The sequence below is a fragment of the Mesoplodon bidens genome (assembly GCF_964165515.1).
Source record: "Mesoplodon bidens genome assembly, chromosome: 18".
In the NCBI taxonomy this organism is placed as follows: Eukaryota; Metazoa; Chordata; class Mammalia; order Artiodactyla; family Ziphiidae; genus Mesoplodon; species Mesoplodon bidens.
Window position 1 is genome coordinate 60,033,299 of NC_138175.1, and position 72,089 is coordinate 60,105,387.

Sequence of the window (72,089 nt, forward strand, 5' to 3'; positions counted from 1 at the left end):
AGGGCAGGGGGAGGAGGGAGATCCCTTACCTATAGCAGAACAAAGATAAGAATTAGATTCATCTTCTTAGAAACTGTGCAGGCAAGAAGAGATTGAAGTGAAATAATTGAAGTATTGAAAAAGAAAAAAAACAACAACCTAGAGTTTTGTTCCTGGCAAAATTATCCTTTGATAGTGCAGGGTAAACAAAGCCTTTCTCAAACAAAAATAGGGAATTTGTTCCCATTGAATCTGCAACCTTAGTCCATTCTGGTTGTTATAATTAAATACCACAAACTGGGTAGTCTATTAAAAAAATAAACATTTATTTCTCATACTTTTGGAGGCTTGGGAAGTCCCAGATCAAGGTGACAGCATGGGTGATTCTGTGCTGAGGTCCTGCTTCCTGGTTCATAGCTGGCACCTCCTTGCTGTGTGCTCACATGGTAGCAGGAATCTCTCTGTAGCCACTTTTATACAGGCACCATTCATGAGGATTCCACCCCCAGGAAACGCCTCTTAAAGTCCCTAACTCCTTATTTATTTATTTATCTATCTATCTATCTATCTATCTATCTATTTATTTGGCTGCGTCGGGTCTTAGTTGCGGCACGTGGGATCTTCGTTGAGACATGCAGGATCTTTCGTTGCAGTGCAGAGGCTCTTCGTTGCAGTGGGCTTCTCTCTAGTTGTGGCACAGCGTCCTCCAGAGCGCATGGGCTCTGTAGTTTGTGGCACGCAGGCTCTCTCGTTGAGGCACCCGAGCTCAGTAGTTGTGACGCGTGGGCTTAGTTGCCTCACGGCATGTGGGATCTTAGTTCCCCGAGCAGGGATGGAACCCGCGTCCGCTGCATTGGAAGGCAGATTCTTTACCACTGGACCACCAGGGAGGTCCCTCAGAGTCTCTAACTGCTAATACTATCATCTTTGGTGGTTAGAATTTCAACATAGGAAGCTTAGGGGACATAAATATTTAGACCATATCACTTGCCTTGGAGGAAATGTTAAAAGAACTTTAGAGACAAGGAGAATTATAGAGGTCAGAAAATTAGACCTGCATAAAAGAAGAACATCAAAGAAGTAATAAGGTAAAATAAAAGTTTACTTTTTTTTTTAAGCAGAAGGAATTTTTAAAAATTAATTAATTTATTTATTTTTGCCTGCATTGGGTCTTCATTGCTGTGCGCGGGCTTTCTCTAGTTGTGGCGAGCGGGGGCTACTCTTTGTTGAGGTGCACAGGCATCTCATTGTGGTGGCTTTTCTCGTTGCGGAGCACGGGCTCCAGGGTGCGTGGGCTTCAGTAGTTGTGGCCTGCAGTCTCCAGAGCTCAGGCTCAGTAGTTGTGGTGCATGGGCTTAATTGCTCTGTGGCATGTAGGATCTTTCTGGACCACGGATCTAACCTGGTCCCCTGCCTTGGCACGTGGATTCCTAACCACTGCGCCACCAGGGAAACCCCAAATGTTACTTTTCTTAATTGATCCCCATCTTAATTGATGTGCATCCTGTGTGTGTGTGTGTGTGTGTGTGTGTATTTATAAGTGAAATGAATGACATCAATGATACGAAGTATTGGAAGAATTCGGAATATTTTATTATTATAAGGTACTCACTGTGAAGTGATACAGTGTTATTTGTAAGTGGACTTGGATTAGTTGTCAATGTTGATTGGAAACTAGAACAAGCACTAAAAAAAGTTGAAAAAGAAGTGTAACTGATACGGTAAGAAACAAGAGAAAATATAATCTTATAAAAGCTCAATTTAAACCACAAAAAGCAGTAAGAGTGGAGTACAAAATGTGGAACAGAGAACGAGGGTAACAAATAGAGGGACGTCCCTGGCGGCGCAGTGGTTAGGAGCCACCTGCTAATCCAGGGGACACGGGTTGGATTCCTGGTCCAGGAGGATCCCACATGCTGTGGAGCAACTGAGCCCGCACACAGCAACGAAGACCCAATGCAGCCAAAAATAAATAAGAATTTTAAAGAAGAAATAACAAATATGGTAAATATTAATCCAACTGCATCAATAATCACTTTGATGGGAATGGTCTAAATGCACTAATTAAAAGATTTTCAGGGTGGATCAAAAAGCAAGACCAGGGCTTCCCTGGTGGTGCAGTGGTTGAGAGTCCTCCTGCCGATGCAGGGGACACAGGTTCATGCCCTGGTCCGGGAAGATCCCACATGCCGTGGAGCGGCTGGGCCCGTGAGCCATGGCCGCTAAGCCTGCGCCTCCGGAACCTGTGCTCTGCAACGGGAGAGGCCACGGCAGTGAGAGGCCTGCGTACCGCAAAAAAAAGAAAAAAAAAAAAAAAAAGCAAGACCAAACTATATGTTGTCTACAGAAACTGTGCAATAATACATCTGTACTGTTTTCAGGTTCTACATTTATAGTAATTTGTTGCAGGGGCAATAAGAAATGAATAGAGGGATAGGCATGCGAAGAAATGAAATAACTGAGAAAGACAAAGTTAGAGCAAGTTGGGGAGTGCTCACTTTGTGAAGGTTGTGTGTGTGTGAGGTGGTGGCATCAGTGTGGTTAAACTAAACTGTTTTATCTGTTGGGGCTTCATTGTTTAACAGTATTCATTAGCTATCATTGGGCAAAGGTATAATTTTATATTGGGGGCAAATGTTAGTTGGTGATCCATTTAGCTAATTGGAAAGTATTCAAGTCTTTGTGGTTTACCGAAACACACCCTTGACCTGATTATAAAGATTCCGTAAATGGAGGCATGGAAAGGACACAGCCTCATTACAGCTTATTGCATGAACTTATTCCCAATAAATATTTACGGACTGTATGAAATTGTATAAATATGAAGTCATATTCCAAGAATAATATGAGAGTTGGGAGTTAAATAAGCTTTTACATCTCATCATTTTGGCATGCAAATGACTATAAGGTTGTACATTCTCAAGGAGTGGAAATCAATCTGAGGGTTTATTGAGATAAAATATAAAGCAGCTGCATAAAATGTCTGACTGTCAGGTAAACTAAAAGATCAAATTGAGTGGTTGTCAGAGCTGGGGAGGGTAGTGGAATGTGACTACCCTCAGAATATCCGTCTTCTTTCTTCCCAGTCATGGTTCTGTACGGACTGTTTTGCTCATAGCCAATCATAATACAACTAAATGCACACACACACACTTCCAATGGATAGCTTCAGGCTACATGCATTTGAATGACAAGTATATAATATATCCAGCTATGCACTGAATCATTTTATGTCTGAATGACTCTATAGTAAAATGGCTACTTAGAACAGTAGATCTGAGAGCATCTCAAATGATTTTTTTTTTTTTTTGCCACGTTGCGCGCCTTGCGGAATCTTAATATCCCGATCAGGGATCAAACCCGCGTCCCCTGCAGTGTTAGCGCTGAGTCCTAACCACTGGAGCACCAGGCAATTCCCTTAAATGATATTTTAATCCTTTGACAGCTGAGATTCACGAAGTCTAAAATTATGTCTTTTTGCTGCAGTTAACAAGCAAAGCCCTGCCTTTCTTTCTTTTTTCTTCGGCGGTACGCGGCCCTCTCACTGTTGTGGCCTCTCCCGTTGGCAGAGCACAGGCTCCGGACGCGCAGGCTCAGCGACCATGGCTCACGGGCCCAGCCGCTCCGCGGCATGCGGGATCTTCCCGGACCGGAGCACGAACCCGTTTCCCCTGCATCGGCAGGCGGACTCTCAACCACTGCGCCACCAGGGAAGCCCAGCCCTGCCTTTCCTGAGGCCGGATCAGCTCGCAGCATCCTTCCTGGATCCGCGTGGAACAGGTTCTAGTTGGTCAGGAACGAGAATACCCTTCGCTGCGGCCTCTAGGACTCTAGGAACTATATTACCCAGAAGAAATTGCGGCAGGTTGAGCCACTGATAGTTCAGGATAATGGCACTTCCGGGAAAATTCCTCGGCTCGGGGCGGGAGTTCCGGCCTCTTCCTAGTGACGGCTATTTTAAATGTCCGGGTCTGTTTTGGCTCTGGGGCGCTGGGTCGGGACCAGGGTGACGAGGTGAGAAAACGCGACAGGAGGTGCTGTCCCCGCGGCACAGAGACGGGTCTGAAGTTCGGGGACGCCGCCCGGGGTGCCCCGGGCAGGCCCGGGAGAGGGTCCGACGTGCCCGCGTCCCGCCTGTCCCCGCTCCGCTCCGTCCACAGAGTCCGATGGCGGCGCCGGCGCTGAGGGACCCGCCTCAGGTAAACGCTCGTCCTCCGGGCCCTCACCGCCCTCACCCCATCAGACACTAAAGCCCCGAGTGCGGGGCGCCGGCTCACGTGCCCGAAGCCCAGGCCGCGGTGTCCAGGACGGTGAGGCGGTCGTCGTTGGGACTCTGTTTCCGACAGAGTGATGCCGCGTGGGAGAGCGTGCCAGGCGGAGGGACCGGCAGGTGCAAAGGCTTGGATGTCGGACTGAGGCGGGAGGATTTGGGAAACCTAGGATGAGCCTTCCGCTTGCAGGGAATAGAGCGTGTGGTAGAGTGATACCTGGTTCGGCAGAGAGGTTGTTCCTTTTTCTGAGGGACCTGGAGGCCACGGAGGGTAGTGGATAGAAGAGGGACACATTATGTGTTAGGGTTTTAAAAGTTATCACGGACTTACCTGGTGGTCCAGTGGTTAAGACTGCGCGCTTCCAATGCAGGTGTGCATTCCTGGTCGCACCCTGGTCGGGGCACGAAGATCCCACATGCTGTGGGGCAAGGCCAGGAAAAAAAAAAAAAGTAAAAATAAATAAAATGAAAAAAAATGTTATCAAGAGGCTGCCCAGAGGGGGAACAGACTGGAATGTGGTTGATGAAGACATTGAGGCAAAGAGAATAGAGCCTTTGTCCAAGGTCAGAGATCTGGTAAGAGGCAGCTCTAAGATTGAGACACAGACGTTAGTAAGTTACCCGAGGTCCAGGTTCCAGGGCCAGGTGTGGATACAGGGGAGTCCTGCGCACATGGAGCCCAGCCATGGTTGCCTTCCTCTTCCCACAGGTTCTGAAGGTTGAAAACGCACTTAGGGGGAGGGTGGGAGGGAGACACAAGAGGGAGGAGATATGGGGATATATGTATATGTATAGGTGATTGACTTTGTTATAAAGCAGAAACTAACACCATTGTAAAGCAATTAGACTCCAATAAAGATGTTTTTTAAAAAAAGCACTTAGGGATCCTACACAAGGCAGGAGAGGGTGTCCCAGTCCCTCACTAGTATTGACACCACCCGTAGGTTATCTGGGTATTGTGTGTTGAGACTCTTCCCTAGATACAGTCTCAGCTCTTGGGTATGGGGGCCCTGAGGATATCCCCAAGCCCGGGGTCCTGAGTGCAGGACAAGGATAACATACAGGAGTTCCCGTTCCTGACAACCAGTATAGAATGGTATGGAAAGTTATCCCAGGAATAGATACCAGCATGTGCAAGTACTTGGAGGTGTGACTGAGCTAGAAACAGGGTACAGCAGGTCTTCATTCTTTTAGTTAAGAACAAAGAGCAAGGGCTTCCCTGGTGGCGCAGTGGTTAAGGATCCGCCTGCCAGTGCAGGGGATGTGGGTTCGAGCCCTGGTCCGGGAAGATCCCACATGCCCAACTAAGCCCATGTGACAAAACTACTGAGCCTGCACTCTACAGCCTGCGTGCCACAACTACTGAGCCCGTGTGCCACAACTACTGAAGCCTGCGCACCTAGAGCCCATGCTCTGCCACAAGGGAAGCCACTGCACTGAGAAGCCCAGGCACCACAACGGAGAGTAGCCCCCACTTGCTGCAACAAGAGAAAGCCCAAGCCCAGCAACAAAGACCCAACACAGCCAAAAATAAATAAATAAAAATTTTTTAAAAAGAACAAAGAGCAGGGGATCAGTAATCAGGCCTGTGATCTGGCTAAGAACTTCAACATCATTTATGGAGGTAATGAGAGGTTTGGATAAGAGGAAGTAAGTGGTATTAACCAGGTTTTCGTAGGCTCCATCTGGCTGGAGAGAAAAGACTGGAGTTAAGGAGGGCGGCAGGGAGCCCCGGAAGAGGTCACTGCTGTAATCCAGACTCGTGGTGAAGCCCCAGAGTTTTGGCCATGAAGGTGGGAGACAAGTTTGGATTCTAGATACATTCATTCATTTATTTTTGGCTGTGTTGGGTCTTCATTGTTGCACGCGGGCTTTCTCTAGTTGTGGCAAGCGGGGGCTACTCTTCTTTGAGGTGCATGGGCTTCTCATTGTGGTGGCTTCTCTTGTTGCGGAGAACGGGCTCTAGGTGCTCGGGCTTCAGTAGTTGCAGAGCGCAGGCTCAGTAGTTGTGCTGCACGGGCTCAATAGACATGGCTCGCGGGCTTTAGAGCACAGATTTAGTATTTGTGGCACATGGGCTTAGTTGCTCTTCCTGGACCTGGGATCAAATCCATGTCCCCTGCATTGGCAGGCAGATTCTTAACCACTGCGCCACCAGGGAAGCCCCTCTAGGTACATTTTTAAAGAGCCAAGTAGATTTTTAGATGTTGTTACGTAAGGTAGAGGTTAGAGATGACTCCAAGATTTTTAGTCCTAGCAGCTGAAGGGATGGATCCTTCATCAAATCGGATGTGGCAGTTGTCAGTAGGTTTATTTTTCTTGGGAATATCAGAGGTTTTGTTTTGGTCCTGATAAGGGTCTGAGGTGTTTCAGAGAACAGTGAGTGGAGGCATCAAATGGGCAGCTGGATGCACATTTCTGAAATTTGGGGAGGGGATCAGGATGGAGATTTTCAAAAGTGGTAACTATTGTAAGGACCAGAGTGTAGCTGTGGATGACATTTCAAAAGTAGAATGCAGGTTAGAGTCGTAATGCTATCAGTGGGTCAGAAAGACTAGGGTGCATGCCGAGGAGTGGGTCTCTCGCTTAGCACCTGGTTGAGGTTCCTGAGTATAACAAACACAGGTGAGAGAGAGAATGGCTCTGGATTGTCTGGGAGAGATGATCTGGCAGGTGGCCAAGGCTTCCATGGGATGAATGGGTGCAAAGTACGTGGTTTGGGAGGCAGAGAAATAATTGAGACAGTTTGACACTGAGGCCAGGGCTTCTGCTAATTCACTACTGTCCAGATTCTCCAGAATCGTGTAGTGAGCCTTGTTGGGGTCAGGAGTGTTGTAGTCTTGCTGGTGGATAAGATCCAGGGTAAATGGAGTCATTTGTGAAAGTCGTTATGCCTGGCAGGGAGATTGTAAGGGCTGGGGTTGTGAGGAAGTTTGAGTAGAGAGAGGAGGGTTGTGACTGTTGAGGGGACAGGCAATCAGACAGTGCATCACAGAAGTAGAAGAATGTCATGGGTGTCTGTAATTCACATGTGGTTCTGAGTGGCTAATATTGAAGCAAGGATCAGAAGCAGGTGGAGAGCCCTTCAAAGCACCATGAGGGGCTTTCCCTGGTATGGGGATTCATCAGAGGTCTGGGATTGTACTGAATAGTTTTTGAGTGTCAAGCAGTCTCGAAGGAAACTATGGGCCAGGTATATGGTTAAGTCCAGGGAGATACCTGTATTGTAGAGCAGGAAGGTAGGCAGCACCGTGGGAGTGTAAACCTGGAAAATGAAGACGTTAGAGAGTGAGAGTCTACGGAATAATGTGCACATACATAGGTAATGTGAGCTTATGGCCCCACAGCCCTGGTATTGGGGACTTAATGGTGAAGCATGAGCCCAGGTTTGACTGTGTCTTGTACATACAGTCTGGGAGACTCCAGGGGAATTGCTTGGCAGGAGGGATGGGGCTCTGCTAGCCAGGCCCAGAGCTTACATGGCATCTATATGTCCCCCTGTCTGTTATTGCTGAGGGCTGAACAGTGATTAATAGGACCTGAGGAGAGAGTGAGCATCAGTGGCACCAGGTCCTGGTATCTCCTTTGAGGTGGGGAGCTTGGGAGGAGGATGATAGTGGGGTAGATGTGTGACGTGATGGACTGTGGGTTCTCAGAGTGTTCATTGTTTCATCCGTCCCCACGTTGACAGGACAGTATGACCTTTGAGGCCATTGCCCTGTACTTCTCGTGGGAGGAATGGAGGCTCCTTGATGAGGTTCAGGGCACTTGTACCACGATGTGATGCTGGACAACTTTGCACTCATATGCTCCCTGGGTAAGACTCTCACAGCCTTCCCAGTGACCTGGAGGGAGCTCTGTATTCTGTCTGGTTCAACCCCCTTTTCTGCGGGGATGCTCTGTCCTTGTGACATGTGGACGTCAGGCACTGCTTGTTTCCCCAGCTTTCTGGGTAGTTGCTGTGGTAGGTATGCCGGGGTTGTTCGCAATTCCTTCTTCTCTCCCCTGCAACCCCAATATTTGCTGTACCGGATCCTCACAGGGAAGAATTTGAGGTCTGTAGTTCTGCAGTGCGTTTAATGATCTGTACCATCTTGTAACTGAAGATTTGTGCTTCTCGAGCAACAACTTCCCATTTGTCCCATCCCACAGCCCCTGGCCTTCTACTCTCTGTTTCTATGAGTTCAATGTTTTTTGTTTGTTTTAAACTCTACATATAAGTGATATCATACATTATTTGGCATAGTGTCCGTCTGGTTCATCATGTTGTCCCACATGGCAGGACTTCCTTTGTTTTTAAGGCTAAATAATATTCAAGACGTTCATGTGTATGTGTGAGTATATCACACCTTGTTTATCCATTCCTACGTGGATGGACACTTAGATTGTTTCCACATCTTGTGTATTCTTCATAATGCTGCTGCAAACATGAGAGTGCAGGTTATCTTTTCCCCATTGGATTTCATTTCTTTTGGCTATATTCCAAGCAATGGGATTGCTGGATTGTATGAGATCGTTCTGTTTTGAATTTTTGAGGAACTTCCATACTGTTTATTCATAACGCCTGTACCAGATTATCTTGCCAACAAGTGTACAAGGGTTCCCTTATTTCTGTACCTTTGCCAACATTTGTCTTCTTGATGATAGCCATCCTAACAGTTATGTAGTAATATCTCATTGTGGTTTGAATTTACATTTCTGTGATGATTAGCGAGGAAGAACAATTTTTCTTATACTTGTTAGCCATTTGTATATCATCTTTGGAATAATGTCTAATCAGATCCTCTGCCCATATTTTAATCAGATCATTCTGTTTCTGCTGATTTCTATGAGTATGCTATGTGTTTAAAATATCATCCCTGGGGTCTTCCCTGGTGGCACAGTGGTTAAGAATCTGCCTGCCAATGCAAGGGACACGGGTTCGATCCCTGGTCCGGGAAGATCCCACATGCCAGGAAGCAACTAAGCCCGTGCCCCACAACTACTGAGCCTGCGCACCCCAACTACTGAAGCCTGTGAGTCTAGAGCCTGTGCTCTGCAACAAGAGAAGCCACCACAGTGAGAAGCCTGTGCACTGCAACCAGTAGCCCCTGCTCGCCACAACTACAGAAAGCCCGCACACAGCAATGAAGACCCAGCTTGGAGCAAAAAAAGCTGATGTAAACATTCATCTGAGGATTTTGTGTGGACATAAGTTTTCAGCTGCTTTGGGTAAATATTAAGGAGCTCTATGCCTAACTATATGATAAGAGTATGATGAGTTTTATAGGAAACTGCCAAACTGTCTTCCAAAGTGGCTGTACCATTTTGCATTCCCACCAGCATTGAATGAGAGTTTCTGTTGCTCCATATCCTCGTCAGCATTTGATATTGTCAGAGTTCTGGATTTTGGCTGTTTCTAAAAGATATGTAGTGATACCTCATTGTTTTAATTTGAAATTCCTAATAACAAATGATATTGAGCGTCTTTTCATATGCTGTTTGCCATCTATATATCTTCTTTTGTAAGGTGTCTGTTTATTGCTATATAAAGAAAAACAACAGCAAAACAAGTTTATTAACCACATTTACATGAACAACAATTTTTTGTCTTATTTTTTGGCTGCGCTGCACCGCATGCAGGATCTTAGTTCCCTGACCAGGGATGGAACCTGTTCCTCTGCAGTGGAAGCATGGCGTCTTATGCACTGGACCACCAGGGAAGTCCCAACAGCAATTTTTTTAAACCACCTAAAATTTAGATGCTTCCAAAGAATTCAAATTAGGATTCATCATAGCATCACATCCTTCAGATTCATATTTTATTTGTTTATGTTAATGGTCAATAACTTATTAAATAAATTATTTTATATTTACTTATTTATTTATTTTATTTTTTGGCTGCATCACCGGATCTTTGTTGCAGCACACGGGATCTTTCACTGCGGTGCATGGGCTTTTCTCTAGTTTTGGTGCACGGGCTCCAGAGTGCACGGCCTCTGTAGTTGTGGCACGAGGGTTCCAGAGCGCATAGGGTTTATAGTTGAAGCACGTGGGCTCTCTAGTTGTGGTGCGCAGGCTCAGTAGTTGCAGCATGGGGTCAGTAGTTGTAGCATGTGGGCTTAGTTGCCCCATGGCATGTGGGATCTTAGCTCCCTAACCAGGGATTGAACTGGCGTCGCCTGTATTTCAAGAGTGATTCTTAACCACTGGACCACCAGGGAAGTCCCAGTCAATAAATTATTAATAACAAATGGTTAATTCAAACTAGAGCTTAGGGGACATCTAACTTTTGATGAAGTACAGACTAGTTATCATGATTATATGCTAACAAATAAAATATTTCTGGCAGGATACACAGTAGTTGATAACAGAACTTAACTCCTGTATTATAGAGGATGGGGAGTAAACAGAAGAATGAGGAAATAGCATTTTATGTATATGCACTTAAATCTACTCAAAATTTTCTAAACAAAAAGTCTAGGTTTTATAGTACACATTGAAAAAATAATCAGGAAAACACTGGTAAAACAAAACAAAAAGTGTGTGGAGGGATATGTATGAAATTAATCAATACATGCAAATTATAGAAAGATATAGAGAATTATAATAAAGAGAAATTACATAAATGAATTTCAATAATAACCAGATACATCATTTAAATGGGAGTGAGCACCACAAAGTTTGGGTAATTACAAGAGATCACAAAATATCTTTGAATCCTGGATCAGTTGTGGTCACATGTCTCATCCCCATTAAAAACTGCAGTCATTCATGAAAAAAATCTAGTCTGTGTCCTGCCTTTTTCGGAGTGATTGCTGTTGAAGGACACTTAGGGACTGAATCAAGCACATCTTATTTTCAGGGGATATGACAGGAAAATCCCCCCCCAACCCCCACCCAGGTCTGTGGCTTGAATTTTGGAGGTCAGATCAGACCAAGTTATCACTGCTCAAAGAAGGAGTGGGGTGAAATCGTTAAAAATCCTCAGATCTGGAGCCACTGGTGACTTTTAGGGAAGCACTTAGACCTTAACACCATTATGCACCTTCATTAGTCCTTCCCTCTAAGCTTGGCAATCTTACATTCATTCTTTCTTTTATCAAATGAAGTGTTTATTATTTCGAATGAGAGGTACCTTCTTTGCACTGATCCCAGTAATTTGCTGTAGACATAAAATTACTGATAAAGTGCATCCTGTTCCCCAGAACCAGTAAGAAAGAAGATGGAGGTGTTCAGTTCTATACTAATCACAGAAAGTTTACAGAGACTATTCAGAGTTCTCTGTAGTAACAGAACCAATATATAGACAGGGAGAGAGAGAGACTTAATTTATTATTTGTTTATCTGTTTATCTTTTCTCAGTGATAACAGTGGTAAGAGAGAGACATTTTAACGAACTGGCTCACAAAATTGTGGTGGATGGCAAGTCCAAAACCTGCAGGGAAGGCTGGCAGACTGGAGACCCCGGGAATAGCAGATGTTGCAGTCTGAAGACAGCTTATAGGCAGAGTTCCCTCTGTAAGTGTCTGTGTTCTAATCTCCTCCTATTATAGGGACACCAGTCATACTGGGTTAGGGCCCACCCTAATGAACTCACAGTAACTGAATTACCTCTTTAAAGACCCTGTCTCCAAATACAGGCTTATTCATAGGTCCTGGCGGTTAGGATTTAAACATATGAATTTGGTGGGGGGCATGGGAGGACACAACTCAGGCCATAATACTTCATACTCTGGGATCACTGAATTCATGTCCTTCTCACATAAAAAATACATTGACTCCAACTCACCTGCCCTCAAAGTCTTAACCGCTTGGATCATGCATCACATGCCCATCATATCTTCAACAAATAATCATCCAGCCACAGCCTTGATGTTCTCTCAGGAGCAGCCTTCCCCAGTTTTTAGAAGACAGATAGGCTTAGAATTCCCCTAGTCTTCAAGTTCCTGTTCCTTTTTGCTTAACAATTCCTGCTTCAGTTTCTCTCTCTCCTCTTGCATGTACTGTGAACAGCAAGGAGAAACCAGGCCATGCCTTCAAGAGCTTGCTTAAAAATCTCATGTCAGTATCCAGGTTCATCACTAACCAGTTCTACTTTCCACAAAACATGAAAATGCAGTTTGGCCAAGTTCTTTGCCACTGTAACAATGATTGCCTTTCTTCCTGTTTCAAATAACATGTTCCCACATTTCTGTTTCAGGCCTCATCAAAAGCAGCTTTAATATTTACATTTCTACCACTCTTCTGTTTACGATGATGCATGTATATCTGTAAGATGATAGGAGCTTTTTCTACAGCTCTTCTTTTTTTCTCTCTGAGCCCTCTTCAGAATCACCTTTAACTTTCATGTTTCAATCAGCAGTCTCTTCAGGGCAGTCTAGGCCTTTTCTAACTTGTTCTTCAAAACTCCTTCAGCTCTGCTCATTACCCAGTCCTAAAGCCACTTGAATATGTGTAGGTATTTGTCATAGTAGCACCACTTTTCCTGGTGCCGAAGTCTGTGCTAGTCGGTGTTCTTCAGAGAAACAGAATCAGTGTGTGTGTGTGTGTGTGTGTGTGTGTACACAACGTGGAGGCACAATTCCTTCTATCCTTGTGTGTACCCTTATCATCTTACAATATATTGCATATTTTATTTATTATTTGTTTTGTCTGATGTATATCTTTTTTTTTTTTTTTTTTTTTTGCGGAACGCGGGCCTCTCACTGTTGTGGCCTCTCCCGTTGCGGAGCACAGGCTCCGGACGCGCAGGCTCAGCGGCCATGGCCCACGGGCCCAGCCGCTCCGCGGCACGTGGGATCCTCCCAGACCGGGGCACGAACCCGTGTCCCCTGCATTGGCAGGCAGACTCTCAACCACTGCGCCACCAGGGAAGCCCCTGATGTATATCTTTTTTGTTGCTAGTATTGGCTTAATAGAGGCAGGTCCTTTACCAGATATTTTTCTTTCTGATACCTCTTATAGACAGGAATAATGTTTGACACACATCAGATGCTTAACACATGCCTATTGAATCAGTGAATAAAAGTATACCCATTTTGTTCATGTTCCTTTTTAAGATTCTGTAAGTTCTTCCTACTTCTCTCTTTTCTTCTTCTTCCAGGCTGCAATAGTTCTCAGAAATCAGAAATGAAAAATAATAATATTTTCTAGGTAAAACACTTGGGTTGGCGAGAAACACAGCCCATGAAGCCCATCCTTTGTCTTAGCTGTTTTCTGTCACTTTTTAGACTGTGTCTTGCCTATCAGTTTTACCTGATCTTTTCCAGCCGTTTCAGATATGTTATGGCCTGGGTTCCTGGCTTCTCCCCCTCCTCAATAAATTACTTAATCACTACTAATAGTTCTCAATAATTTGATCATTTTAAAATGTTTCTCTAAGATCACCTCAAGTCCCCATGCTCACACTGCCACTGCATTTATGTGTGGAATAAAAATTCCTTCCCAGCAAGTACATGACCTGATGTTGTCCCAGACCTTTATCTACCGGGTAAAACGACCCCTGTGTACATGTGCAAAGATAGGAATTTGGAAAATTTTGGCTTACAGTGGTATTCATGCCATGACATTGAATGAGATCACTAATGTGTGCAGATTGTGAGGAGAGATGACTATTGATTAAACTCTCAGGAATTCCATTACTAAGTGGATGAGAGAAAATGAAGAATCAGCAAATTTAAGTTAAAAATACAAAAATTATCAATGGTGTCTAAAGCTACTGAGAGGAAGTTTAACCACCTATCACTGTTATGTTTAGGAGTTTGCTCATGACATTGGTTTTGTGAGGATAAAACCACACGTAGAATGAGTGAAGAATTACCTGAGAGTTGAGATAATAGAATAAGAGAGGGAAAACGCTCTAAAAAAGTGGAGTTGTAGGGACTTCCACAGTGGTGCAGTGGTTTAGAATCCGCCTGCCAATGCAGGGGACACGGGTTCAATCCCTGGTCCGGGAAAATCCCAGGTGCTGTAGAGTAAGTAAGCCCATGCGCCACAACTACTGAGCCTGTGCTCTAGACCCTGCGAGCCACAACTACCGAGCTCACACGCTGCAACTACTGAAGTCCGCACGCTCTAGGGCCCGCGTGCCGAAACTACTGAGCCTGCCTGCCTAGAGCCCATGCTCCAAAACGAGAAACCACAGCGATGAGAAGCTGGTGCACCGCAATGAAGAGCAGACCCCACTCACCACAAGTAGAGAGGAAGCCTGTGCGCAGCAACGAAGACCTAATGCAGCCAAAAAATAAATTTAAAAAAAACAGTGGAGTTGCAAAGGGTGTGAGAAATGGTTGAATCAGAAAATGTACTGGATGAAAGAGTGATGCATAATTGTTTCAAGGTGTCCAATATTTATCAAGTTATTTTTAAGAGATTCAAAGAGACTGAAGCGCATTGATGGGATTATCTTACAAGAGATTTGATAAAACAGCTTGTCTTGGCCAAGAGCTTCTCCTTAGGGTGTCTCTGTAAAGGGTCTTTGAAAACAGTGGCACTTTTGGAAGGAAATATTTTCTAGATGATATTGGATATAAACTTGTCCTTTATCTTCACAGAGTGGGCAGGAGGAGTTATCTTAGCCATTAAGCTTTGCCCCAGTATTTCAAGGTGGGTGGAATTCAGAGTGACATCCCCCAAGTGCATTGGATTCTGCTCTTTCCTCTGCTGGATACTGTAGCACCTGATAAATACCTTTAGTTGCTGTGAGTAAACTGGACCAAGAAAGAGGAAAAACAACTACAGAAAAAATTCATAGGTACTGTTTTTCAGTCATTTCAGAAGGGTGTATTGCCTCACTACACGCATTCACGTTGTTCTTCATTGACCTGATATGTTACGGGCTCATGGTCCACCAGCGGCTCCATGGGTTTTTTCCCGCACAGACACAAGCAGAGAATCCAATGCGTTCACAGCAGCAGCCTCTCCCCTGGACTTTCCCATGAGACCAAAGCACCATTCTTATCGTGCTGAGGAAAAAAGCCGCGTTCACCATTCTCATTCTGGTGAATATGTTGTCTGCTTTTACCCTCTCTTTTTATTTTACCTTTTTGGATAACCCTGATCATGAACCCACACCATTTTCAGGTTTCCCGACATTCATCCCTTAGTGCTCTTTGGCAGTGACACTCAGCTCTCTCCGTTTAGCTTTCCTGTTGGGTAAGGAAAACAAATATTCTGAGTGTAGTTCCTGGGCTATAAGTTCTTTCTAGAACACCCCACCATTTATTTAATCAACTTTATATATTTGTAGGCTCATGTTTTATGTCATTTCATCTTCCAGAATGTTTTGACTCAAAAGTGATAAGTGATAATAACTCTGCTTCGTATTACATGTAGAGTGTAAAAACACGAAAGCTACTCATAATTATTCAAAAATAATTTTCTAAAATGATATACTGTTATTCACTACAGGTTCAGGGAATTTTACGATAATATAGAGAATGTTCAAGATTTAGGAGTATAGGTTATAACAGCACTTTAAACGTTAAACTTTATGTTGACACTTAAAAGATTTATTTGAATTTACAAAGCATAGTGGGGAAAATAGATGTTTCATTTGGAGAGCAAAAGACCTGGGACTACTCTTGAGCTGTAAAGTCACATATGGAATTCAAAGACTGAAGGAAGATCAATGTGTTTGTGGTATAGTGTGCGATGGGAAGAGTGATGAGGAAAGAAGCAGGGGAAGCAGGTGAAGGCTTCTTTTGCCAGGTATCAGAGGATACCTCAGTGATGAGAATGATCTGAACTTTTTGTAGGGAAGACGATGAGTTTGTGAGGGATTAGTCAGGTGGGATAATAATCAGTGTTGTAGATGATAACAAGTGTAAGTATTCGATTCAAATAAATTTACTTTATTAAACTCTACAGTTTAGCCTCATTTAATATTTGTTTTAATTGAAAACTTTGTGTTTGTTTGAAGTAGTTCTTAGAAGTGATGCATTTATAGTATTTAATAGGCATATTTTGGAAATTAATGCTTTTATGAAAGTGAGTTTTAGAAATTGTGATCTATTGGAAATTGGAGGATACTTTTAAAAGTTGAATGCTCTTTTCCTCTTTATTACCCAACTGTAGTAAGTTATTTTCCTTTTATTACCACTAACATTTATTAACATAATACCTGTCAAATGTTGAAGCACTAACTCACAAAGGGACTATATTTGGACACAGGGCATTTATAGAGGTAAATAAGGATAAGTGAGGTTATAAGCGTGTGGCTGTATTCCATTAAGACTGGTTTCCTTCTGTTGACAAAAACTCAGTTAACAATCAAGAAGAAAAAAGTGAACTTTATTCAATTAAACAGGTTTATAACCCGGGAGACAGAGTCTCAGAATGTCTGAGATCTGTTCTGCCTGTTAGAAGTTGAAGGCACAACGCTATACATTTATGAGACAAAGGATCATACAACAAAATGACATGCTGACATTTTACACAAAGTTCATAGGCCAAGTAAGCATGTACAAAGCAGTCAGTGAGTCACCGTAACTCCCAATAGAGTTGGGAAACAATGCTAATCTTTTAAGAAGTTACATTGCTAGCATCAGAAGAAAGGGAAAAAAAATTGATCTTTCCAGTCAAGAAAGCATTCCCATCTTTGAGGAAGACTAGTTAGTGTGTAATGCAGAGGCATACTGCACATTAAGGAGGTAGAGAGGCCAAAGCAGAAACTTTTATGTTTAAATTTTCTTGTCCTGCCTTGAAATATAAATTTCATTGCATCACTCATAAGATGAGGGATAGACACCAGGAGTATGCACACGGGGAGAAAAGGCCATGTGAGGACACAGCAAGACGCTGGCTACCCAAAAGCCAAAACAGAGGCCTCAGGAAAAACTACACCTTTTGACAACTTCCTGTTAGACTCTCAGCATCCAGAACTGCAAGAAAATTAATTTCTGTTATTTAAGCCACCCAGTCTATACTCTTACTAAACCAGTTTCATTTGCCCGATGCACAGCAAGCCAAACGCTGAGACGCTGAGGTTTGCAGCAGAGAAACTGTTTATTCATAAGGCAGCCAATCGAGCAGAAGCAAAGACAAATCTCAGATCCACCTCCCCAAAGGGGAGGGGCTAGGAATGTTTATGGGATAAAGCTGGGGGTGGGTGGGGGGGATGGGAAGTGAAGATAAGAGAAGGTGATTGTTCTTCTGCACAGGTAAAAGTAAGCTACAGACTTTTTCATGAGACACCTGCTCAGAAAATGGCAGCGTTAGCATGTTCTGAGGGTGGGCTGTTGGCCCTCTGACATCAAAAGGTCACTGAGCCGATATTTGCACATGCCCAGATCCGGTCGGTGGGGTCGGTGGTCTTAACCAGTTTTAACCAGCTCGAGCGCAAACTGGACACAGCTGACTCCCAATTTCCTAAAACACAACTTGGCAAAGATCTTATTGTTGAGGCTATTTGCCGCTTGGGAGTACCCGCAAGTTTTTGTAAAAGCAAAGTGAGCTTGATCAGTGAAGGCAGGTTACAGTTCATAACTTATGACTACCCGAGGTTTCAATAGTATTCAAATGTTATGGCAGCCCTAGCAGACTAACGCAATTCTCATTTAATATTTTCTCGTCACCAAGTAAATGAGCTCAACACCCAAGAAATATAGTTAGCCTACAGCACCACTTCTGCCGTCACAGTCAAGTCTGCCGTCAGACAACTGAAGGAATCGAAGGACCATAGAAGCACCGCCATTCGAAACCTTGCTAGCCTTTAATAATATATATATATATAGAGAGAGAGAGGGGACACAATTGTAACAATTCTAAAACGGCCACAAAATAAAAATTAGCTTTTATACACTTTAGGGCGTTTAGTTCGGCAGCTCCTGTTTTTCTTCCGCTTCTGATGATCCTGTTCATTTTTGCTTCTACTCCTCGAAATGACTGATAACACAGGCGGGGGAACCGTTTTCTGTGGGAACCAGAGGCGGAGCTCCTGCTTGTCCCTCCGCTTCGGGGCAGCCTAACATCGCACTACTTGCTTTTCTGTCATGGACCTGTCTGGAGTCTTTTCTCTTCTTCCTGACCAAACAAACGGAAACTTAAAAAACTGAATAACACTTCAGGCCACATGCATTTGAAGAGCAATTAACAATGTTGCTAGCGATGTGTGGACTCCTTTTATGTACGAATGACTGGAATGATACGGCCACTTAGATGAGTAGGTTTGAGAGCATCGCAAATAATAGTTTTATCCTCTGGGAGCTGCCTGGGCTTCATGGAGTCTGAAGGTCTTCGCGGCCTTCAACAACGACCAAAGCCCCTCCCTCCTTTGAGGTAGGAACACCACCAGCAGCGTTCCTCAGGGGGCTGCAAATCCAATGCTCCGGTTGAACATCATGAACTAGCTCCGCCGCGGCCTCTGGAGCGCTGGGAACTACATTACCCTGAAGGCAAGGGCCGAGAGGCAGCCGTTACGAGGCAACGGCCAATCAGGGTGAGGGGTTCCCGCGCGTGCGCGTCTGGGCAGGACTTCCGGCGACCCCGTTGTGGCGGTCATTTTTGCTTCCCTACGGTTTGTTCGCGTTCCGGAGCGTCGCGTCAGGATCGAGGTGACTGGACCGAGAAGATCCGAGAGGAGCGCCTGTCCCCGCAAGAGAGAGGCAGGTCTGAGGCTCGGCGACGCAGCCCGGGGTGCCCTGCGCCAGGCCCGGGAGAGTGACCGCCGTGCCCGCGTCTCGCCTCCTCTCCCGCAGCTCCCGGCCCCGCTCCGTCCACCGAGTCCGATGGCGGCGGCGGCCCTGAGGGACCCGCCTGAGGTAAACGCTCGTCCTCCGGCCCCTCACCGCCCTCACTGCACCAGACACTAGAGCCCCGAGTGCAGGACGCCTGCTCACGTGCCCTCAGCCCAGGCCGCGGTGTCCTGGACGGTTTGGCGGCCGTGGGTGGCGCGTGGGCGAGGGTGGCAGGCGGAGGGACCGGCAGGTACAAAGGCTTGGAGGTCGGACTGAGCCGGGAGGATTCGGGAAACCTGGGGTGCATCTGATGTCTGCAGTAAAGAGAGTGTGAGGGGGAATCACGCCTGGGCCGGCAGAGAGAGAGGTTGCTCCTTTATTCTGAGGGACCTGGGGGTCACGGAGGGCTGTGAACGGACGAGGAGCGGTGTGTGTGCGGGCTTTAAAGGTTTTCAAACAGCCGCTCAGAGAAGAGAACGAACGGCTTGGGTTGGAATGGGGGTGACAGAGAGGCACAGGGAGCTGAGTCCTCGTCTGAGGCCACAGGATCCGATGAGAGGCAGCCGAGGTTGGTCAGGCAGCCTGAGGTCGCTAGGTTCCAGGGCCGGGTGGGGGTGCGAGGGGGTCCTGCACACACGGCGCCCAGCCATGGTTGCCTGCCTTCTTCGCCCAGGTTCTGAAGGTTGAAGAGGCACGTCCGGAGCCTGTGTAAGGCAGGAGAGGGTGTCCCAGTCCCTCCCTGGTTCTGGGTGGCTAATACTGAAACAGGTCAGAAGCAAGGCAGGCAGGGCTTTCCCTGGCTCTGGGCTCCCTGGAGAACTGGGGTCGTACCGGATCACGTCGGATTTTGTTGAGCGCTCTGTGGGTGCCATGTTCCAAGTCCCGGGGTGGGTCCAGAGAGGTGCCTGTGACGTGGGGCAGGAAGGCGGTAGGGCCGTGGGAGGGCGGCTGTGAGGCCTGGAGATGTGAGAGAGGTTTGGTCGACCGAACGCCGTGCACAGCAAGGGCAGGTGTGAGCTGAGGGCCCGCAGGCCCTGGTGTGGGGGTTAGGGGTAAAGATGAGCCCATGTTTGGCCGTGTCTTGGAGGTACAGTGTGGGAGACCTCAGGGGAGTTACTTGGGGGAGGGAAGGGACCCTGCAGGCCAGGCCCCGAGTTTAGATGGCGTTTATCCCCCCGGCCACCGCCTTGTGTTGCTGAGGGCTGAACACAGGGAGGAGAGATCAGGCATCACGGGCACCAGGCCTGACGTGGGGAGCTCGGATGGAGGAGGACCGTGGAATACACGTGTGAGGAGATGCATTGTGGGTCCTCCGAGAGAGAATGTTGATGTTTCATCTATGTCATTCATGACAGGGTGGTGTGACCTTTGAGGACATTGCCCTGTACTTCTCCTGGGAGGAATGGAGGCTCCTCGATGAGGCTCAGAGACGCCTGTACCGGGATGTGATGCTGGAGAACTTGGCGCTCATATCTTCACTGGGTGGTAAGAGCCTCACCCTCCCCAGTGACCTGGGCTGGGCTCTGTATCCTGCCTCACCCTCTTTTCTCCAAGGTGTGCTCCGTCCTTCTCACATCTGGACCTTGGGCACTGCCTGTTTCCCCAGCTTTCGGGGTCGTTGCTGTGATAGGTAGGGCTGGGTTGTTTGCACTGCCCCCTTCTCTCCCCATAGCCCCAGTACAGTCCGTACTCAGCCCTCGTAGGGATGGATTTGAGGTCAGCAGTCTTGCAGTGAGGCTAATGGATTGCATCTTACTTGCCCTTTCCCTGGTCAGGTGGTGAATCCAGGTCCATGGCACTTCTGTGTCCCAGGTTTTGTTCTTTCTTATCATCTGACATTTCCTTCTGCCTCCATATGCCAGGAATTGAAGGTATTGTCATGACCATTACTTACTTGGATCATGGGCTGTTTTCCAAGGCTGTCCTTTATGGTTTTACTTGTAGTGTTTAGATCTCTTTTCTTTTTTCTTCTCCAGGTTATTGAGGTATAATTGACAAATAATACTCTATGTATTTAAAGTGTACAGGGAGTTCCCTGGTGGTCTAGTGGTTAGGATTCAGCGCTTCCACTGCCGTGGCCCGGGTTCCATCTGTGGTCAGAGAACTGAGATCCCACAAGTCACGCGGTGTGGCCAAAAAATGAAAAAAAATTAAAAAGTACAGGGAAGTGTACAATGTCATGATTTTATATATACACACATACAGTATGAAATGATTACTATAGTCAAGTTCATTAACACATCCATTACCTCACATAATTGTATTTACATTTTTCGTGTGTGTGAAAACACTTAAGATCTACTCTGTTAGCCCATTTGAAGTATACCATACAGCATTATTAAGTATAGGCTCCATACTGTATTAGTTCCTCAGAGCTTATTCATCTTATAAAACTGACCAACATCTCCCCATTTCTCCTAGACCTGAGCACCTGGCATTCTACTCTTTGTTTCTATGGGTTCAACTGGTTTTTTTTCAAGATCCCATATATAAATTTTAGCATACAGTATTTATCTTTCTCTGGCTTATTTCACTTTGCATTATGCCCTCCAGGTTCATCATGGTTGTCACAAATGCATGATTTCCTTTTTTAATGGCTGAATAATACTCCATTGCATGTAAATACCAGACTTTATTAATCCATTCATTTGTAGACAGATACAGGCATATTGCAGGTTAGGTTCCAGACCACCGCAATAAGGTGAGTAACAAAATAAAGCAAGTCACAGAAAGTTTTGTTTTCCAGTGCCTATAAATTTTATGTTTACACTGTATAGTAGCCAGTAAGTGTGCAATAGCATTATGTCTTAAAAAACAACATATATACCTTAGTTAAAAAATACTTTATTGCTAAAAAAATTTTAATCATCATCTGAGTTGTATCTTTTTGCTGCTGGAGCAATTTATTAAAAAAAATTTTTTTAATAAATAAATTTATTTACTTATGGCTGCATCGGGTCTTCATTGCTGCGCACAGTTACAGCGAGTATGGCTACTCTTCGTTGCGGTACAGGGGCTTCTCATTGCGGTGGCTCCTCTTGTGGAGCACAGGCTCTAGGTGCACGGGCTTCAGTAATTGGGGCGTGCGAGGTCTAGAGTGCTGGCTCAGTAGTTGTGGCACACGGGCTTAGTTGCTCCATGGCACATGGGATCTTACCGGACCAGAGCCTGAACCCATGTCCCCTGCTTTCACAGGTGGATTCTTTTGTTTGTTTGTTTGTTAATTTTATTTATTTATTTTTGGCTGTGTTGAGTCTTCATTGCTGCATGTGGGCTTTCTCTTGTTGTGGCAAGTGGGGGCTACTCTTCGTTGCAGTGTGCAGGCTTCTGTTTGGGGTGGTTTCTCTTGTTGCGGAACCTGGGCCCTAGGCACACGGGCTTCAGTAGTTGTGACATGCGGGCTTAGTAGCTGTGGCTCGCTGGCTCTAGCGCGCAGGCTCAGTAGTTGTGGCGCACAGGCTTAGTTGCTCCGCGGCTTATGGATCTTCCCAGACCAGGGCTCGAACCGTGTCCCCTGCATTGGCAGGCAGAATCTTAACCACTGCGTCACCAGGGAAGCCCGGCAGGTGGATTCTTAACCACTGTGCCACCAGGGAAGTCCCTTGCCTTAATTTTGACTGATCAAGGTGCTGACTGATCAGGTTGCTGAAGGTTTTGGTGGCTTTGGCAATTTCTTCAAATAAGACAACAATGATGGTTGCCACATCAATGGACTCTTCCTTTCAGGAATGATTTCTCTGTAGCATGTGATGCTGTTTGATAGCATTTAACACACAGTAGAACTTCTTTCAGAATTGGAGTCAATCTTCTCAAACCCTACTGCTGCTTTATGAACTAAGTTTATGTAGTATTCTAAAGCCTTTGTCATCATTTCAACAATCTGCACAGCATCTTCACCAGGAGTGCATTCCATCTCAAGAAACCATTTTCTTTTCTCATCCGTAAGAAACAACTCCTCATCTGTTTTCTCTTGAGATTGCAGCAATTCAGTCATCTTCCAGCTGTACTTCTAATTCTAGTTCTCTTGGTTTTTCCACTACATCTGCAGTTACTTCCTCCACTGAAATCCTGAACCCCTCAAAGTCACCCAGAGAGTTGGAATCAGCTTTTTCCCAACTGCTGTTAATGTTGATAGTTTTACCTCTTCCCATGATTCATAAATGTTCTTAATGGCGTCTAGAATGGTGAGTCCTTTCCAGAAGGTTTTCAATTTACTTTGCCCCGATCCATTAGAGGAATTACTATCTATGGCAGCTGTAGCCTTGTGAAATGTATTTCTTAAGACTTGACAGTGTGAACTACTTGATCCATGGGCTACAGAATGGATGTTGTAGTAGTAGGCATGAAAACAACATTAATCTTGTACGTCTCCACCAGAGCTCTTGGCTGACCAGCTGCATTGTCAGTGAGCAGTAATATTTTGAGAACATTTTTTTTTTCAGAGCAGTGGGTCTCAACAGTAGTCTTAAAATATTCAGTAAACCATGTTATAAGGAGACGTGCTGTCATCCAGGCTTTGTTGTTCCATTTGTAGAATATATGCAGAGTAGATTAGCATAATTGTTAAGGGCCTAAGATTTTCAGAATGTTAAATGAGCATTGGCTTCAACTTTCAGTCACCAGCTGCATTACCCTTAACAAGAGAGTCAGCCTGTCCTTTGAAACTTTGAAGCCAGGCATTGACTTCTCCTCTCTAACTGTGAAAGTCCTAGATGCCATCTTCTTCCAACATAAGACTGTTTCATCTACATTAAAAATGTGTTGTTTAGTGTAGCCACGTTCATTAATTATCTTAGCTAGATCATCTGGATAACTTTGGTACAGCTTCTACATCAGCACTTGCTGCTTCACTGTGTACTTTTGTTTTCACCTTGTACTTTTATGTTATCGAGACAGCTTCTTTCCTTAAATCTCATGAACCAACCTTCATACTTTTTTTTTCCAGCTTCTCACCTCTCTCAGCTGTCACAGAATTGGAGAGAGTTGGGGCCTGACTCTGGATTAGGCTTTGGCTTAAGGTAATGTTGTGGCTGGCTTGATCTTGGATACAGATCATTAAAGTTTTCTCCATATCAGCAATAAGACTATTTTGCTTTCTTATTATTTGTGTGTTCCCTAGAGTAGCACTTTTAATTTACCTGAAGAACTTTTCCTTTGCATTTATTGATACAACTTGGTTGATACTGTTTGGTCCAAGGGCCTGGCTTTCAGCCTGTCTTGGCTTTTAACTCGCCTTCCTCACTACGCTTAATCATTTCTGGCTTTTGATTTAAAGTGAAAGACATGTGATCCTTCCTTTTCCTTGAGCTCTTAGAGGCCATTGTAGGGTTATTAATTCGCCTAATTTCAGTATTGTTGCATCTCAAGAAATACGGAGGCATGAGGAGAGGGAGAGAGACGGATTGGCCAGTCGGTAGAGCAGGCAGAACACATACAGGGTTTATCGATTAAGTTTGCTGTCTTATGGGTCCAGTTCGTGGCACCCCAAAACAAAGATCACTGATCACAGATCACCATAACAAGTATAACAATAATGAGAAAGTTTGAAATATCGCAAAAATTACCAAAACGTGACGCACAGACACAAAGTGAGCAAATGCTGTTAGAAAAATGGCGCCAGTAGACTTGCTTGACACAGGGTTACTGCATACCTTCAATTTGTAAAAAAATGAGTTATCTGTGAAGCACAATAAAAGAAGGTATGCCTGTACTTAGGTTGTTTTTATACCTGGGCTATTGTGGATCATGCTGCAGTGAACATGGGGGTGCAAACACCTGTTTGAGATACAGATTTTGTTTCCTCTGGAAATAGACACAGAATTGGGATTATTGGACCATGCAGAGTTCTATTTTTAATTTTTAGGAAATTCCATACAGTTTTCCCTAATGGCTGTACCGATTTACATTGCTACCAACAATGTAGAAGCGTTTCCTTTTCTTCACATCCTCAAGAACATGTATCTCTTGTCTTTTTGATAGTAGTGTTCCACACAGGTGTGAGGTGATATCTCATTGTGGTTTGGATTTGCATTTCCCCGATGTTAGTGATGTTGAGCACCTTTTCATGTACCTGATGACCATTTGTATGTCTTTGAATAAATATCTGTTCAGGTCCTTTTGCCCATTTTTAATTGGATTCTTTAGTTTTTTATTGTTGAATTGTATGAGTTCTGATATTTTCTGGATATTAACCCCTTATCAGATAAATCCTTTGCAAGTATTTTCTCCTTTTCCTTAGGTTGTGTTTTCATTTTGTTTCCCTTGCTATAAAGAAGCTTTTCCATTTGATATAGTCCCACTTGTTTGTTTTTGCTTTCATTGCTTGTGCTATTGGTGTCATCTAAAAAAAATCATTGCCAACACCAATGTCAAGGAGCTTCTTCTCTGTATTTTCTTCTAAAAGTTTTACAATTTCAGGGTTTATGTTTAAAATTTTTAATCCAATTCAAGTTAATTTTTGTGAGTGGTGTGAGATAAGGCTCTAGTTTCATTTTTTTTTCATGTGGATAACCAGTGTTTCCATCACCATTTTTGGAAGAAGCTGCCCTTTCTCCATTGTGTGTTCTTGTTGTGCCTATCAAAGATGAGTTGACCATATATGCGTGAGTTTATTTCTGGGCTCTGTATTCTGTTCAGTTGGTCTATGTGTCTGTTTTTATGCCAGTACCATAGCATTGTAATATTTTGAAATCAGGAAGTGTGATGCCTCTAGCTTTGTCCTTTTTCAAGATTGTTTTGGCTATTTGGGATTTTTCATGGTTCCATACAAATTTTAGGATTGTTTATTCTATTTCTGTGGAAAATGTCATTGGAATTTTGATATGGATTGTTTTCAATCTGTAAATTGCTCTTGGTAAAATTAACAATATTAATTTTTCCAATCCAAGAATGCTGGATATCTTTACATTTATTTGTGTCTTCTTCAGTTTCTTTCATCGTTGTCTTATGATTTTCAGAATGTAAATCTTTCATCCCCTAGGTTAAATTTGTTCCTAGTATCTTATTCTTTTGATGCTATTTAAAATAAGACTGTTTTCTTAATTTTCTATTCAGACAGCTTTTTATTAGTGTATATAAATGCAACTGAAATTTGTATATTGGTTCTTTTTATCCTGCAACTTTACTGAATTCATTTGTTAGGGTGGAATTTTGGGATTTTCTACAGATAAGAGTGCGTTACCTGCAAACAAACACTTTTCCTTCTTCCAGTCCAATTTGAATGCCTTTTCTTTCTTTTTTCTTCTCTTCTTACTCTCGGTGGGGCTTCCTGTACTATGTTCAATAAAACTGGATAGGGTAGGCATCCTTGTCTTGTTCCTGATGTTAGAGGAAAACCTTTTAGCTTTTGAATATTCAATATGATGTTAGGTATGGGCTTGTCAGACATGTTGAAGTACATTCCTTCTATACCTAGCTTTTTTAAAAAAAAATTAATTAATTAATTCGGCTGTGTCTGGTCTTACTTGTAGTGTGCAGGATCTTTTACTTGTGGTGCACAGGCTTCTCTCTAGTTGTGGTGTGCGGGCTCAGTAGCTGTGACCTGCAGGCCCTTTAGTTAGAGCGCATGGGCTCACTAGTTGCAGCACAAGGCTCTCTAGTTATGGCGTGCGGGCTCCAGGGCACGTGGGCTCAGGAGTTGCAGTTAATGGGCTCTCTAGTTGTGGCGGGCGGGCTACAGAGCGTGTGGGCTCAGTAGTTGCAGTGCGTGGGCTGAGTAGTTGCAGTGCATGAGCTGAGTAGTTGCCGTGCGTGGGCTGAGTAGTTGCAGTGCGTGGGCTTAGTTCCCCAACCCAGGACCGAACTCGTGTCTCCTGCATTGGAAGGTGGATTCTTAGCCATTGGACTACCCGGGAAGTCCCCCTTCTATACCTAACTTGTTGAGAGTTTTTATCATGAATGGATATTGAATTTTAAAATGGTTTTTCAGCATCTATTCATATGATTATGATTTTTATCCTTCGTTCTGGTAATGTGGTGTATCACATTTATTGATTTGCACATGATGTTGAACCATCTTTGCATCCCAGGGATAAATTCTACTTGATTGTGATGTATGATCCTGTAAATGTGCTGTTGGATTTGGTTTGCAAGTATTTGGTTGAGGATTTTTGCATCTATATTCATCAGGGATTTTTTTTTTCATTTACTTATTTTATTTATTTATTTTTGGCTTTGTTGGATCTTCATTGCTGTGCGTGGGCGTTCTCTAGTTGCGGCAAACAGGGGTTCCTCTTTGTTGTGGTGGACGTGCTTCTCATTGTGGTGGCTTCCCTTGTTGCAGAGCACGGGCTCTAGGCACGCAAGCCTCAGTAGTTACAGCACGCGGGCTCAGTAGTTGTGGCTCGCAGGCTCTAGAGCACATGGGCTTAGTTGCTCTGCAGCATGTAGGATCTACCTGGACCAGGGCTCAAACCTGTGTCCTGTGCATTGGCAGGCGGATTCTTAATCACTGTGCCACCAGGGACATCCTCATCAGGAATATTGACCTGTAATTTTCTTCTGTTTTATTCTTCTTAAATGGCTTTGATATCAGAGTAATGCTGGTCTCATAAAATGAGCTTGGAACTGTTCCTACTTCAATTTTTTGGAAGACTTTGAGAAGGATTGATATCAATGTTTTAAAAATTTAGTAGAGGGCTTCCCTGGTGGCGCAGTGGTTGAGAGCCCGCCTGCCAATGCAGGGGACGTGGGTTCGTGCCCCGGTCCGGGAGGATCCCACATGCGCGGGGTGGCTGGGCCCGTGAGCCATGGCCACTGAGCCTGCGCGTCTGGAGCCTGTGCTCCTCAACGGGAGAGGCCACAACAGTAAGAGGCTAAATAAATAAATAAATAAATAAATAAATATTTAGTAGAATTCCCAGTGATTTTGTCTAGTCCTGGGCTTTTCTTTGTTGGGAGATGTTTTTATTAGTGATTCAATCTGCTTACCAGTTATAGGTTAATTCAGATTTCCTATTTCTTCACGATTTTATTTTGGTAGGTTTTATGTTTATAGGAGTTTTATTCATTTCTTCTGAGTTATCCAATTTGTTGGCAAATAATTGTTCATTCTAGTTTCTTCTGATTGATTGTATTCCTGCAGTATCAGTTGTTATGTCTCCTCTTTCATTTCTGATTTTGAGTCATGTCTCTTTTTTTCATGATCTAGCTAAAGGCTTGTCAATTTAGCTTTTCAAAAAAACCAACTGTTGGGCTTCCCTGGTGGCGCAGTGGTTAAGAGTCTGCCTGCCGATGCAGGGGACGCGGGTTCATGCCCTGGTCTGGGAAGATCCCACATGCCGCGGAGCGGCTGGGCCCGTGAGCCATGGCTGCTGAGCCTGTGTGTCCGGAGCCTGTGCTCTGCCAATGGGAGAGGCCACAACAGTGAGAGGCCCGCATACCACACACACACACACAAAAACCCAACTGTTGAGACTTCCCTGTGATCAGTGGTTAGGACTCTGCGCTTCCACTGCAGGGGGTCCAGGTTCGATGCCTGGTCAGGGAACTAAGATCCCAGAAGCCATGCAGAGTGGCCAAAAAACAAAGTAAAAAGTTAAAAAAAAAAAAAGCCTCTTAGTTTTATTGGTGTTTTCTGTCATTTTTCTAGTCTCTATTTCATTGATTTCTGCTCTGATCTTTATTATTTGTTTTATTTCTGCTAACTTTAACCTTAGTTTTTTCTTTTTCTCATACCTTGAGATATAGAGTTAGGTTGTTTATTAGAGATCATTATTTTTTCTTAATGTAGTCATTTATTGCTATAAACTATCCTCTTACAATTGTTTTTACTGCATCCCATAAGTTTTGGTGTGTTATGTTTCCATTTACATTTGTTTGAATATGTTTTTTTTTAAATTATTTATTTAACCCATAGGTCGTTCAGGAGTGTGTCATTTCAATTCCACATATTCGTGAATTTCCCAGCTTTCCTCCTGTTAATGATTTCTAGTTCCGTACCATTGTGGTTGCAAAAGATATTTAATATGTTTTCCATCTTCTTAAATTTGTTAATACTTGTTTTGTGACCTAACATGTGATCTATCCTAGAGAGTGTTCTCTGTGTACTTGAGAAGAATGTGTTTTCTGCTATAGTTGGATGGCATCTTTTGTACATGTCTGTCAGGTCCATTTGGTCTTAGGTGCAGTTCAAGACCAACATTTTCTTATTCAGAGTGGAGCATTGAACCCCTAATATTACTGCACTGCTGTCTTTTTCTGCCTTCAGATTTGTTTGTATTTGCTTAATATATTCAGGTGTTCCAATATTGGGTGCAAATATACTTGTAATTGTTATATCCTCTTGATGAATTGACTGCTTTATCATTATATAATGACCTCCTTTGTCTATTTACTTGAAGTCTGTCTTTTCTGACATAGTATAATTACCCCTACTCTTTTTTTGTTTCATTTGCACGTTTGTGGTTGGGTTGCCCCTTCCAATAAAGTGAATGTGTACCTCATCGGTGTTTCTTTGCATTCAGGTTTCTGGAGTGGAGAAGAGAATGTTGAGGCATCCTTTGAACAGAGTGTTTCTGTGGTAATGTCACAGGTCAGGACTTCCAAGGAACCTTCATCTTGCCAGAAGACTCACCCCTGTGAGATGTGTGGTCCAGTCTTGAGAGACATTTTCCATTTGACTGAGCAGCAGGGAACACAACACAGCCAGAAACTATTCAAGTGTAGGGCATGTGCAAAAGGATTTTATTTCAGTGCAGACACTCAGCAGCACCAGGAGCAACACATGCAAGAAAAACCGTTCATAATCGGTGTGGACAGGGCCTCATTTGTGAAGAGCAGCAATTTCCATGTGTCAGGGGAGCCTTTTACCTGCAAGAAAGTTGCAGAGGACTTCCCAGCCACCTCAGGACATCTGAATCAACAGGCCATTCACACTGGGGAAAAGCCAAACACAGTCACCCACTGCATGGAAACTTTACAAAGCAGAAAAAGTCATTGCACCAGGGGAGAATGCAAGAAAGCCTTCAGCCCCAAACACACACTTGTTCAGGCCCAGAGTGTCTACACTGAAAGACAGTGTTTTATGTGCAGTGAATGTGGGAAATCATTCAAGTATAAATCCTCATTTGTTGTGCACCAGAGAATTCACACTGGTTACAGGCTTTATGACTGTGGCGAGTGTGGAAAATCTTTTAGGGGAAGCTCAGCCCTCATTCAACATCAAAGAATTCATACTGGGGCAAGGCAGTACAGGTGCAGCAAATGTGGGAAATCCTTTAGCCAAGAATTTGTCCTCATTTATCCTCAGAGGAGTCACACTGGAGAAAATTGCCACATTTGCCATCCGTGTGCACAGTCTTTTAGCCATAGCTCCATCGTTTTTCAACAACAGACAGTTCACACTGGAGAAATGAGTTATGAGTGCACTGAATGTAGGAAGTCCTTTAGACGAAAATCTGACCTCATTGAACACTGGAGGGTTCACACAGGAGAAAGGCCTTATGAGTGCAGTGAATGTGGGAAATCCTTTACTTCTAGCTCTGCCCTCCGTTATCATCAGAGAGTTCACACTGGAGAAAAGCCTTATAAATGTGGGGAATGTGGGAAGTCTTTTACCTCTAGCTCTGGCCTACGTTATCATAAGAGAATTCACTCAGGAGAAAGGCCATATGAGTGTACTGATTGTGGAAAGTCTTTTACCCAAATAAATCACCTCATTATACACCGAAAAGTTCACACAGGAGAAAGGCCTTATGAGTGTAATGAATGTGGGAAATCCTTTAGCTACAAATGTTACCTGTCTCAACACCAGAGAGTTCACACTGGAGAAAAGCCTTATGAATGTAGTGAATGTGGGAAATCTTTTACCTCTGGTTCCGCCCTCTGTTATCATCAGAGAGTTCACACAGGAGAAAAACCTTATGAGTGCAGTGAATGTGGGAAATCCTTTACCAGTGGACCGATACTCATTCGACACCGTAGAGTTCACACAGGAGAAAGGCCTTATGAGTGCAGTGCATGTGGGAAATCCTTTACCCAAAGAAATCATCTCAACATACACCAGAGAGTTCACACAGGAGAAAGACCTTATGAGTGCAGTGAATGTAGTAAATCTTTTACCACTGGTTCCGCCCTTCGTTATCATCAGAAAATTCACATGGGAGAAAGGCCTTATGAGTGCAGCGAATGTGAGAAATCTTTTTTCTCTAGCTCTGCCCTCCGTTGTCATCAGAGAGTTCACACAGGAGAAAGGCCTTTTGACTGCAGTAAATGTGGTAAATCTTTTAGGGGCAGTTCCCAATTGAATCAACACCAGAGAGTTCACACTGGAGAAAAGCCTTATGAATGTAGTGATTGTGGGAGATCCTTTAGCCAGAATTCATACCTCTCTAAACACCGGAGAGTTCACACTGGAGAAAGGCCTTATGAGTGCAGTGAGTGTGGGAAATCTTTTACTTCTGTCTCTGCCCTTGGTTATCATCACAGAGTTCACACTGGAGAAAGGCCTCATAAGTGCAGTGACTGTGGGAAGTCTTTTACCAATAGCTCAATACTGATTCGCCATCGGAGAGTTCACACAGGAGAAAGGCCTCATGCATGTAGTGACTGTGGGAAGTCCTTTACCCAAAGAATTCAGCTCATAATTCACCGGAGAGTTCACACAGGAGAAAGGCCTTATGAGTGCAGTGAATGTGGGAAATCGTTTACCTCTCGTTCCACCCTTCATTATCATCAGAGAGTTCACACAGGAGAAAAGCCTTATGACTGCAGCGAATGTGGGAAGTCTTTTAGCCGAAAATCTAACCTCTCTCAGCACCAGCGAGTTCACACTGGAGAAAGGCCTTAAATGTGTAAGAAATGTATAATTTCCTTGTTCAGTGTAATGACATTGGATGAAACTGTGAGGCACTAGGTGTCCCATGCATCCAAACATCAGGAGTAGAGAGATTCCTCATAATTTTCAGTTTTGTGGGAAGCATGTGTGACTGTGTTGCACTCTCTAACCTACCCAGGGCTCTTGATAGATTTATGTCACTGCCACTTTCTGTAGCCAGATCCATTTCACCTTTATAACCTGGCATGTCCCCACAGTGTGCATCAGTCACTACTGCAGTGTGCTCAGGGAAGCCAACTCTTCTCTCATTTGTGGGAGGAAATTAGGAATAGCCTGAACCTTTAGGATGTCCTCATTCGCTTTCTGACCAGCTTGGGCATGGGCCTGACCTACTATTAGCCCACAGAACATCATGTGAGTTCATCTGGCAGCTTGCAGAGAAGGATTACCATTTTCAGGGACACGTTGCTCTCAAGATACTTGTGATGAATTTTTCTACCTTCTGAGTCACCAGCTGGCAGATCTGCCAGAATATTGCTTTGGTTTGAACAGTAACAAAGACCTTACTGTTTAAGTCCTCTTTAATCTTGGATATTCTATTTACCAAATAGGGTAGGTTATAAACAGATTTGGGCATGAAGGGGTGAGCAACTTTTATGGGGATATCAAACCTTCTAGGCCTCAGAGGAGACATTACAAAGGCAGAAATTAACTTACTAGTTTTTGCCAAATTTGCATTTCTGCCTGTGGCCTCCTAGGAAAGACTGCAGGACTTTCTTGTCCTCATTTGAGGCCTGGATGCTATGAGTTTTAGGAGACTCAGAGGGCACCCTGAGGAGGGGTCAAGTGTGAAACCATCATTGTAGTCATAGTAATGACTGTATCTGTTACTGTATATTTATCTCATGACCTTTTATAATCTCTCTCTCCTTGCCGCTCACACCCCTTCAAGTAAGCATTGATTTACTTTCCATTATAATATATAACTTTCCATTTTCTAGAATTCATGTGATGGGAATCAAAGTATTTACTCTTTCCTGCTTTTATTTATGTTGCATAAATACTTGGAGAGTCATCAATGATATGTAAGCAGCTCATACTTTTTTTTCTAAGAAACATTCTTATATTTGAATATACCACTATTTATCCATTCGTTTGCTTATGGACATTTGGGGTTTTTCTAATTTTTGACTATTGGGGAAAAAAGCTGGTACAAACATTTGTTTATAAGTGTTTATGTGGATGTATGTTTATCTTCAGTAACTCAGAGTGCAAAGTTTGAGTCATAGGGTAGGTGAATGCTTAACTTAAACAAACTAGCAAATTGTGATCTGAACTAATTATACCTTTTTCTTTTCTTTTTTTGACAGCGCTGCACAGCTTGCAGGATCTTAGTTTCCCAACCAGGCCTCATCAGTGAAAGTGCAGAGTTCTAACTACTGGACTGCCAGGGAATTCCCATTTTTTTCATTCTTACCAGCAGTGTATGAGAGCATTTCTTCCACATCCTGGTGAATACTTCATTTGTTCAATCATTCTTTTTTTTTTTAACAAAAGTTGTCACTTTATTATATTGTACATATGTGTCTTTCTACATAAATGGGATAAAAGATAACATTCCAGAATATTAGTGTTTTTATTGGGAATGTGTATTTCTTTTTTTTATTATTTGTATTTTTTTATAGTCGATCATTCTTAGTTTTAACTCTTTTTGTAAGTTTGTCCAGCTATCTAACTGTTGTTTTATTTGCATTTCCCTAAAGATTCATGATGAGCATTTCTTCAGATGCATATTTGCTACCTCTATATCTTTAGTGAAATGTTCATATCTTCTGCTTATTCTATGAATTTTGGCTATTTTCTTCCTTTCACAAAAGAACAGTGAAACAGCCAAGCTGTATTGGAATTTCACTCATTTTGTGACTTTAATTTATGGAATAAATTTATGGAATAATTGTTTTTAATACTGGAATAATATGTTCTCATTTTTTCAATTTTTTATGCTATGTGCAATGTAATGGACACATATACCATATACTTTTAATTTTAATCTGTGTTATTAATGTACTCTCCATCACTTTCTAAAGTCCAGACATTTAATAATACCACAAACCCTTGCCTAGTAGTGTTCGCCCCTTTGCCTGGTCTATCATCATGGGGGTTGGTGGGTTGGAGCAGAACTCTTGGGGAGGGAGACGAGATGGCATCAGGATGAACAGGGTGTTTTTTGAGTCCCAAAGCCTAGCAGGACTGGAAATAGGGCAGTAATCAGACTCCCCAAGCCCTGGGTCAGGCAGCCTGTGTTTGAATCCTGATCCCAAAATATCATTGTGACTCACAGGCAAATGACCACCCACTCTGAGCCTCAGTTTCCCCCTTTGTAAAACAGGTATAATAAGGTGTGGCTCTCCCAGTGAGCTGTGAGAGGTGAAGAGCTGAAACGTCCATTTGCTGTGCCATGGCTATACCCGCAACCTCATTGAACCTAGGCAGCACTAGCCCTGCCTGCCGTGACATTCCCTGGCCAGGCACCCCTCATTTTCCCCAAAGTCCCCGGGTACATTTGGGAAAGAAGTGGGGCCTCTCAGAAGCCACTGACCCACCCACTCCGCCCACCCACAAGGAGGCAGAGGCTGCAGAGCACCGACCTCTCAGTGTGGGTTCCCCACCTGGGAATCTCTGGGCGACTTGCTAGAGCTCCCTGAGCTTCCGTTCGCTGACTGACATGGAGGTGATGAGGCGCTTACCTTGGTCCCTGTGAGGATTAATAAAAGTAACAAAACACTGAGTACCTAACGGTGCCAGGATTTCAGGGTTTGTTTTATGAACATATTCTCTTTAATTCTCACAACAAGCCAAGAAAGTGGGAACTATTATTGTACTGCCGGGGAAATCCAGGGTCAGAATGATGTTGTGGGTTCCCCAAGGTCACACAATGGACAAGTGTCTGATTCAAGATGCTGTATTCATACCCCTAAGTCTAGCTCCAGAGCTGGGGATGTTTAATCCCTTTACCTCAGCACGTGAAGCACTCATCCCTGGGCAGGCACTCACAGAGTTCAAGGAGTCTCAGCTGCTGTTACCTTTGTTGGAGTTATCAACATGACCATTTCCCCACTTACCACCTGCCCTCACAGTTCTCACAGGAATGCCCTTGTCTGTCATTACCAGTGGCTTCCCCCATGGGAGGTTTTTCTCTCAGCTGCAATTGCATTCTGTCCAAAGGCCGCACCTTCCTCCCCTTTGAGCACAGCACAGAGCTTAACCCTCGAGAATCAGTGATTCAGGGCTGGGTCTCTCCACCTTCATCAGAGACTGAGTGACAGCCTCTGATGCCATCTAACATCCCAATATGAGGTTTGACTTTTTCAGGTGTTTGTAACCTTCATCCTGGAGGAGTAGAGACAGCTCAGCCCAGAGGACCTGGTACCAGGAGGTGATAATGGAGACCTTTGGGCTCCTGGTCTCACTGGGTAACAGCTCACCTCTGCTCCATTCATGGACCTGCTGCCTATTTGGTTCTGTCCTCTCTGTCCAGGACTGGCTGGTTGAGAAGACCACTGGCACGCACCATCATTCTTCCCTGCACTCCTCACCATGTTCTGGACCGACATCCTCTATTCTAACCTTTCTGTCTGCACCCGGGGTCTTTTGGTAAAAAACACAAGTCCTCATCTGAGTGCCCATCACACTCTAACCATATCTGAGGTCCCCACTCCAGATTCCACAGAAGGAGAACTGACTAGCCTATCCTGGTTGGGTCATGTGTCCCCTGGGTCCAGTTAGCAGGGTCATGGGTGATAGGCTGCTTCAGAGAAGAGGGTGAGTCAGGCAGTACTTCTTTAGAACCATATAGCATCAGTTCATCCAGGGTATCTTCTTAAACCATACAATCCCAGTTAAAGCAGGCTCCTGGTGACTTCCCTGGTGGTCCAGTAATTAAGACTTCACACTTCCAACGAAGGGGGCACTGGTTCGATCCCTGGTCGGCGAAGTAAGATCCCACATGCTGCGCAGCACGGCCAAAAAAAAAAAAAGGTGGGGATAGCTCCTGAATGCTACACCATTGTCCCTTGTTTCTTAAGGCCTAGACCATGCTCCTGTGCTGCTTCAGGAGATGATTTTAGAGGGTGCACAGATCCGACATCAAGTGGAATGCCTGGACACCCTGAGAAAGCAATTCTTTTTCCCTGCTCTTTCCCTTGCTGCTGTCAGGAGAAAGTCTACTTGGTATAGTGCTAGATCTCTATTGCCCACTGTTACTAATATCCCCCTCCCCTTTTTTGGTGCCCAAACAGGGACATGAAACTAATATCCCTTTTTAATAGAGGGGGCACCCGTGAGCATACCCCATGAGGTCCCTGGGACTTAAGAGCATTATTTTGATTTCATTGTATTTTCATGGTAAACTTCCACTTGTCCCAAGTCAAACTGGTTTTCCCAATTAGAGAGATACAAATACTTTTTTAAAGATGCAATCTATATAAGAAAAATAAAATGTAGGTCATTTAAAAGAGAATTGTAACACTGGCCACAGCCAAGTTCCCGTAAGCACAGACCAGGTGTCAGGTTTGTTGCAGGCACTGTTGAGACTCCATTCCTTGAATTCCAACATCCTGTCCTCAGCAAAGTAAGGAAAATACAGCCACTGAGTGAGTCCCTCAGAAACCTCAAGTTATTCAATGTAGAAGATGTGCCTTCTTTATGAGGTGCAACCTGTGCTTTCTTTGCTGCTAAAAGTCCTTTTTGTGCCCATGCTGCACGGCATGCAAGATCTTAGTTCCCAGACCAGACCAGGGATCGAACCCCTGCCCCCTGCAGTGGGAGCACAGAGGCCTAACCACTGGATCAGTAGGGAATTCCCTAAAAGTCCTTTTTAAAAATGAAATGTGAGTGAGTGTAGATGATAGTTGATGTCCTTTCTGCACCAAATCACCATGTAGATTTTCTGATTTAAAAAAAAATTTTACAAGTCCATGAAATGTCAAAATCTGGGAATGACCAAGTCATCCCCTCACACAGATTCCCCTTTCTCGAGGATTAAATACTCCAGATCACCTCCCTCTCACATGGCTACCTTCTCCAAGAATGCTGGCCCTACACAGTGCTGTGCACTGTTTCCTCCTCAGTGTAGCACTCAGGAGGCCGAGTCCTGGAGCCAGAGCTCCAACTCTGCTTCTCACAGGCTGTATGGCCCCAGGCAAGTTTCTGAACCTCTCCCTGCCTTAGAGTCCTCCTTGACAGAATGGGGTAATATGGTATTTATGTCACAGTACCATTGTTTGTCTAAATGGGTTCATGTATGAAAACAGACCAGTCTGTTACTTCCTGACTGCAGGTCTGAGGTATGATCTCTGTTGCCATCACTGCTCCTGTTGATATCACTGTCATCATCATCATTATCCTCATTATCAATATGCCTGAACTTGGCACCTTCTAGAGCAGTGTTGTGAAGTGCTGTAGTTCAGTAGTACAGATGCCAGAGACAGCCAACCTGGGTCCCCAATTGGATCAGCTGAATATCAGTTACATGCCATTCACCTGTCTCAATTCACTTGTTATTGATAGTTGAGTTATTTCTAGCTTGGGGATGTTAAAGATAAAGCTGCTGCAGACGTTTATAGCTAGTCTTCATGTGGAAATGTGTTTCATTTATTTTGAACTAAGATTTGTGAGTATAATTCCTGAGTCAGATGGTAGGTGAATTTTTTGTTGTTAAGAAACTAACAAAATTTCAGTTTCATTGACCTTTTCAATTTTTTTTTAGTCTCTATTTCTGCCCTGATCTTTATTATTTCTTCCTTCTACTAAATTTGGGTTTTTTTTTTTCTTTTTTTTTTTTTTTTTTTTTTTTTTTGCGGTACGCGGGCCTCTCACTGCTGCGGCCTCTCCCGTTGCGGAGCACAGGCTCCGGACGCGTAGGCTCAGCGGCCATGGCTCACGGGCCCAGCCGCTCCGCGGCACGCGGGATCTTCCCAGACCGGGGCACGAACCCGTGTCCCCTGCATCGGCAGGCGGACTCTCAACCACTGCGCCACCAGGGAAGCCCTAAATTTGGGTTTTGTTTGTTCTTTTTCTAGTTCCTTTAGATGTAAGTTTAGGTTGTTTGAGATTTTTCTTGTTTTCCTGAGGTAGGCTTGTATCACTATAAACGTCCCACTTTGGACTGCTTTTGCTATATCCCATAGATTTTGGATTGTTGTATTTTTGTTTTCATTTGCCTATAGATTTTTTTTTTGCCACACTGGGCAGCTTGAGGGATCTCAGTTTCCCAACCAGTGACTGAACCCAGGCCACAGCAGTGAAAGCCTGGAATCCTAACCACTAGGCCACTAGGGAACTCCTGATTTTTTTTTTATTTCTTTGATTTCTTCAGTGGTCCATTGGTTGTTAGCAGCATATTATTTAGTCTCTATGTATTTGTGTGTTTTGCAGTTTTTTTTCGTTTTCTTGTAGTTGATTTCTAGTCTCATAGCATTGTGGTCGAAAAAGATACTTGACAAGTAGGAAAAGTTATGGTCAGAGAAGTTTCTTTGAAAAGAAAAATAAAATTGATAAATCTTTAGCCACACTCATCAAGGAAAAAAGAGGGCCAAAATCCATAAAATCAGAAATGAAGAAGCAGAAGTTTCAACCAACACAACAGAAATACAAAGGATTGTGAGATTAATATCAAAAACTATATGCCAATAAAATGGACAACCTAGAAGAAATGGATGAATTCTTAGAATGTACACTCTCTCAAGACTGAACAAGGAAAAAATAGAAAATATGAACGGACCAATTAACCAGTAATTAAATTGAATCAGCAATTTAAAAAAAATACCAACAAACAAAAGTTCAGGACCAGATGACTTCACAGGTGAATTCTACCAGAAGTTCAGAGAAGAGTTAACACCTATGCTTCTCAAACTATTCCCCAAAACTTACAGCAGGAACACTTTTGAACTCATTCTACAAGGCCAGCCTCACTATAATACCAAAACAAGACAAAGATATCACAAAAAAAATTACAGGCCAATATCACTGATGAATATATATGCAAAAATCCTTAACAAAATATTAGCAAACCAAATCCAACAATACATTAAAAGGATCATACACCATGATCAAGTGGGATTTATTCCAGGGATGCAAGGATGGTTGGATATCCACAAATCAATCAATGTGATATACCACATTAACAAGTTGAAAAATAAAGATCATATCATCTCAATAGAATGCAGAAAAAGCTTTTGACAAAATTCAACACCCATTATGATAAAAACTCTCTAGAAAATGGGCATAGAGGGTACATACCTCAACATAATAAAGGCCATATATTATAAGCCCACAACTGGTATCATACTCAACAATGAAAAGCTGAAAGCATTTAATCGAAGACAAGGATGCCCACTCTTGCCACTTTTATTCAACATAGTTTTGGAAGTCCTAGTCACAGCAATCAGAGAAGAAAAAGAAATAAAATGAAATTCCAAGGGATTTCAGAGCTTGGTGGCAGGAACTAGTGGTAGAGACCAACATATTTCCACTGTATTTTACAGTATATTAAAACACACCGCCTCATCCATAAAAAGGAATGAAATTGGGTCATTTTTGGAGACATGGATGGACCTAGAGAGTGTCACACAGAGTGAAGTAAGTCAGAAAAGCAATTATCGTATAATAACGTATATATGTGGAATCTAGAAAAATGGTATAGATTCTATTTGCAAAGCAGAAATAAAGACATAGACATAGAGAACAAATGTATGGATACCAAGGGGAAAAGGGTGGGGAGGGAGGAATTGGGAGACTGGGATAGACACATATACATTATTGATACTATGTATAAAATAGACAACTGATGGGAACGTACTATATAGCACAGGGAACTCTACCTAATGCACTGTGGTAACCTAAATGGGAGGGACGTCCAAAAGGGAGGGGATATCTGTATATGGATGATTCATTTTGTTGTCAGTGGAGGCTAACACAACATTGTAAAGCATACTCCAATAAAATTTAAACAAAACAAAAACACACACCAGAAAATATCTCTAGCACCCTGGAACTGGCACAATGGTCATATGAGTGGTCTGGCACTCCAGGCAAACAACTACCCTTGGGAAAGTGTACTAGCTATTTCTTCTCCATGGAACATCTTTCTGATGTATCCTTGTCACTCTCTCCATTAAATATTTGCTCGAATATTATCTGCACTATGAGAACATCTCTGACCCCTCTATTTCCTACTGAAATCCTCAGACTCCACATGCCTGCATTCCTCATTGCTGCTCTTTTATATTTCCACACCACCTATCACCTTATAATTATTATAATATAGAATATTTTCTTTGTGATTTATTGACTATTCCTTCAATAAAGAGTTGGATTGAAGGCTGCATGAGAACACATTTCTTTGGTTGCTGATGTATAACTCATATCTAGATGAGCCTCTGAGCCAGATGAGATGTTTAGTAAATGATTATTGATGGAATAAAACATGATGCCATATCTTTCCTTCCATTCTTCTACCTCTTTCTGCTCTTACCTTACTATTTCTTTTTCTCAAGTTTGTTTTCCCAGGATTGTCATGAATGGAAAGGATTCACACTTTGTGGAAACAAGAATTTCATGGTAGCCAAGTCTCCAGCATAACCACGGACTCAATTCTCTCACATTTTAGGACTCAGTGTTAGGACTTCATTTGTCACCCATTGAGACTTACCTGTTCTCAGGTTTCACAAGTCCTTTTCTCTTCTAGTGATTTCCACAGTGCTTAATGGATGACTCCATTAATCAACATTAATAACTTTCTGTAATTTGCTCACTCTACAACTATTTTTCAGAGATATTCTTGAGTCCCCTTACAGACACTGCCACTGCATTTACAGGTGAAATAATAATCACTGCCCAGCAAGGAGATGAGATCATGGAATGAAAAACCTTTATCTCTTGTTTGGATGCCCACTTTTTACCCCATACACAGATGCCGATATTTTGGCCATCCTGGCAACAAATGCAAATTTGGTAAGTAAGCACTATTCCCAAATACATGTCATATTCTTAGAAGAAATAGACCATATCTCAGAAAATTCAATAAGAAACATATGGGGGGGGGAGTCTGCTTTCTGGGATTGGAACACAAATACTGACAAAGAGATAAAAAAGGGATGCATTCTGAGGGACCAAGAGGCATGGTGCCACTTCATCTACTTGCTTTAGGGCTGCCTAGTGTCTCTCCATGTTTCCTCTACAACCTGTCTAGATTATACTTGCTCTTATTGCTGACCAAACACATTGAACCTCACAATGTCCATTCTAAGAGCTTTGCTCCCCACGAAGAGTAAGAAGACTGTTTTATTCAGTTTTTGAGTGTACATTTATGTCAATTGTTGGATGTGCATTTTTTATCTTTTGGGTGCATGATTTGCAAATGGAATCTGTAGGAGTGTTTTACTAAGATGTCTTTGATGAGTGCAAGTGTTAAAACTTCCTGTCAGATTTCGTGAAAGCAAGACACACTTAAGAACATGTGAATAAAAGACTGTAAGATACAAAGAGCAAGATAATCAGGGATGTAAAGAATCTCAAAGCTAAAGGTTATCTTGTATGACGGCATGTTTTATATATACATAATACCTTCATTATTATTAATATTTTGCCTCCTCTCTCTGGAAAGATCTCCGATGATTCAGTGGTGAATCAGTAGGTATCTAGTTCATTATCTAGAAGTCATGAGACGGTTCTAACAAATCATATCCTGATCACACACACTGACAGGTATCTTTCAATCACTTTGTGGAGAGTGAAGTTTTCTTGATTAAACCTTATTTGTGCTCACATAGAACCTCTCTAATCAGGGGAATTTTAAGAGCCTTTGTTATCTCAAAACTGCAGTTTGTAAAAGGCAATGTGTACAATAATGAGAGCAAGTTTAGAATTTGCAGGCCCTTGTCTCTTTAAATAAAACAAGTTTTGTTACGCCTCATACAAAACAAGTAATGCTGCGTGTATATGACTTAAATTCATTTCAAAGGTTTTATATAAACTATTTCCATTTTTTTCCTTTTTATAATTCTCTTACTCTAGTATTTTTATTGGACTACCAATTTGCTAGTGTTGTTCAATTTTATAGAATGCTATATAAATTAAAATACTGAGAAAAAAATTTTAATTTAATTAATTCATTAATTTATGGCTGCATTGGGTCTTTGTTGCTATGCACGGGCTTCTCTAGTTGCAGCGAGTGGGGGCTACTCTTCGTCGTGGTGTGCAGGCTTCTCATTGTGGTGGCTTCTCTTGTTGTGGAGCCCAGGCTCTAGGTATGCAGGCTCAGTAGTTGTGGCTCGCAGGCTCTAGAGTGCAGGCTCAGTAGTTGTGGTGCACGGGCTTAGTTGCTCTGCAGCATGTGGAATCTTCCCGGACCAGGGCTCAAACCTGTGTCCCCTGCATTGGCAGGCGGATTCTTAACCACTGCACCACCAGGGAAGTCCCATCACTGAGAAAATTTTTACCCAATCCATACAGATATGATTTTTCATGTGTAGGTTTGATTAAATTATTTTCAATTTGAGAATATTTTTCCATCTCCCTTTTTTTTTTTTTTTTTTTTTTTTGCGGTACACGGGCCTCTCACTGTTGTGGCCTCTCCTGTTGCAGAGCACAGGCTCCAGACGCACAGGCTCAGCGGCCATGGCTCACGGGCCTAGCCGCTCTGCGGCATGTAGGATCTTCCCAGACCGGGGCACGAACCCGTGTCCCCTGCATTGGCAGGCGGATTCTCAACCACTGTGCCACCAGGGAAGCCCTCCATCTCACTTTTTAATCCATTTTAATATTTCATTGCATTATATATTTTCTGTCCAAATTGATAATCAAGTTTAATATATATATGCCCCCTTAAATTATTCAATATGTACATATCAATAAGGTGTGTTTCCAGGCTCACTGCTATGTACTGTTAACCCCACTACTATTTTCTCTGCCAGAATAAGCTGTTGGATATATTTATAATTTCTTCTAATAAATACTTTTGTTATCCCTTTAAGTAAGCTTTAACTAATAAGCTCTGAAACACTAGCATTTTGTTTGAAATACATAAAGTGAATGACCTCTTTTAGTATTTTTATTCATAATAGCCTTTCTATATAGAAACTTGCTTTATATCTATTTTTATTTAGAGGTGGTTTTTATAATTTCTGGTTTAATTTCTGTGGTTTTTAATTTTCTTCAATTCTTTCACATTTCTTTAATGTTTTTCAAATTTTTGTTTGTATTTCAGTAACATTTGCTTTAAATTTTTAAATAGGAGAAAGCTTCTTACAAGATTAATATTGATTTTTAATTTTTATTGCATATATGCATACCCATAATCTCTTGTTAATTATAATATTTCAAATGATTTTAAAAGGATTCTTAGCTATATATAGGTCAACTTTCTGTATAAATATGTACTTTTTCATTTTCTCTATATATAATTCATAAATATGTTCCTAAACTTACAACATTGAAAATGCCAGACACATCACCTCACTTATAAATCTTTCCAGTATGTCTATAAAGTACACATTCTCTTTCATTATGACAATTACAATATCATTTTCACACTAACAGAAATACCAATAACTGAAATTCAATTTTCCTACTTTTTCTAAAATTATTTTTTCATAATCATTATGTTTAAATCACAAACAATATACTCCCATTTTATGTTTAATTATTCATCTTAGTTCTCTTTTATTTCAAAGATTTGTCTTACATTTTTGTGTTATATTTGTCATATATTTGGTGGCATAACTAGGTCATTTGGTATAATTTCCCACATCTTCTAATTGCATTTCTCTGATGGCCTAACATGTTCTGCATTGCTTCCAATAAATGTATAACTAGAGCCAGAGGCATTGATCAAATTCACTCTGGTCACTGTACTCCACAGGCAGGGCTGAGACTTATGACTTCATCACCAACAGATGCTCTGAAGTCTGAGTGTCTCTGCTTTTCAAAGTTAACGATTGATGCAATAAAAATTTGTATTCTGAGGCAAGTCAAGGATAATTTAAACATAAAAAATTTTCTGTGTCCTTTGGCCTCCTCTTTCCCCTCTACTGTGCGTTGTATATCTGCATTATGCATCCACCAAACCTCCCCATTGGCAGAAATACCTGCTCAACCATAAAGAGCAACATTCTCCTAGCACCAACAAGAAAACTCCTTAAAAGATAACATGCCTTCTTGATCTTGTAAGGTGTCACGATGACCCACCATTTTGTACTTACAGATCTGGATGGTGCAAACTATCTACGGCATTTAAAGTACAGCCCTCTGTCTATATAATTATAAACCTATATAACTGCTTTGACCTTTAACGACCAGAACAGTTCTTGGAGCTTTCTGAGAGGGTGTTCCTGGATTATAATCCTACTTGGCTTGAATAAAATTTTCCATTTCTTTCTTAGGTAGACCGATTAAATTTTCTTGGACACTTCACACAGTGGGTCCAAATGTTATTAGGTTTTTTCATCCAATGTCATTTTTCCCTCACTGGACTTTTATCTGTTGTGTTAGCTGTCCCTTGCAGTTATTTGGCTGAAGTAATTGGTTGGTGATCATTGATTAAATTCATTACTTTATGCGCTGTAGACCAGTCCCTATTCTACCTAATTCTTATCAGGAATTCTGCATATATAAAGAAGAAACTCCTAATTTTCTATTTGTTTACCCCTAAAGTGCAGTCTGTACAGCAAAGTAAGGAAAATGCTTGATGCCTTCGCTTTCATTAGCCATTTCCAAAGTGTCTCTTACACGTTTTGCACGCGATTTTCCAGCGCATCCTCGCGGTGGATCTTGGCCTTTTCTCCTGGAAATGGGAACTACATGACCCAGAATGCCTTGCGTCGAAGGCAGGGTCCCTGAGCCAATAAAGGCTCAGGAAAAAGGAGTTTCTGTTTGGGCACAAAGGGTCGGGCGGGACTTCCTGTCTCCTCCTTCAGGCGGCCATTTTAATTGGCATTGGTCCGTTTCAGCTCCGCAACGCTTGGTAGGGACGGAGGTGACGGGACAGAAGAGGTGCGAGAGGAGGGGCTGTCCCTGTGTCATAGAGGCGGGCCTGAGGTTCGGCGCTGCCGCTCGGGGTGCCCAGCGCCAGACCCGGGAGAGGGACCGCCGGGAGAGCGGCCGCCGTGTCCGCGTCCCGCCTCCTCTCCCGCCGCTACCGGCCCCGCCCCGCCCACAGAGTCCGATGGCTGCGGCGCCGCCGAGGGACCCGCCTGAGGTAAACGCTCGTCCTCCGGCCCCTCACCGTCCTCACCCCACCAGACACTAAAGCCCCGAGTGCGGGGCGCCTGCTCACGTGCCCGCAGCCCAGGCCGCGGTGTCCTGGACGGTGAGGCGGTCGTGGGTGGGGCCCTGTTTCAGACAGACAGTGTGATGGCGCGTGGGAGAGGTTTCAGGTGGAGAGGTTTCAGGTGGAGGGACCGCAGGTGCTAAGGCTTGGAGGTCGGACTGAGGCGGAAGGATTCGGGAAACCTGTTCTGTCCGCAGGGAACAAACAACATGAGGCGAAGCCTGGAATAGCAGGGTGAGGGTTCTTCATGTTAGAACTCTAGAAGCCATGGGGAGTTTTAAGAAAAGAAATACAGGATCTACGTCAGAGGTTAAAATTTTCCCAAAAGCTGTTCAAAGGAAAAATGAGAGAGGCTTTGACAACATTGAGGTACTGGGAGGTTGAATCTTTGTTCAGGTTCTCGCGCAGCTGGTAAGGACACTGATCATTGAGATTAGACCATCAGCCTGAGGTCACTTGGCTCCAGGGTCAGGGAATGGTACAGGGAGGCGATCAGCATACGGAACCCCACCATGGATCCCTTCCTCCGAGACCTGCCTCTTTGCACAGGTTCCCATGGCTGCAGAAGTGCTTGTGGAATTCACACAGGTAGGTGGAGCGTGTCCCAGTCCCTCAGGGCCACAAACCCCACTCCTGTGTTTTCTGAATTGTGGTTTCCTGGGACTCTTAATGCTATCCCTCCAATTCTTGAGTCTGGGAACTCTGGAGAAACTCCAAACCCATAGCCCTGAATCCATGTGAGGCTTTATATAGAGGTATTCTCATGATAGGCAACCAGTGTAAACAGGCGTGGAGGGTTCTTCCAGGAACTGGTTCCAAGATTTCCAGATGTTTAGAGGTAAAACTGAGCAGGGATTGTTCAGGAAACCACAGGTCTCCTTTCAGGTGAGAACAAAGAGCAGGGACAGGAGTCAGTATAGAAATGGTTCTCTGAAAAGGTGGATGTCTGTTCTAGAGGTGAAGGGAGATTTGGATCAGAGGAGGGAGGTGTTCTTACCAGTGTCTATAAACAGGCTCCATTTGGCTGTAAAGTGGAGAACAGACTGAAGTTGAGAGAGGAGGAGGGGAAAATCAGGGTAGAGGCTCCTATCATAGTCCAGGAGAGGGTTAATGGACCATCATGGTGGCTTAGGAAAAGTGGTTGGATTCTGGATGCATGTTTTAAAAAGGGACTAGATTTTTTCCTAATGTGAACAGTGAGGGAGTAAAACACAGGAGTCAGAGATTACCCCAGGGTTTCCAGCCTTGGCAGTTGTAGGGATGCAAACTCCATCATCTGGGATGAGAAAGACTGTAGTCAGTGATAGTCACTGGGGGTAACAAGAGCTTTGGTTTAGCCATGTTTAAAGTCTGAGGTGTATCAGAGATCACTGAGTGGACGCGTGAAAGGAGTAACTGAACACATAGGTGTGGAAATGTGCGGAGGGATTCAGGATGGAGACATCCAAAACGTGCTCGGTACTCTGTAGACCATGATGAGCAAGCTGTGGTGACATTAAGGAGGGGCGGTCTTCAGGTTACGGTGTAAAGCGATTAGGCGCCCAGGAAAGGGAGGGTGGGGCTGTGGACTCAATATCTGGCTTCAGTACTTGGGTCATGGTATTGGGCTTCAGAAACAAAAGTGAGGAAGGTAAGTGGCCATAAAGGGAGGTTGTGTTGGGGACAACACAGTGTGGCAGATGACTAGACATTCTGAGTGGCCCATGGAAATGAGATGGATGCAGAGGCCTAGAAGTAATTGAGGCAAGATGACAGTCAGGCTGGAGTTGGTGCTTACTTCCCTATGGATGCTCCAGGACTTTTGGATGACTTTGGTATGCTCTGGCGTGTTTCATTCAGCCTGGAGGATAAGATCGGGGGGAAATGTGGTCCTCTGTGAGCATCAGTAGGCCTGGGGTGGGCCACCGATGGGCTAGGCTTTGAATGAGGGTTAAGTGGACGGAGGAAAGTTGTGCTTGGTAAGGGAACAGCAAGTACAGCATAGAAGTGGAATAAGGCCATGGGTGTCTGAAATGAACAGTCGATTCTGTGCGGCTAAGTGTGAGGTAAGGAATGGAGCCTGTCAGGGCGGCCATTATAGAAGATTTTGTTACTGCCGCTGCTAGTGGGCGCCATGGAGGCCTAGAGAATTACTGGATCCCTTATGAATTTGCCAAGCATCCTCTGGATGCTGTCAGCCAAGTTGTGGTGTGAGGCCTAAACTTAACTCCCAGTATTCTATGCCTCCTTGACACGTGTTGAAACTGGCAGGACCGCAAATGGCCTGAGCAGCAGCTCCCCACTTTGCTCCAGTGGATAAGGTCTCCTAACCAAACGACCCTTTTTAGAAAGGGGACCAGGTATAACTCCTGCTTATCCCTTTGCAGTGAGTTTCAGTTCCCTGTCAGCTCTTTGGAGTTATTCAGAAAAGGAAATTGCATCCTCCCATGGAGACCAGGGGCACCTTACCCTCTTGATACTACAAAACTTGTGTCCCACAGCTCTTGGTGGTTCACTGTTTTCCAGAGTGTAACTCCATGTAGCCCTGTGTGGAATGTGGTGCCCTCCTATTCCAGGCTGTGGATATATATGATTAATAAGATGCTGCTGATAACATCTTTCCTGTGTCAGGTGCCCTAACCCTAGGCAGAAATCCCACCCTCACCAGTGGAGTGAAAAGGAGGTGATCAGGGCTTCCCTGGTGGCGCAGTCGTTAAGAATCCGCCTGCCAATGCAGGGGACATGGGTTTGAACCCTGGTCTGGGAAGATGCCACATGCCACGGAGCAACTAAGCCTACAAGCCACAACCACTGAGCCCTTGTGCCACACCTAGTGAAGCCTGCGTGCCTAGAGCCTGTGCTCAATAAGAGAAGCCACTGCAATGAGAAGCCTGTGCACCACAACAAAGAGTAGCCCCCGCTCGACTCAACCAGAGAAAAGCCTGCGCGCAGTAACAAAGATCCAACACAGCCAAAAATAAATAAAAATTTAAAAAAAACTTTATAAAAAAGAAAGGAGGTGATAAAAATATTTCAACGTGTGGGGAGATCAGGGAGATGCTTATAGAGTGGGATGGTGAGGTGGTGGTGACCATGGGCATGTCTAGGTATGAGGGATGTGCAGTCTCCAGAGTGATATGTACATGGAGAGGGAGTATGTCTGATGGTCCCAGGTCCCTGGTATTGGGACTTACATGACCTTGATCACACCAGGGGTATTGCCTGGCAGGAGGGTTGGGTGCCTCTGTGTCAGGCCCACAGTTTACATATCTGTCTCTTGCTGCTGATGGCTGGACCCAGTAGTCCTTGGGCCCATAGGGAGACAGTAGCACCCATGGCGCCAGGGCCTAGCCTCTCCTCTGACCGGGGAGATTGGGAGGAGGACAGACATAGAATAGGTAAATAGGGGAACTGATTGTAGGTCCTCTTGAGAGAGGCTTGTTTGTGATTTCTTCTGTCCCAATCACGACAGGGCAGTGTGACTTTTGAAGATGTGGCCGTGAACTTTTCCTTGGAGGAATGGGGTCTCCTTGACGAGGCTCAGAGTTGCCTGTACCGTGACGTGATGCTGGAGAACTTGGCGCTTACAGCCTCCCCGGGTAAGGCCCTCGAACCCACCCCTGTGCCCTGAGCTGGTCTCTGCCCTTTCTTTTTATCCATTGGCACGTCTCCCCTTCTCACATCAGGACGCTGGGCACTGCTTTCTTCCCCAGTTCCCGGAGTAGGTGTTGTGGTTGGTGGGGCTGGGGTGTGAGCACTGCTGTCCCTTCTCTGTGACAGATCCAGCACCTGCTATCCCTTGCCTTGCAGGGATGGATCCGGAGTCAGTGGTCTTGTAGGCATGAATCCCACCTTGTTTGCCCTCTCCACAGCCAGGTGAATTTTCCAGATCCAAGGCACCTGTGTGCCCCAGGTTCTCCTTCCTTCACCTAGCTAACATCTCCTCTTTCTTGCTTGTGCCAGAAATTGCTGTTACTGACCTGGTCACTGTTAGTATATGGACCATGGGCTATTCTTGCTAGATATTCCTCTGAAGTTCTTTTCGTAAGATTTAATTTTATTTCTTGTGCTCTATCTTTTTGGCCAGTGCTGGCTGCTTATCTGTCCTGTCTTTACTTTAGTACCTGAATCATCCAGGTTCTGCGTAGCTGCTCATCAAGGGGGTGAAGTGGAGAGGTTCACAGAATAGAAAGGACTCCAACTACAGCAAGGACTCATACATAGTCTGGCCCTGATAAGTGGCACCTGGGGGAGGGCGTGATGTCAGGGCCATATACAAATCATACCAGAAAGCTATTCTCTGACTAGCCTTTTGATGCCAATCACAGTGGCGGCCACACCTCATTTCTGCCTGTACTTCCCCATTCAGCCACCTTCTCAACTCTACTACTTGTCACTTTTTATTTCCAACATAGGGCTAATTCTCACCTCCCTGGACTCCATCTCTCAATGCTTTTTCACACTGGTCTGTCTGCAGTGCTGTCCAACATTGGCCTATACCGTTTATGTCATGAGGTGTGCACATTCTTAATCCTTGAACACCAGCTGCTCTGTTGCAGTTGGATTTTCCTGAGCCTGGATACAACCTACTACATAGTACTCATGTGTCACCACCAAACAAGATCCTGCTGAAAGTTGTTTGCAGAATGAGCTGTAGACCCTGCCTCTTCTCTTTGTGTCACTCCACATGGTTGTGTTCCTCACCTTGTGAGGCCTCCCCCATTCTGTAATCTTTAAAGGCCCAATGCTGCTAAGCAGCCTCGTCCTCAAGTTGAACCCAACCACCTTGTCTTGCAAGCAATCCCATGGACTCATCCTTGGATTTGTGAGACACAGATTTGTATTGGGGATTTCTCCTTGCACAGAGTCAACATGTACATCTCCAGCATTTCTCTGCTTTCAGGTTGTTGGCATGGCAAAGAGGATGAGGAGGCACTTTCTGAGCAGAGTATCTCTGATCAAGGAAGCTCACAGAGCAAAATTGTTAAGGCAAGTCTGTCTTCCCAGAAGGCCAATCTCTATGAGATGTGTGGCCCGATCTTGAGTGACATTTTTCACTTGGCTGAGTACCAGGTAGCACGCTGTGGGCAGAAACTACACGTGTGGGGCGTGTGAGAAACCATTCTATTTCAGAGCAAACCTCCATCACCAAAAGCAGCACACTGGAGAAAAACCATTGAGAAGTGATGTGAGGAGAACATTGTTTGTGAACAGCTGCAAATTCTATGTATCAAGGAAGCCCTTTGGGGATGTTGGGAAGGACTTCCTGGGCAACTCAGGATTTCTTCACCAACAGGCCACATGCACCTGGGAGAAGTCAAATAGTGGAACTGAGCGTGAGACTCCCTTTCCAAGGGGAAAAAATCATTATAAATGGGGAGACTGCCCAGAAACTTTGAGTGGGAAACACACTTGTTCAGCACCAGAGAGTCCTCACTAGAGGAAGATGTTACACATGCAGCTAATGTGAGAAATCATTTAGCAAAAGCTCCCATCTCATTAGACATGAGAGAGTTCACACTGGAGAAAGGCCTTGTGAGTGCAGTGAATGTGGGAAATCCTTTAGCCAAAGCTCTAACCTCATCACACATCAGAGAGTTCACAGTGAGAAAAGGCCTTACAATTTGGGGAATATGCTGAATTCTTTACCTACAGCTCCAGTCTCTTAAAACACTAGACTGTTTACACTGGATCAAGGCCTTGTTAATGCAATGAATATGATAAGGCCATTAGCCCAAGGTTTTGACTCTGGAACCACAGATTTCAGAAGGAAAAAAACATCTTACATGTGCAGGGATGTACAGTTTCCTTTTTCAGTATGTCAGCACTTGAGAGCCCTCCTCGTGGTACCATCTGAATTGAACCTCATACATCCAGACATCTGCAAACATCCCAGGTATGTGGGAGCTGCATTGTACTTTTTAAACTGCCCAGGTCTCTTGCCAGATTTCTGTCATTGACAGTTGCTGTGGCCAAAGCCATTTCACCTCTCCCACCTGGCAGGTACTCAGAGTGTACAGCATTCACCCACCCCAGGGTGTTCAGGGAAAGAAGCCTTGGTTTTTCCCATTCACAGGAGGGACTGTGAGAAGCCTGAGCACTCACTCCTTTCTCATTTCTTTGATGAGTTAAGTCACAGACCTGACCCATTTTTGGCCCAAAAGACTCTGCTTGTGACTTGCAAAAATGGACGACCTTATTCAGGGATATTGTTGGCCTCACATAACTCCTATGATAGGATTTTCTAGCCATCAAGTCACCAATCCAGGAGTAGCTTCCCTCCCATTGCTCTGGTTTGTGCAAATTATAAAGGTCTCACTGTTTAAGCCACATTTAATCTTGAGGTTCCATTCACTGTAGGGGATGATTTGAAAACACTTGGGTTCTGCTAACATAAAGGAGTGATCAGCTTTTGTTGGGAATCCCACGCTTTGTGGGCCTTAAGGGCACAGTATGGTAGCAGATATACCTCTCTCCATTTTGGCCTGGTTTGCATTATTGCCCAAGGCTTCCAAGGAAAGACTACAGAACTTTCTGGTTCTAATTTGTGGCCTGAGTACCATATTTTCTTGGTTCAGAGGTCAGCCTGGGGAAGGAGCAATTGTTGTGACAACCTTCCTTGCTTCTGAGAGTAACATGAAATTGTTCACAGGGGATATTGCCTTGAGCTCAGCATTAGTGAGGAAAATATTCTCCCAGGTCCTGCAGTAGAGCCATGTGCCCTTATGTGCAGAATTCTGTAGCATAGCACCACTGGTTGTAAGATTATAGGGGGGATGATAATTGTTACAGAAAACATTGGATTAATAGTGGGAGGAGAACACTATTACAAGCTGGTTGGAATATGCCTCATTTAAAAGGGCATCCATGATGACAGTGTTGCAGTCACTGTGGCTGTGAAGGATGAGCATGTACAGAAATTCTCAGATCTCCTGAATTGTGAAGCTTGTATAGCAGAGAGCATTACAAGAGAAAATAATCTGAAGGTTTTGTGGATTTCTGTAGCCTCTGTGGGCTATCCTCCTCAAGGCCATTTCTGTGCAGACAGGAAAATGAGAATAGAGAGAAGGGATATCTTTTCATCGAGTAATGGACTTTGTGTGACCCAGACAGTATTCCTGTTGAATCAGGTGGGAACAGTCTTCATTGCTTACTTATATTTTTGACCACTGAGGCAAGGTGACCCTCCCAGGGCGTGAGGCAGAAAGTGGTGTAGTCAATATAGGGGATTTTACAAAAAGAGTAAGAAATCCAGATTTTTATTTTGGATAATATTTTTAAGCTTTAATAAGGTATGAATACATGCAATAAAATGCACATGGTTAAAATATACAATTTGATAAGTTTTGACATTTATATAAATCCATGGAACCACCATCACATCCATAATAAACCTATCTACCTTCATATTTACCTTGTTTCCTTTATTGATGTTACTCTGACCTCTAGTCAATCATTGATTTATTTTTCTTTACAATAGATAAGTTTGCATTGTCTAGAATTTTATATGATTAAAGTCATAAAGTGTTTATTCTTTTCCCCTCAGGTGCCCGCATGTGACATATTTATTTGAGAGTCATCAGTGAGTAGTTCATTCTTTTTATATTGATATTGAGAAGTATGATGTTCTGAGGATATACCACTATTTGTTTATTCATCTGTTTATCCGTATTTGAGTTGTTTCCAGTTTTTGACTGTTGGAAGTAAAATTGCTGCAGACTTTTGAATATAGTTCTATACATGGTTATATTTCACTTTTCCTCTATTAATACTTTGGGGTGCAGTGCCTGAATTACAGGGTTAGTGAATGGATGACGTTTTAAAGAACTCTACAGTGTGATCTGAAATGGTGGTTTCCTTTTGTATTCCTACCAGAAGAGTTTGGGACTTCCAGTTATTCCATATCATTGCCAATATGTTTAGTTTTTTTAAACTTTTTTTTTTCTTTTTAATTTGGCTGCATTGGGTCTTAGTTTGTGGCACATGGGATCTTCATTATGGCATGTGGGATCTTTTGTTGCGGTGTGTGGGCTCTTCGTTGCAGCATGGGGGTTTCTCTCTAGTTGTGGTGCACAGGCTCCAGAGAGCATGGGCTCAGCAGTGGTGGCGCAATGGTGCTCTGGTTATGTCGTGTGGGCACTCTAGTTGTGGCATGTGGGCTTAGTTGCCCCACAGCACGTGGGATCTTAGTTCCCCAACCAGGGGTCGAACCCATGTACCCTGCATTGGAAGACAGATTGTTAACCACTGGACCGCCAGGTTAGTCCCAAGTCTTTTAATAAGACTTTTTGACCCTTTTAATAAGTGTGTAGCAGTATGTCGCTGTGGTTTTAGTTGCATTTCTCAGATGTTTTATGATGTGGAGCATTTTTTTCATTTTTTAAGTCCTCTATTGGTAAAATGTCTTTTCATAGCTTTTGTCCATTTAAAAATAATCAATTTTGACTATTTCTCTCTTCATTAATAAATAAGATAATGAAACAATGAAGACTTGAAACTTCATTCTTTAGTGATGTGACTCCTAGCCATAAGAAATAATTATTTTTGAATTCTGAAATACTATTTCCTAAATTTTTTTCTGCTGTACACAGTGCAGTGGCCACATACAGCATATACTTTTTAAAGTTTAATCAGCATTACTAACATATTCTCCGTAATCAAGCCAAGATTTGTATTGTTTGCAGTTTCCCCAGTGTGAATGTTCCCACTTTCGTCAATTTAAAACTTCCAATGTGATAGCACTGAACGTGGAGTTTGTAAGTTGACGGTAGCACACCAATATATTCTTCTTCCACTATAGTGATACAGTAGCCACAAGCTTCAAGAACATAGAAGAAAAATGTAGTGAGATGACTAAGAAGTTAGAAGTTTTTATATATTTTTAAACAGTTCAATTGTGGTAAAATTACATAAAGTAAACTGCACATATTTTAAATGTACATTTTAATGGTTTGACACATGCTTACAACGGAAACCAAGATTTTCCTGCTCCCTATTTTAACTCAGCCTTCTCCACATATAAAATTACTGATACAATGCATATCATTTGTTATTTCTAATATACACAAAAATGGGAAAGATTGTATTAGGAAACTGGATGAACCCCTTTCCAATCTGCCACCATTATTTATCATTTCTTGGCCATTGTTTCATTCATCTCCATACATGCTAGTGGATTGTTCTACTTTTAATCCCAGACATAACATATAATGCGTAACCTCCTCAGGATGCATTTTTAGAAATTGAGTGCTCCTTCATAACTCTAATAACTATCACATAAAATGGAAACACTTAAGAATTTGGAAGTATGCTCAGTTTTCTCAACTGTCTCAAAAATGTATTTAAGGCAGACTAATTACTGTCAGGATCCAAAATGTATTCTTAGGGTTTTTGGTAGCTGTGTCGCACTAAGTCTCTTAACCTTTAAGTCTCACTTGCCATTTTTATTATTTGTTGATCAGAATTAGGCAGATTGTAGATGTGGTTTATTGAATCTCTGATACTGTTTAACTGATCACCCTTTCCCCATAATCCTGTGCAGTAGATATTAATGAGGTAGGTGATTAAAGTTTGGTCCCAGCAAAGTGTGTGATGGTGACTATTGGGTAAATAAAAATACTCTCTGGACTCAGAAATCCTCTCCTCAAAGGTGGTAGTGACAGAAAACACTTTTATTATTGAGTAAGCATTAAACCAGTTTGATGTGTATCACAAGTCATATGCTAAGAAATTGCAAAGGCTGAAAAAAAACTCCACCTTATGTAGCTAAGCAGATACAACTCGTTACATACATGTTTTGATGATAATAACTAGTCGCCTAGCTCTAGTACCCGTGCCATGCCCAGTCACTGGCTGAGAACAGCTTTCTGAGAGTGGCTTTTGGAACGCTGTGGTGGCTCCCAAGGCAGCACAGCTGGGGGCTGTTGGCCAACTACACTCAGAGCAGGATACATCATAAAGGAAGAACTGAGCAGCCTACTTTCATGGCTGCCCAGAACTGAAACTATATGGATAATATTTGATTAATTTTAAATATGGTTTGGTCAGAGCAAAGAGGCAACAGAATAATCCTTTGGAAGGTCTCTCTCAGATTCTTAAACTTCCATCTGATTCCTTGTCTTAAAACCATCAAAGTAGGTCTACTCTAAAAGTAAGAAATAGGCCCAGAAAACAAACAAAAAAATAGTCAAGAGAATTTGACTGTACCACTTGTCGCACATGGTTCTTCTTCTAAATTTATCTGGCAATTGGGGTGACTATTGTGAAAGGAAAATAAAAATGGAGTCGATATTGCTCAGGGCTGTCTAAAATGGAGCCGGGAATCTATTAAGGAAGTGTGACTTATGCACCTCTCAGCCTGGATGGAATCTGATCTTTTGGCTACTTATTGTCCTAATGAGGCCATCCAGAACATCTGCCAGAAAGTCAAGATTCTTATCAAACCCTCATCCTAAAATAATTCATGACAGCCTGTCTACTTATCAGACCCAAACCCTAAAATAACTCCTGATTGCTTAAGGACAAATAATTCCTAAACTGCATCAGACTCGATCACAATTCTCAAGAGGCAGCTTTAACAAACTCAGAGCTTTTTGTCTTTGTAAGCCCCTTACTCTCTTCTCCTGGAACATTTTTTGGGGTTACCTGAATCTGTGTCTCCTGAATTGCAGACTCCAAATAAACTCTTTTCCTTTTTTATAACGTTTTTTTGTTTGTTTGTTTGGTTTGGGGTTTTTTGGCCATGTTGGGTTTTCGTTGCTGCGCGCGGGCTTTCTCTGTTTGTAGTGAGTGGGGGCTATTCTTCGCTGCAGTGCGTGGGCTTCTTGTAGTAGCTTGTCTTGTTGCAGAGCATGGGCTGTAGGCACGCAGACTTCAGTAGCTGCAGCTTACAGGTTCAGTAGTTGTGGCACATGGACTTAGTTGCTCCGCGGCATGTGGGATCTTCCCAGACCAGGGCTTGAACCCATGTCCCCTGCATTGGCAGGTGGATTCTTAACCACTGCACCACCAGGGAAGTCCCTAAACTCTTCTTATTTGCAGCCTCCTACATTGTTTTTTGGTTGGCATTACATGGTGTCAGAAGTGGGATACAGAGCGACCTGCAAAAGCCTTTACCAACTCTTATCTAACACTGCCTTGGATTCAATTAAGGTGCCTGCAAGAGCCTGTTATACTTTATCATCTCCTTGGTGATCCCAGATCGTGGTGGTGAGTCCTCCTGTACCTAAGCCACCCATGTTGGTAGAAGTTCTAGTTTATTTGGGTGTCCTCTATTGCCGGCTTCTGTCCTCTAGGATTTTGTTTCCTGTTTTGAGTGGCCTCCAGCATTTTGCTTCCTGTTTGTTTTTGGGTTTTTTTTTTTTATTTTATTGAAATATAGTTGATTTACAATGTGTTAATTTCTTCTGTGCAGCAAAGTGACTCAGTTATACATATATATGTATAATCTTATTCATATTCCTTTCTACTGTGGTTTGTCGCAGGATATTGAGTAGAGTTCCCTGTGCTATATAATAGGACTTTGTTGTTTATCTATCCTTTATATAATAGTTTGCCTCTGCTAATCCCATACCCCCAATCCTTCCCTCTACTCCCCGCCCTCCGCCTTGGCAACCACACGTCTATTCTCTATGTCTGTGCGTCTGTTTTTCTTTTGTAGCATACCCATTCCACAGGCAGGGAAACTGAGTGTCCAGAACCAGGGGACAGTCCTGTGGCTGGGAAGAGGCAGAGCAGAGACCCGAACCCCTGTGGCAGAAGTATCTCAGGGTCCCTCCTGTGTAGACAGGTGCCCTGGGCAGTTCCCTGCTGGCTGAAGACACAGGTGTAGCCGCCAGGTAGGACCCCAAGTAGGGATCAGAGCTACTATGGGAAGGGGCCCCTCAGCCCCTGGAACTCTCTCCTGTTGTTGCAGTCTCCCCAAGGGCACTGCCACCACTCTCCAGGGTATCAGGACTCCAACAGCTACCTCCTTGGGGGCCTTACTATGGGCCCGGCCCTATGCATCCTCCCAGAGCCCCTGAGGCAGCTCCATCATTAGCCCCGTTTTGCACTGGGGGAAACTGAGGATGTGTGGGACTGAAGGGGGTATCTCTTACTGTGACCCCGGCAGAGGTGGGGATGCAAAAATCAATCACAGGCTCACCCACTGTGTCCCCCCTTCCCTCTGGCCTGGTTCCACCCCAAGAAACCTCTCTTTATTCCCTCGGGCTCCTCTTAGGAGCCTTCTCAACCTCTTCCCTGTTGCCCTGCAGATCCTCTCCCAGATGCTGATGGTCCCTGTGTTAATTTGCTAAGGTTGACAAAACATGGCACCATAGTCCGGGCGCTTTAAACAACAGAAAATTATTTCCTCACAATTCCAGAGGGTAGAAGTCTGGGATCAAGAGGTTAACAGTGGTTTCTTTGGAGGCTTGTAAATAGCTGCCCTCTTCCTCTGTCTTTACATGGTCTTCCCTCTGACATGGCTCCCCACCCCCACAGGCATGCAGCACCTTCCCCAGGTGTCACCCCAAACACATGACTTGCTGCCACATGTGAGTCATCCCAAGGCTGTTGGTCTTCCTACTAACATCACCTCAGGGCGTCTTCTCCAATCAGTGCCCCATTACTCAGCTGTCACTGTTGTGGACATTGGAAGAGATGCTAAGGACTAAGAATGTCTGCTGTAACACTCCCCTGTCCCTGTCCCCATGGTGGTTCTTCTCCCTCCAGTTGGTGAATTTGGTCCTCCCCAATAGTCTAGGTAAAAAGCAAACCAATGACTGCTAATCCCTAAGAATATTCCTGCTCCCTCTTGGGGAACTAAACTTGACCACCATTCCCTGAATGGGCTAGATGAAGTCTGGCCTGTCTTGTAAATCCTGCATCATTCACATATCACAGGATGACACTGTCCCACACTTGTTACACCGTGTCCCCAGATATATATAGGCAGGTCATATCCAATACCTGAAACGTTTGTTTCCAGGCTGTGTTATGGTGTGGTAGCAAAACACAGTCACACTATTTGTGTTTCTAGGTGTGTCACATACAAATTATTTTATTTGACAAATACACACGTAAAAAACAAGGGATTTACTTCTCCCTGTTGAAAGTGGGGAAAGAGATTTCCTTCCTCTCCCTCAGACCATTTACCTTAGAAAACTTGCAGGAACTGTCTCATCTCTTTTAAAATGCATGTCTTTGAAGACTAGAGAGGTCTTTTTTTCTTCCAGTTTTAGGACTCAGAAATGTCTTTCTCAAGAACCTGCTTTCTCAAACTGCAGACATCAGGGAGGTAGCTCATTTATCAGTTCTTGTGTGAGGATAGGAATCTCATCTTAGTGGATGCTGTGCTCCAACTTAAAAAACTACCTCCTATTACAAAGATGAGAAGTTTGTGTTTCCTGTGGCTAAAACCAATAAGCAAACACAGATAGTCACCCCAATTACCAGGTAAACTTAGAACTCTGTGTGACAAATGTTACTGTCCACTCCTCTTACTTGAGGACTAGGTCTCGTTTATCTTGAATATACATATGCAGTGGGTTGTATCTGTTTGGATAAATAGGGGAGTTAGGCTTTTTCTGTCTTTGCACTTTCCTAGTGGATTGCCTGGGATGCACGAGTACTTTGCTTTAATGCTTATTCAATAATAAAAGTGGTTTTCTGTCTCTACTACCATTGTGGAAAGGATTACCAGGTTGGGAGAGATTTTTGTTTTTATTTCCCTAACAGTCATCATCAGGCACCTGTCTGCAGGGATCAAACCTCATCACCCATCTCATCAACATTTAGTATACAGGATATATGGGGGGAGGGTGACCAGTTAAACAGTATTAGAGACTCATTAAGACCCATCTTGAATGTGCCAAATGCTGATGAACCAATGACAGCAAATTATGAGAAACAAATAAGAATTTTAAAAGATAAGTGGACCCCACATGTTAAGAGATCTGTGAGACACAGCTACTGAACCCTGTAAGGATATATTTTGGATTCTGATTGCAACTAATTTGACTTAAGAAACAAACACATTTTTTAGACAATTCAGCATTGATACAATATTTGTATTTTTCTGATAACTATTGTGTTATGAAAAATCCATTCTGAAGAGATTATGCATTAAATGATACCATGTCTGGAATTAGTACAGTAGTTCCCCCTTATCTGCAGCAGATGTGTTCCAAGACCTCCATGTAGATGCCTGAAACTACAGATAGTACCGAACCCTATATGTACTATGTTTTTTCCTATACATACATACCTATGACAAAGATTATAACAATAGCTGTAATAAAAGTTAAATGAATGTGGTGTCTCTCTCTCTCTCAAAATAGCTTATTGTACTGTAGTTGCCCTTTTTGTGATGATGTGAGATGATACAATGCCTATGTGGATTCACTGGACAAAGGGATGATTCATGCTGTGGGTGGGACGAAGAGGGCGGTGAGAGAGTGCAGCATACAGAAAAGCACGCAATTTAAAACTCATGACTTATTTCTGGAGTTCTCTATTTAATATTTTCAGACCTTAGTTGACCTTGGGTCACTGAAACCCCAAAAAGCAAATCTGTGAATAGGGGAGAGACTGTGGTAAACTAAGGCACTGGTGTAAACGGGGATAGATGAAATACGAATGGCCATGAAATGATGGAAGATGGGGATGGATTCATCTGGTTTCATAACAGTCTCTTTTTTTTCATAACAGTCTTTTTTTCATAACAAAAATATATATGCCCTTGTATCAGTAATTTTATATGCTGAGAGAATAAATTTTAAAAGGCAGGAGGAAACTTGGTTTCAGGGTTGTAAGCATGCATCAGTAGATCAAAAGGTAGATTTTAAGTGTGTGTGGTTTAAACTGTTTTCAATGTATAGTACATCATCTGCAAACACTGACAGTTTTACTTCTTCCTTTCCATTTGGATTCCTTTTATTTCGTTTTCTTCTGATTGCTGTGGCAAGAACTTCCAATACTCTGTTAAACAAAAGTGACAAGAGTGGGCATCCTTGTCTTGTTCCTCATATTAGAGGAAATGCTTTTAGCTTTTCACCATTGAGTATGATGTTATCTGTGGGCTTATATATGGCCTTTATTATGTTGAGGTATGTTTCCTTTATGCCCACTTTCTGGAGAGTTTTTATCATAAATGGATGTCAAATTTTGTCAAAACTTTCTCTGCATCTATTAAAATGAAATGTTTTTATTCTTTAATTGTTAATGTGGTATATCACATTGATTTGTGGATATTGAAAAATCCTTCCATCCCTGGGATAAATTCCATTTGATCATGGTGTATGATCCTTTTGATGTATTGTTGGATTCAATTTGCTGATATTTTGTTGAGGATTTTTGCATCTATGTTCATCAGTGATATTGACCTGTAATTTTCCTTTTTTGTGATACCTTTGGTTTTCCTAGCAGGGTGATGCTTGCCTGGTAGAATGAGTTTGGAAGCATTCTTTCCTCTGCAATTTTTTGGGAATAGTTTGAGAAGGATAGGTGTTAACTCTTCTCTAAATTTTTGGTAGAATTCACCTGTGAAGCCATCTGGTCTTGGACTTTGGTTTTCTGGGAGTTTTAAAACTAGTGATTGAATTTCCTTACTGGTAACTGCTCTGTTCACATTTTCTATTTCTTCCTGGTTCTTGGGAGATTGTAACTTTCTAAGAATTTGTCCATTTCTTCTATGTTGTCCATTTTATTGGCATATAGTTGTTTGTAGTAGCCTCTTATGATCCTTTGTATTTTCATGGTTTCAGTTTAACTTCTCCTTTTTCATTTCTGATTTTATTGATTTGGGCCCTCTCCCCTTTTTTTCTTGATGAATCTGGCTAAAGGTTTATACATTTTGTTTATCTTTTCAAAGAACCAGCTTTTGGTTTCATTGATCTTTTCTATTTTTTTTTTTGTCTCTAATTCATGTCTTTCTGCTCTGATCTTTATGATTTCTTTTCCTCCTTCTAACTTTTCGTTTTGTTCTTTCTCTAGTTCTATTAGGTATAAGGTTAGATTATTTGAGATTTTTCTTGTTTCCAGAGGTAAGATTGTATTGCTATAAACTTCCCTCTTAGAATTGTTTTTGCTGCATCCCATAGGTTTTGGATCTTTGTGCTTTCGTTCTTTTTTTTCATTTCTGCCTCGTTTTTTTGTTTGTTTCTTTCTTTGCTGCACTGTGCGGCTTGTGGGATCTTAGTTCACTGACCAGGGATCAAACCCAGGCCCTTGACAGTGAAAGCATAGAGTCCTAACCACTGGACCACCAGGGACTTCTCTGTCTCTAGATATTTTTTGATTTCCTCTTTGATTTCTTCAGTGATCCATTGGTTGTTTAGTAGCATATTGTTTAGCTTCCACATGTTTGTGTTTTTTACAGTTTTTTTCTTGTAGTGGATTTCTAATCTCATAATGTCGTGACTGGAAAAGATACTTGATATGATTTCAATTTTCTTAAATTTATCAAGGCTTGCTTTGTGGCCCACCATAGTATTAATCCTGGAGAATATTCCATGTGCATTTGAAAAGAATGTGTATTCTGCTGCTTGTGGTTGGAATGCTTTATAAATATCAATTAAGTCCATCTGGTCTAATGTTTCATTTAAGGCCTGTGTTTCCTTACTGATTTACTGTATGGGTGATCTGTCCATTGATGAAACTGGGCTGTTAAAGTCCCCCACTATTGTGTTACTGTTGATTTCTCCTTTTATGGTTGTTAGTATTTTACTTACATATTGAGGTGCTCCTATGTTGAGTGCATATATATATTTACAGTTGTTATATCTTCTTCTTGATTGATCCCTTCATCATTATGTGGTGTCCTTCTTTTGACTCTTTTTTTTTTGGAGTATAATTGCTTAACAATGGTGTGTTAGTTTCTGCTTTATAACAAAATGAATCAGTTATACATATACATATGTTCCCATATCCCCTCCCTCTTGCGTCTCCCTCCCTCCCACCCTCCCTATCCCACCCCTCCAGGCGGTCAAAAAACACCAAGCTGATCTCCCTGTGCTATGCAGCTGCTTCCCACTAGCTATCTACCTTATGTTTGGTAGTGTATATATGTCCATGCCTCTCTTTCGCTTTGTCACAGCTTACCCTTCCCCCTCCCCATATCCTCAAGTCCATTCTCTAGTAGGTCTGTGTCTTTATTCCTGTCTTACCCCTAGGTTCTTCATGACATTTTTTTTCTTCTTAAATTCCACATATATGTGTCAGCATACGGTATTTGTCTTTCTCTTTCTGACTTACTTCACTCTGTATGACAGACTCTAGGTCTATCCACCTCATTACAAATAGCTCAATTTCGTTTGTTTTTATGGCTGAGTAATATTCCATTGTACATATGTGCCACATCTTCTTTATCCATTCATCCGATGATGGACACTTAGGTTGTTTCCATCTCCGGGCTATTGTAAATTGGGCTGCTATGAACATTTTGGTGCATGACTCTTTTTGAATTATGGTTTTCTCAGGGTATATGCCCAGTAGTGGGATTGCTGGGTCATATGGTAGTTCTATTTGTAGTTTTTTAAGGAACCTCCATACTGTTCTCCATAGTGGCTGTACCAGTTCACATTCCCACCAGCAGTGTAAGAGTGTTCCCTTTGTTCCACACCCTCTCCAGCATTTATTGTTTATAGATTTTTTGATGATGGCCATTCTGACTGGTGTGAGATGATATCTCATTCTAGTTTTGATTTGCATTTCTCTAATGATTAATGATGTTGAGCATTCTTCCATGTGTTTGTTGGCAATCTGTATATCTTCTGTGGAGAAGTGTCTATTTAGGTCTTCTGCCCATTTTTGGATTGGGTTGTTTGTTTTTTTGTTATTGAGCTGCATGAGCTGCTTATAAATTTTGGAGATTAATCCTTTGTCAGTTGCTTCATTTGCAAATATTTTCTCCCATTCTGAGGGTTGTCTTTTGGTCTTGTTTATGGTTTCCTTTGCTGTGCAAAAGCTTTGAAGTTTCATTAGGTCCCATGTGTTTATTTTTGTCTTTATTTCCATTTCTCTAGGAGGTGAGTCAAAAAGGATCTTGCTGTGATTTATGTCATAGAGTGTTCTACCTATGTTTTCCTCTAAGAGTTTGATAGCTTCTGGCCTTACATTTAGGTCTTTAATCCATTTTGAGCTTATTTTTGTCTATGGTGTTAGGGAGTGATCTAATCTCATACTTTTACATACCCTGTCCAGTTTTCCCACACCACTTATTGAAGATGCTGTCCTTTCTCCACTGTACATTCCTGCCTCCTTTATCAAAGATAAGGTGACCATATGCGTGTGGGTTTATCTCTGGGCTTTCTATCCTGTTCCATTGATCTATCTTTCTGTTTTTGTGCCAGTACCATACTGTCTTGATTACTGTAGCTTTGTAGTATGGTCTGAAGTCAGGGAGCCTGATTCCTCCAGCTTCATTTTTCGTTCTCAAGATTGCTTTGGCTATTCGGGGTCTTTTGTGTTTCCATACAAATTGTGAAATTTTTTGTTCTAGTTCTGTGAAAAAATGCCAGTGGTAGTTTGATAGGGATTGCATTGAATCTGTAGATTGCTTTGGGTAGTAGAGTCATTTTCACAATGTTGATTCTTCCAATCCAAGAACATGGTATATCTCTCCATCTATTTGTATCATCTTTAATTTCTTTCATCAGTGTCTTATAATTTTCTGCATACAGGTCTTTTGTCTCCTTAGGTAGGTTTATTCCTAGATATGTTATTCTTTTTGTTGCAGTGGTAAATGGGAGTGTTTTCTTGATTTCACTTTCAGATTTTTCATCATTAGTATATAGGAATGCCAGAGATTTCTGTGCATTAATTTTGTATCCTGCTACTTTACCAAATTCATTGATTAGCTCTAGTAGTTTTCTGGTAGCATCTTTAGGATTCTCTATGTATAGTATCATATCATCTGCAAACAGTGACAGCTTTACTTCTTCTGATTTGGATTCCTTTTATTTCCTTTTCTTCTCTGATTGCTGTGGCTAAAACTTCCAAAACTATGTTGAATAAGAGTGGTGAGAGTGGGCAACCTTGTCTTGTTCCTGATCTTAGTGGAAATGGTTTCAGTTTTTCACCATTGAGGATGATGTTGGCTGTGGGTTTGTCATATATGGCCTTTATTATGTTGAGGAGTGTTCCCTCTATGCCTACTTTCTGCAGGGTTTTTATCATAAATGGGTGTTGAATTTTGTCGAAAGCTTTCTCTGCATCTATTGAGATGATCATATGGTTTTTCTCCTTCAATTTGTTAATATGGTGTATCACGTTGATTGATTTGCGTATATTGAAGAGTCCTTGCATTCCTGGAATAGACCCCACTTGATCATGGTGTATGATCCTTTTAATGTGCTGTTGGATTCTGTTTGCTTGTATTTTGTTGAGGATTTTTGCATCTATGTTCATCAGTGATACTGGCCTGTAGTTTTCTTTCTTTGTGACATCCTTGTCTGCTTTTGGTATCAAGGTGATGGTGGCCTCGTAGAATGAGTTTGGGAGTGTTCCTCCCTCTGCTATATTTTGGAAGAGTTTGAGAAGGATAGGTGTTAGCTCTTCTCTAAATGTTTGATAGAATTCGCCTGTGAAGCCATCTGGTCCTGGGCTTTTGTTTGTTGGAAGATTTTTAATCACAGTTTCAATTTCAGTGCTTGTGATTGGTCTATTCATATTTTCTATTTCTTCCTGATTCAGTCTTGGCAGGTTGTGCATTTCTAAGAATTTGTCTATTTCTTCCAGGTTGTCCATTTTATTGGCATAGAGTTGCTTGTAGTAATCTCTCATGGTCTTTTGTATTTCTGCAGTGTCAGTTGTTACTTCTCCTTTTTCATTTCTAATTCTATTGATTTGAGTCTTCTCCCTTTTTTTCTTGATGAGTCTGGCTAATGGTTTTTTTTTTTTTTTTTTTTTTTTTTTTTGCTGTGGTACGCGGGCCTCTCACTGTTGCGGCCTCTCCCGTTGCGGAACGCAGGCTCCGGACGCGCAGGCTCAGCGGCCATGGCTCACGGGCCCAGCCGCTACGCGGCATGTGGGATCTTCCTGGACCGGGGCACAAACCCATGTCCCCTGCATCGGCAGGCGGACTCTTAACCACTGCGCCACCAGGGAAGCCCTGGCTAATGGTTTATCAATTTTGTTTATCTTCTCAAAGAACCAGCTTTTAGTTTTATTGATCTTTGCTATCGTTTCCTTCATTTCTTTTTCATTTATTTCTGATCTGATTTTTATGATTTCTTTCCTTCTGCTAACTTTGGGGTGTTTTTGTTCTTCTTTCTCTAATTGCTTTAGGTGCAAGGTTAGGTTGTTTATTCGAGATGTTTCCTGTTTCTTAAGGTGGGATTGTATTGCTATAAGCTTCCCTCTTAGAACTGCTTTTGCTGCATCCCATAGGTTTTGGGTCGTCATGTCTCCAGTGTCATTTGTTTCTAGGTATTTTTTTATTTCCTCTTTGATTTCTTCAATGATCACTTCGTTATTAAGTAGTGTATTGTTTAGCCTCCATGTGTTTGTACTTTTTACAGATCTTTTCCTTTAATTGATATCTAGTCTCTTAGCACTGTGGTCGGAAAAGATACTTGATACAATTTCAATTTTCTTAAATTTACCAAGGCTTGATTTGTGAACCAAGATATGATCTATCCTGGAGAATGTTCCATGAGCACTTGAGAAAAATGTGTATTCTGTTGTTTTTGGATGGAATGTCCTATAAATATCAATTAAGTTCATCTTGTTTAATGTATCATTTAAAGCTTGTGTTTCCTTATTTATTTTCATTTTGGATGATCTGTCCGTTGGTGAAAGTGGGGTATTAAAGTCCCCTACTATGAATGTGTTACTGTCGATTTCCCCTTTTATGGCTGTTAGTATTTGCCTTATGTATTGAGGTGCTCCTATGTTGGGTGCATAAATATTTACGATTGTTATGTCTTCTTGGATTGATCCCTTGATCATTATGTAGTGTCCTTCTTTGTCTCTTCTTGTAGTCTTTATTTTAAAGTCTATTTTGTCTGATAGGAGAATTGCTACTCCAGCTTTCTTTTGGTTTCCATTTGCATGGAATATCTTTTTCCATCCCCTTACTTTCAGTCTGTGTGTGTCTCTAGGTCTGAAGTGGGTCTCTTGTAGACAGCATATATATGGGTCTTGTTTTTGTATCCATTCAGCCAATCTGTGTCTTTTGGTGGGAGCATTTAGTCCATTTACATTTAAGGTAATTATCGATACGTATGTTCCTATTCCGATTTTCTTAATTGTTTTGGGTTTGTTATTGTAGGTCTTTTCCTTCTCTTGTGTTTCTTGCCTAGAGAAATTCCTTTAGCATTTGTTGTAAAGCTGGTTTGGTGGTGCTGAACTCTCAGCTTTTGCTTGTCTGTAAAGGTTTTAATTTCTCCATCAAATCTGAATGAGATCCTTGCTGGGTAGAGTAATCTTGGTTGCAGGTTTTTCTCCTTCATCACTTTAAATATGTCCTGCCAGTCCCTTCTGGCTTGCAGAGTTTCTGCTGAAAGATCAGCTGTTAACCTTATGGGGATTCCCTTGTGTGTTATTTGTTGTTTTTCCCTTGCTGCTTTTAATGTTTTCTTTGTATTTAATTTTTGACAGTTTGATTAATATGTGTCTTGGCGTATTTCTCCTTGGATTTATTCTGTATGGGACTCTCTGTGCCTCCTGGACTTGATTAACTATTTCCTTTCCCATATTAGGGAAGTTTTCAACTATAATCTCTTCAAATATTTTCTCAGTCCCTTTCTTTTTCTCTTCTTCTTCTGGAACCCCTATAATTCGAATGTTGGTGCGTTTAATGTTGTCCCAGAGGTCTCTGAGACTGTCCTCAGTTCTTTTCATTCTTTTTTCTTTCTTCTGCTCTGCAGTAGTTATTTCCACTATTTTATCTTCCACGTCACTTATCCGTTCTTCTGCCTCAGTTATTCTGCTATTGATCCCATCTAGAGTATTTTTAATTTCATTTATTGTGTTTCTAATCATTGCTTGATTCATCTTTATTTCTTCTAGGTCCTTGTTAACTGTTTCTTGCATTTTGTCTATTCTGTTTCCAAGATTTTGGATCATCTTTACTATCATTATTCTGAATTCTTTTCCAGGTAGACTGCCTATTTCCTCTTCATTTGTTAGGTCTGGTGGGTTTTTATCTTGCTCCTTCTCCTGCTGTGTGTTTTTCTGTCTTCTCATTTTGCTTATCTTACTGTGTTTGGGGTCTCCTTTTTGCAGGCTGCAGGTTCGTAGTTCCCGTTGTTTTTGGTGTCTGTCCCCAGTGGCTAAGGTTGGTTCAGTGGGTTGTGTAGGCTTCCTGGTGGAGGGAACTTGTGCCTGTGTTCTGGTGGATGAGGCTGGATCTTGTCTTTCTGGTGGGCAGGTCCACGTCTGGTGGTGTGTTTTGGGGTGTCTGTGGACTTTTTATGATTTTAGGCAGCCTCTCTGTTAATGGGTGGCGTTGTGTTCCTGTCTTGCTAGTTGTTTGGCATAGGGTGTCCAGCACTGTAGCTTGCTGGTCGTTGAGTGAAGCTGGGTGCTGGTGTTGAGATGGAGATCTCTGGAAGATTTTCTCCGTTTGATATTATGAGGAGCTGGAAGGTCTCTTGTGGACCAGTGTCCTGAAGTTGGCTCTCCCACCTCAGTGCACAGCACTGACTCCTGGCTGCAGCACCAAGAACCTTTCATCCGCACAGCTCCTCAATTTGGGATGATTCGTTGTCTATTCATGTATTCCACAGATGCAGGGTACATCAAGTTGATTGCGGAGCTTTAATCCACTGCTTCTGAGGCTGCTTCTCCTCATGGTGGACACTCCAAGCAGGCGGGTTTCGAGGCCCCGACCCGCTCCATGCAGGCCCGAGTGCAGCAACCACCTGCAAGCACCAGCGGTCTCACTCCCAGTAGCCGTTCCGCGAGCCGTTAGGCCTGCGCAGAATTTCAAACCCCTTTTGACTCTTGTAACAGTCTATTTTAACATCTGTTTTGTCTGATATGAGTATTGCTATTCCAGCCCTCTTTTGATTGCCATTTGCATGGAATACCTTTTTCAGTCTCCTCACTTTCAGTCTGTAGGTGTCCCTAGATCTGAAGTGGCTCTCTTGTAGACAGCCTATATACTGGTCTTATCTTTGTACCCATTCAGCCAGTCTGTGTCTTTTGGTTGGAGCATTTAATCCGTTTACATTTAAGGTAATTATCAATATGTATGTTCTTATTGCTGTTTTCATAATTGTTTTGGATTTGTTTTTGTAGGTCTTTTTTCTCCCCTTCCTCTTTTGTTCTCTTCTCTTCTGATTTACTGAGACTGTTTTTTTTTTTTTTTGGTTGTCCTGTGTGGCTTGCAGGATCTTAGTTCACTGACCAGAGATTGAACCTGGGCCCACAGCAGTGAAAGCTCTCAGTCCTAACCACTGGATAGCCAGGGAACTCCCTCTTCTCTTGTGATTTGATGACTAACTTTAATGTTGTGTTTTGGATTCCTTTTTTTTTTTTTTTGGTGTGTGTATCTATTGTAGATTTTTGGTTTGTGATTACCATGAGATTTGATATAGCAGTCTATATAAACAAGATCGTTTTAAGTTGCTGCTCTTTTAATTTCAAATGCATCTCCAGTATCCTGCATTTGTACTCTCCTCATGATTGCTGGTTTTGATATCATATTTGTGTTTGGTTGCTTTCCTACTTTTTCTGTATGTTTGCCTTTACCTGTGAGTTTTTCCATTCGTAATTTTCTTGTTTCTAGATGTGGCCTTTTTCTTTTCTTTTCTTTTTTTCTCCACCTAGAGAAGTTCCTTTAGCATTTGTTGCAAAGCTGGTCCAGTGCTGCTGAATTCTCTTAGCTTTTGCTTGTTTGTAAAGCTTTTGATTTCTCCTTCAAATCTGAATGAGATTGCTGGGTAAAGTATTCTTGGTTGTAGTTTCTTCCCTTTCATCACTTTCAGTATATGGTTCTAGTACCTTCTGGCCTGCAGAGTTTCCGTTGAAAAATTAGCTGATACCTTATAGGAATTCCATTGTATGCTATTTGTTGCTTTTCCCTTGTTGCTTTTTTTATCTTTGTTTTTAATTTTTGTCAGTTTGACTACTATGAGTCTCAGCATGTTCCTCCTTTGGTTTATCTTGACTGGGGCTCTCTGCACTTCCTGGAGTTGGGTGACTGCTTCCTTTCCCATGTTAGGGAAGTTTTCAGCTATTATCTTTTCAAATATTTTCTCAGGTCCTTTCTCTCTTCTCCTTCTGGGAGCCGTACAATGTGAATGTTGGTGTGCTTAATGTTGTCCCAGAGGTCTTTTATACTGTCCTCATTTCTTTTCATTCCTTTTTCTTTATTCTGTTCCATGGCAGAGATTTCCACCATTCTGTCTTCCAGCTCATTCCAGCCTTTCTTCTGACTCATTTATTCTGCTGTCGATTCTGTCTAGTGTATTTTTCACTTTAGTTATCTTATTGTTCATCTCTGTTTGTTTAGATCTTCTAGCTCTTTGTTAATCATTTGTCTTCCCAGTCTGTGCCTCCATTCTTTTTGTAAGATCTTGGATCATCTTTACTGTCTTTACTCTGAATACTTTTTTGGGTAGATCAAGTATCTCTCCACTTCACTTAGTTGTTCTTCTGGGGCTTTATCTTGTTCCTTCGTTTGGGATATATTCCTCTGCCATCTCATTTTGTCTAACTTTCTGTGATTGTGGTCTCCGTTCTGCAGGCTGCATGGTTGTAGTTCTTGCTTCTCGTGTCTACCCCTTAGAGGATGAGGCTGGTCTAAGAAGCTTGTGCAGGCTTTCTTTTTTTTTTTTAAAGCCAGATACTCTGGGGACTCCTGCTCCAGATGCCACACCTCCAAGCTGGGGAGCCTGATGTGGAGCTCAGAACTTTCACTGCTGTGGGGGAACCTCTTCGATATTATTATTTTCCAGTTTGTGCTTTGCCCACCTGGTGGGTATGGGATTGGATTTTTATCACAATTGAGCCCCTCCTACCATCTCATTGTGGTTTCTTCTTTGTCTATGGATGTAGGATAATTTTTTTTGGTAGGTTCCATTGTTTTTCTGTTGTTATTTGCTGTGTTGTGATCACAGCAGTTAGTTGTGATTTTGGTGTTTTTGTGAGAGGAGGTGAGCTGACATCCTTCTCTGGCACCATTGTTTTTTTTTTTTTTTTTGCGGTACGTGGGCCTCTCACTGCTGTGGCCTCTCCCGTTGCGGAGCACAGGCTCCGGACGCACAGGCCCAGCAGCCATGGCTTATGGGCCCAGCCGCTCCGTGGCATGTGGGATCTTCCCAGACCGGGGCATGAACCCGTGTGCCCTGCATTGGCAGGCGGACTCTCAACCACTGCTCCACCAGGGAAGCCCCACGTTTTTTTTTTGTTTTTTTTTTTGGCACCGTTATTTTTAATAAGAGTTTGTGCCTAACAGTTGAAAGACCTCTGGCCACATGTATTTGTAGAACAAGAGTTTCCTGAATCTGGTCCTTTTGCTTATTATTTCTCTGTTTCTCCCTCAGGTGCAGCCTTTAAGTAGTCATAATAAACCAGGTGAAGGCATCTCAGGGTGTGGGGGTACAAACGGCCAGCGGCACCTCTTCCTGCTATTCTCTTGGTGTTGGTAGTGGTGGTATTTTTAGGCTGAGTGGTAAACTTCAGGCTCATTTTTCTATTAATGAAAAGAAATTGGCTGTGGAAACATAGGCATATAAGGAATAATATAACAAATATACCACCTCCCCCCACTTCTGACTTAAAGAAGATATTTTTCTTTAAGCTGATGCATAGGAACCATATTTTTCTACCTTCACTGTCCAGGATTTCATTAAGGAAACGGGATTCATGCTCCCAAGGAATTTGTGTGAGAATCAAATGAGAGCGTATAAACAAAGCATGGCACATGGCAGGTTCTCAAAAATTGTAGCTGTTAGTATGAACACTTCCATACGTATTGCTATTCTTTTATTTATTTTTTTTAATATTTATTTTTGGCTGTGTTTGGTGTTCGTTGATGCACACAGGCTTTCTGTAGTTGCGGCGAGCGGGGGCTACTCTTTGTTGTGGTGCGTGGGCTTCTTATTGTGGTGGCTTCTCTTGTTGTGGAGCACAGACTCTAGACACACGGGCTTCAGTAGTTGTAGCTTGCAGGCTCAATAGTTGTGGCTCACGGGCTCTAGAGTGCAGGCTCAGTAGTTGTGGTGCATGGGCTTAGTCGCTCCGCGGCATTTGGGATCTTCCTGGACCAGGGCTTGAACCCATGTCCCCTGAATTGGCAGGCGGATTCTTAACCACTGCGCCACCAGGGAAGTCTTATTGCTATTCTTATTAGCCCCTGGTAGAGCCTGGTTACAGAAGCTGGAAAAGGTCAGAGCTGTGGAAAGGAAAGGGGTGACTTGGCATTCAGTGATGGGTGGGAAGAGGCAAAGTTTCAGAAGAGAGTTGAAGTAAAGCCCTTGGGGTTTCAGATGCTGACGTCTTGGAGCCCTTGTTTTGCTACTGTGTGGAGGAGGCAGGCAGCCACATGGTCTGCATTGTGCACCCCAGTGTGGAAGTACTCCCTACTTTCAGTGAGTCAGAGGCTCTGCTTCCTGCATGTGGCAGCAGGCTGGCTTCTCCCAAACGGAGTGTGGACCCAGCTGTGTGCTGTGCCACCGAACAGGCTAGAAAGCATAAACGCTGTTCTTTCAGAATGTTTTGTTTGTCCCAGGAGATGTTTGTTCAGTTCTTCAGTGAAGATGTATGAAGCCCTTGAACAGTATCACTAAGATATTAATGGGCCTTGTCTTTCATCACATTGTTTTTGGGAAGAGCAGCAATGAAGCTCTTAAGTCTCCACCAAATCCACTCTTTTTAAAAGATGCCATTCCTGAGACCTCCAGGCCACACCCATCTCTGTGCTGTCTGAAAGTCAATTTATTCCTGTTATTTTTTTTTCTAGATTATTCTGTCTCCTGGTTTGGGTTTTAGTTCTTAGGATTGGGAGCTTCTGGAAGCTTGTTTGTCCTTCTGTGTTTTTGTTTTTATTTTGGCTGTGCCAAAAGTCTTCTGGGATCTTAGTTCCCTGACCATGGATTGAACCCGGGCCACAGCAGTGAAAGTGTGAAAAGGCCAACTCTTAACCACTGGACCATCAGGGAATTCCCATTC

The 72,089-nt window shown here is 42.8% G+C and overlaps 2 protein-coding genes across 2 annotated transcripts; both read left to right on the top strand.

Annotated features, from left to right (window-relative positions):
* Positions 1-18,449: 18,449 nt before the first annotated feature.
* Positions 18,450-33,487, top strand: LOC308605840 (uncharacterized protein; the record flags this gene model as incomplete). Its single annotated transcript, XM_081216104.1, has 5 exons — positions 18,450-18,508; positions 18,702-18,990; positions 20,262-20,391; positions 29,370-31,697; positions 33,062-33,487. 4 exons carry the CDS (start codon positions 18,450-18,452, stop codon positions 31,691-31,693), a joined length of 2,802 nt encoding a protein of 933 aa, XP_081072230.1. The 3' UTR covers positions 31,694-31,697; positions 33,062-33,487.
* An 11,062-nt stretch (positions 33,488-44,549) lies between these two features.
* LOC308605841 (uncharacterized protein) lies at positions 44,550-53,224 on the top strand (the record flags this gene model as incomplete). Its single annotated transcript, XM_081216105.1, has 4 exons — positions 44,550-44,936; positions 48,460-48,586; positions 49,891-49,976; positions 52,534-53,224. 4 exons carry the CDS (start codon positions 44,550-44,552, stop codon positions 52,558-52,560), a joined length of 627 nt encoding a protein of 208 aa, XP_081072231.1. The 3' UTR covers positions 52,561-53,224.
* Positions 53,225-72,089: the final 18,865 nt, after the last annotated feature.